This window comes from Apium graveolens, chromosome 6 (genome assembly GCF_009905375.1).
Source record: "Apium graveolens cultivar Ventura chromosome 6, ASM990537v1, whole genome shotgun sequence".
Classification (NCBI taxonomy): Eukaryota; Viridiplantae; Streptophyta; class Magnoliopsida; order Apiales; family Apiaceae; genus Apium; species Apium graveolens.
In genome coordinates, this window is record NC_133652.1 from 30,625,213 (window position 1) to 30,697,301 (window position 72,089).

At 37.3% G+C, this 72,089-nt stretch overlaps 6 protein-coding genes across 6 annotated transcripts; 5 read left to right on the forward strand and 1 right to left on the reverse strand.

Annotated features, from left to right (window-relative positions):
• The first annotated feature begins 20,628 nt into the window (after positions 1-20,628).
• Positions 20,629-25,541, forward strand: LOC141664244 (putative multidrug resistance protein). Its single transcript, XM_074470156.1, has 7 exons — positions 20,629-21,186; positions 21,264-21,318; positions 21,415-21,599; positions 21,691-22,148; positions 22,332-22,869; positions 22,965-24,928; positions 25,014-25,541. Exons 1-7 carry the CDS (start codon positions 20,998-21,000, stop codon positions 25,384-25,386), a joined length of 3,762 nt encoding a protein of 1,253 aa, XP_074326257.1. The 5' UTR covers positions 20,629-20,997; the 3' UTR covers positions 25,387-25,541.
• A 1,656-nt stretch (positions 25,542-27,197) lies between these two features.
• On the forward strand, positions 27,198-35,305 carry LOC141664849 (putative ADP-ribosylation factor GTPase-activating protein AGD8). The gene is made up of 6 exons (XM_074470803.1): positions 27,198-27,327; positions 30,219-30,274; positions 30,409-30,666; positions 31,011-31,109; positions 31,433-31,534; positions 35,282-35,305. The coding sequence occupies exons 1-6, from the start codon at positions 27,198-27,200 to the stop codon at positions 35,303-35,305; spliced, it is 669 nt and encodes a 222-aa protein (XP_074326904.1).
• Positions 35,306-36,304: 999 nt separating this feature from the next.
• LOC141667854 (uncharacterized) lies at positions 36,305-40,388 on the forward strand. Its single transcript, XM_074474488.1, has 8 exons — positions 36,305-36,946; positions 37,085-37,205; positions 37,319-37,429; positions 37,633-37,805; positions 37,928-38,266; positions 38,822-38,944; positions 39,030-39,612; positions 39,712-40,388. The coding sequence occupies exons 1-8, from the start codon at positions 36,578-36,580 to the stop codon at positions 40,020-40,022; spliced, it is 2,130 nt and encodes a 709-aa protein (XP_074330589.1). The 5' UTR covers positions 36,305-36,577; the 3' UTR covers positions 40,023-40,388.
• Positions 40,389-40,527: 139 nt separating this feature from the next.
• Positions 40,528-42,028, forward strand: LOC141667856 (uncharacterized). The gene is made up of 3 exons (XM_074474490.1): positions 40,528-41,015; positions 41,141-41,303; positions 41,466-42,028. The coding sequence occupies exons 1-3, from the start codon at positions 40,859-40,861 to the stop codon at positions 41,629-41,631; spliced, it is 486 nt and encodes a 161-aa protein (XP_074330591.1). The 5' UTR covers positions 40,528-40,858; the 3' UTR covers positions 41,632-42,028.
• An 84-nt stretch (positions 42,029-42,112) lies between these two features.
• Positions 42,113-43,031, reverse strand: LOC141667855 (uncharacterized). The gene has a single exon (XM_074474489.1). The coding sequence runs from the start codon at positions 42,976-42,978 to the stop codon at positions 42,295-42,297; it is 684 nt and encodes a 227-aa protein (XP_074330590.1). The 5' UTR covers positions 42,979-43,031; the 3' UTR covers positions 42,113-42,294.
• Positions 43,032-47,561: 4,530 nt separating this feature from the next.
• On the forward strand, positions 47,562-49,062 carry LOC141664850 (uncharacterized). Its single transcript, XM_074470804.1, has 3 exons — positions 47,562-48,048; positions 48,314-48,600; positions 48,697-49,062. Exons 1-3 carry the CDS (start codon positions 47,562-47,564, stop codon positions 49,060-49,062), a joined length of 1,140 nt encoding a protein of 379 aa, XP_074326905.1.
• Positions 49,063-72,089: the final 23,027 nt, after the last annotated feature.

Below are 72,089 nucleotides of genomic sequence, written 5' to 3' on the forward strand. Positions count from 1 at the left end.
ACAGTGGATGCTTAAGACATATGATGGGTGATAAGGCCCTGCTATCACAGTTTGAGGAGAAAGATGGCCCATTAGTGACTTTTGGAGACAACAACAAAGGTTTCACAATGGGATATGACAAGTTAATTTCTGGAAATATTTTCATTGAAGATGTAGCACTGGTAGCTGGTTTAAAAGTAAATCTCCTAAGTGTCAGTCAATTCATAGATAGAGGATTCAATGTTTTATGTGACAAAGGAGAATGCTTAATCATCAGCAAAGAGACTAGTGAAATTGTTCTGAAAGGAGTAAGAAAGGGAAGCTTGTTTGTTGCTGAGGAATATGTTGCTTCTACACCAAAGTATTAGTAGAGCAAAGCAAGCTATGGCATAAAAAGCTCACTCACCTGAATTACAAGGCAATCGACACCCTAGTGAAAAAGGAGTTAGTGAGAGACATTCCAAATCTAGAGTTTGCTCAAAATGAATTTTGTGAGGCTTGTCAAAAGGGAAAAATGAAGAAGTCAAGTCACAAGAGTAAAACTGTGAATTCCATAAGTGTACCCTTGTAACTTATTCACATGGACTTATTTGGACCAGTAAATGTCTTATCAATTTCAAGGAAGAAATATGCACTTGTGATGGTGGATGACTACTCAAGGTACACATGAGTAGAATTTATGCATTCTAAGGATGAAAATCCACACATCATAATTGAACACATTAAGAAGATTGAGAAGCAGGCTGAAGATCAGAATTTTTGTGAAGAGATTGAGGAGTGACAATGGCACAAAATTTAGAAATGCAACTTTAACTGAATTCTGCAAAGACAATGACATTGTTCAAGGATTCTCAGCTGCTAGAACACCTCAACAAAATGGGGTAGTTGAGAGAAAGAATAGAACACTAGTAGAGGGTGATAGAATAATACTATAAGATGCCAAACTGCCAACAAGTTTTTAGGAAGAAGTTGTCAACATTACATGCTATACTCAAAACAGATATCTCATTAACAAGAATCTTGGAAAATCACCCTACTCAATCTTATCTAAAGGAAGCCTATTGTGAAGCATCTTCATATGTTTGGAAGCAAGTGTTATGATGTTCTCAAAGACAACTCTGAATATGTGGGAAAATTTGACTCTAAGGTTTTTGAAGAAATTTTCCTGGGATATTAATTGGAGAACTGCCTACAAAGTCTATGTGCTTGAACAAAAGAAAATTATGGAAAGTACAGATGTGACTTTTGATGATGGCAATGTTAGTGTTTGTGCCCTAGAGACAACACTATGATGTTTTAGTTTAATATATTAGGATTATTAATATTTATGTTCTATCGATTATTCCCTTTATAATTTATTAATTTATAATTTACTGTGATATAAATGTTAGATTAATAAATGTCCTTGGAATATGATATACAATTCTATATCTCTAAGTACGTGACTTAGAAATGAGATTTTGAGAATAGTATCAATATTCCTAAAGGTCCCTAGTCGAGTACTATTATTAAAGGACAATAATAAGGCATTAAGACTGGTGTGTTTGTTGACTGATGATCACATCTCATTGATCATAGGTATGATGATACTAAAGTCTAAAACACAGGTAGATGTATATGTACATGGTGTTGGACAGACCCAATGTGAGATTCTACGTGTCTCTTGTGTCATAAGTAATTCTCACAGTGATAATGATGTAATGGTCCTTAGACCTGAAGTCATTATATTTCTATACGAGAATTAATATACATTGATTCCATTAAAAGTTATCCTTGATCGGGTAATGATAAAAGTGGACATTGGGTATATTATGAATCGTATGAGAAATATGAATGATCTAGATGGGATTTAACCCTCCTATTTTAGGAGTGATATTATTGGCCTCTTGTGTGAGCTAGACTATGAAATACGTGGCCACGCTCAAATGTTGATTTGATATGATAGTCTACTCATTGATCAAGGAAACTTGGATTAAACTATGATGAGGATGACACATTACATGCCTCTAGTTTAATCTATAATATTTGGTTAAAGGGATTATATTATATTGTACATTATTCATGAAAGGTTTAATCGATCACCGATTCAATTATTATTTCTTGGGTAACAATGATGTATTACTAGATGCCGCTCATTGTTTACGATTTTAAATTAGATTTAAAATTCGTTACCAACGTAATAATAACCTATAGGGTCACACACTAAGAATGCTTGAAGGATTATTTAATTTAAATTGGATTTAAATTATATTAAAGTAATTTGAATTATTTATAATATTAATTAAGTTTGACTTAATTAATTAGATAAATAATGATATTCAAATTTACTAATATTAATTATGAAATTTATTTGTTAAATAATTAAGTGAGACTTAATTATAATACAAATAGGAATTTTGAATTAATAAGAACTCCTAATTAGTTAAGAGTTATAATTCGTTTTTCTACTCTCTATATAATATCTCTTGTGTGGCTGATTTTGGGTGCAAGACTTTTACTAAAACCCTAGCCACCAAGAGAGAAGATGGAGAGAGGAAGAAGAAACGAGTTTGTGCTAGTACACATCAAATCCTTGAGTTCAAGCATTCGTGTGGATACTGATAGAGCGTAGATCGCGATAGTGGGATGCGTGGTGATTGAACAAGCTTTGGATCTCCGTTAGTCAACCAAATGGTAAAACTTCTTAAGGTAAACAATCTGATCTACGAATTAAATATATGTTTTTCAGATGGATCCTGCGGTGGGTTTTAAAAATTCTGATTTTTTACGTTTTTAATTACTGTTTCCATTGCTTTTATGTGCTCGAAACCCTACAGACAAGTGTCCAGGATTGGAATGCCTTGATGAAAATGAAGCTGAAACCCTTAAATTTGAAAATCTCAACACTGATAGTGATTCTGAAGATGAAGCTGAAGTCAATACAAGCAACAGAATAGATGAAGAGTCAACTGAACAAGTGAATCATGAGAATGGAAGCTCATTTCATACATCTGAATTTGATGGCACAAACTCAGGGGGAAAGGGGAGAAAGTTCTGCAAGTCATGCCAATGATGAAGAAGATGCATGAAACTCAAGTCAACAAACTCACACCAGGAAATGGGATAGAAGTCACACAAGAGAAGCAATTATTGGTGATCCAAATGTTGGAGTGAGGACTAGAAGTGCAATTGCTAATGAATGTCTACATGCATGTTTTTTGTCAGAAATTGAGCCTAAAAAAACTGAAGAAGCTCTACTTGATCCTGATTGGATATCTGTTATGGAAGAGGAGCTAAATCAGTTTGAAAGGAACAAAGTTTGGAAGTTAGTTCCTGCACCAAAGAACAGAAGTGTAATTGGAACAAAGTGGGTGTTCAGGAATAAAATAAATGAAAATGGGATTATAACAAGAAACAAAACAAGGTTGGTTGCAAAAGGCTACTCACAGGAAGAAGGAATTGATTATTATGAAACTTTTTCTCCAATTGCAAGACTTTAAACAATAAGAATCTTCCTTGCATTTGCTACACACTCAAACTTTAAAGTGTATCAAATGGATGTAAAGAGTGCATTCCTGAATGGTGAGCTAGAAGAAGAAGTTTATGTGCAACAGCCACCTGGCTTTAAAGACCCTGAATTTCCAGATTTTGTCTACCAACTTCTAAAGGCTCTCTATGGGTTAAAACAAGCACCTAGAGCACGGTATAACACACTGTCAGAATTTTTGATTAAACATGGATTCACCAGAGGAACAATTGATAAAACTCTCTTCAACAAGCAACATGGTGGTGATATGATCCTAGTTCAGATCTATGTGGATGATATCAGTTTTGGCTCTACTAATTAAAATCTATGTCAAGGATTCTTAAAACTCATGCAGAGTGAATATGAAATGAGTATGATGGGAGAGTTAAGTTACTTTCTTGGACTTCAAGTTAATCAAAGAAGTGATGGAATCTTCATCAGCCAAGCCAAGTATGTTAAAGATCTATTGAAGAAGTTTGGTTTGATTGTTCACCTGCATCAACACCTATGTCTACATCTACAAAGTTGGATGGAGATAAGAAAGGAAAAAATCTAGACATTTCAGGTTATAGAGGACTAATTGGATCTTTGCTGTATTTGACTGCCAGTAGACCAGACATTATGTTTGCAACATGTCTGTGTGCAAGATTTCAAGCCAATCCAAAAGAATCATATTTTATAGTTGTGAAGAGAATTTTCAGATACTTAAAGGGGACTTCAAACTTGGGATTATGGTATCCTAACAGAACAATATTTGAAGTTGTTGGATACACATATGCATATTTATTGGATGCAGGATTGACAGAAAGAGCACTAGTGGAAGCTGTCAGTTTCTTGGACAAAGACTTGTATCCTGGTATAGCAAGAAACAACAATCCGTGTCAACTTCCATAGCTGAGGCTGAATACATAGCTGCTGGAAGTTGTTGCGCTCAAGTGCTTTGGATTAGAAATCAGCTAATGGACTATGGCCTAGTGTTACACAAAATTCCAATTATGTGTGACAATACTAGTGCTATATCTATTGTGGCTAATCCAGTTATTCATTCTAGGACAAAGCACATTGATGTAAGGTACCATTTTATTAGAGAACATGTTGCAAATGGTACCATTGAGCTCATTTTTGTTCCAACAGAAAAACAATTAGCTGACTTTTTTACTAAACCTTTGGATGAAGCTACTTTCACTAGACTTGTAGGTGAAATGCTAAATTCTTCTTCATAAATGCAAGAACTCATCTAATGTGTTGTAGCAGATTGATTTCTAATAAATTAAAATCTATTTGATTTAGTTGGAAATTAACTGGAATATGAGTTATAAATATTTCAGAAGTCTCTGCATATTTATTTTTAAAATTCAAAATTTAGATTAGAATTTTTCAGTTCTGAGAAAACTGTCTCAATGCTAATTTACACATTCAATATGTGAAATTAACATAAGACGGATTCAAAATGAATAATGACTTCTCAACAAGTCATTTTGAGACTTCTCGAGTGAGTTCTCGATAAGTCATTTTTCTGACTTCTCGACGGAGTTCTCGACAAGCATTATTATGACTTCTCGATAAGTCCTTGTAGGGATCTCGATAAGTGATAATTCACAAAGTTTTCTACAAGTATAAATTTTAGACTTATCAATAACTTAGAACTGAGATAATTTAGTTTAATAAATTATTTTGGTAAAATACTTTTAATAAAATTATTATGATTTTATTTTGATTTATTCAAATAAAAATTGGAAAATTCAGTCCGTTCAGGACAAACTGGGTATTTATCTGACATCTCGATAAGTCATTTTCTAGTTCTTGATAAGAGTTAGGAAAATGACATATCGATATGTATATATTCTCATAATATGACTTCTCAATAAGCAAATTCCAAATGTTTATTTTTGAGTTCTCGATAAGTCATTTACCTTTTATTATAAATACCCAGACATCTCGACATACACCTCTTTACACCTTCGAGATCTCTAAGTGACCTAACTTCTCCAAATCCAAACCGTTTTCTCTCAGTTCAAGCTATTTCTCTCTAATTTTTCTTACCCACTCAAATTCAAACACTTCAAATGGCATCAAACACAGGTACACCTTTTATACCAAAGGAGGGCACCAACTATCTTGCATTTATGGATGCAAACCAAGCTCCTGATAACTTCAAGAGCTTTGTGAAGTTTCTCTCGGAAACATACTTTGTAGGTGCTCTAACTGAAAATCAAGTACTGTACTTGGATGTTCTTAGGGATTTCTAGAACAAGGATATGGTGTGGACAGTGGTACATGAGAATCAAGCTATGTCCATGGTGGTTAACTGCTCCATTCAAGGCCAACATGTGGAGTTTTCTGAAAATGATTTGAATATGGCTTTGGGGATTCCGACTGACAACCTAATGGAGGTCCCAACTCAAGTTGAGCTAGCTGAATTCATGGACTTCATCAATTACAGTGAAAGGATCAACTTAGCCAGTCTGAACAAGAAGAATTTGAGAAACGGATGGTCATTCCTGTTTGACTCCATTATGAGGGCTTTCACATGCATGAAGAGAGAATATGATAACATTTCAAGTATAGTTCGGAAGCTGGTATTCTCTATGGCTCACAACAGACACATCAATGTGGGGATGCTGATTCTGCAGGAACTTAGCACAAGGCTGTCTATGCCTTTGTCTTCAACAGGTAAGGAAATTTTCTTTCCTAGGTTTATAATGTCTACTTTAAACTATAAAGTTCAAGACATTCATTTACTTAATGGTATAGATAGAACACAAATAGGCAAATATAAGCATGTGTCCAAAATTTTATTCGGTTCACTTACTACAAAGAACAAGGTAACTGTAAGTCTTAGAATCACTCCAATTATGTTGAAGAGATTCAGGACTTACCCTTACCCTATGCCTGACATGCGGTCTACAATAACAACTAGTACAGTAATGGCTCCTGTACTTGTGGAAGAACAAACATATGAACACTAATAGGGGCCTTCCCAAACTGAGACCCCTCTTTCTATACCAATAGAAGCTAGGAAACCAACCACTTAATCCTCTTAAAAGGGTGAAGTGAGTAAAAAGAAGAGAAAGCATGCAACCCTAACTATTATCAATGAGAGTGGAGAGAATCAAATTCAAATAAAGTCCACCCTGGTCAAGAAACCAAATAAGGCAAAGCCACCTCTGCATCCTCCCAAAAGGATGTAATTGAAAAAGAGGGAATTAAACAGACTAAAGGGGCATCCTCTCAATAGGGTGTCTCTATTGAAAAGAGCACTCTCCCTAGTGCACCATATAAAGAGTCTGCACCATCACTTGAAGACATTCAAGTGTATGAAAGAAGAAATAAGGATGGCAGACACACTGAGAGCAAATCTCTTGAAGCTCCCTCATCTATTCAGGGGGAGCTGCCAATACTCAGTTCTGAAATTTCAAATCTTATTCTAAAATTTCTTCTTCATACAATGAGACACTTAAATCTAATTCTCAAGTGTTGCTAAAATCAAGTGACATAGTTCAAGAAACTATGATCACCACCCATGAACCACATCTAGTTAATGAGAGGCTACACTCTGGGGTAGACCTTGATGACACAAACACAAACACAGGGGTTTCATCAGTTTTTACTAAAGACCCTGTAGTAGTCACTCAAGCACCTTCATGCGTTAAACAATCTTCACATATTGATAGGTTTGAGGGTAGTACTCCTTAGGGGGAGCTATCTAAATCTTCTCCAATTCAATTGGAGGTTCCTCATGTAGGGACAACTCCCCTCAAAACCCTAGCTGACATTGCCTTAACAATTGAAGCTAGAAGTCCAATTTCCAATGAGCCTGTTATAGGGGAGGCAAGTCCAGCACATTCAAGTGCTAGCTCTCTGCAAGAAGAGCAATGGTTTAAAGTCATGATACATGATAGTAACGTGGTCAAATCCCATCCAATTCAATTGGAGGTTCCCACAAGTGGTGAACAACACACTGTCACAACCACAGTTCCAACTGTGAGTCAAATTATGGCATCTATCACAGGCAATGTTAATGAACTTCAACCATCAACCTCAACCCAAATAGACATCATACCTTATTTCTTAATGGCTTCAAGATGTACAAACTTAACCCATAACAATGAATGACCTCTTGGTTGATCAACTTTCTGGACTTGCCAACATCACACAACAGCTTCTTACCACATACATGTCCAATCAGGATTATCAAGCAATCTTTATGTCTTATCAAACAGATGTTGAAGAGCAACATCAAAAGATTGTGAATGAATCTGAGCAGAATGGTAATGTAGACGCTTGGCTAGATAAGGACTTTAGTTTTAGTATGTATGAGGTCTTGGCAAGATTTAGAGAAGAATATATCACAATACTGGGAAATAATGCCAAGACACTCACTCCACAGGATGTCTATGATGTTGTGACAGAAGTCTAAAAAGCTCAACCTAAAGCTTTTCATCTCATGAGTAAAGCACTCCAACAGGCTCTGGATAACCATCAAGACAGGATAAGGAAATTGGTGAAGGACAAGATGGATGACCTTGTGCCAAGTCAAGTTGATATCAAGAACAAGTTTCAAAAATTTGTTGATCAAATGGCAAGGTTTGACATAACCAGTATGGAGTAGAGTATCAAATATCTTAAACAATCATTCATAGCTCTGCATAAAGTTGTCCAGAATAATATTACAAGTACCAATTGACACCAAGCTCAAACTGGATCAACTACATCAGGCTAGGTATGAACCTTCAGTAATTTTGATGGAGGGAATTAAATAATCTGTACAAGCTACATTTGGTGTTTTTGTCTCCTCAAGCTCTCAACAACCATTATCTACATCAACAAATATCCAACTTCAATCTTGACAACATCAAGTTTCAACTCTACAAGCCTCTAATGACTCACTCATAGCTCAGGTTAATGCTCTCACGTCTCTAGTGCAGAGTCAACACAATGAAATCAGGACCCTAGTAGACTCCCACAAACACCTTCAAATACAGAATTCAGTTCATTTGGGAGCCATCATGGATGTCTTGAATATTCCTTTACCTTCTCTTCCTGAAGCTGTGAGGCCAGAAATTCCAAATCCACTACTCCTGCCTGCCAACAAGACTAGGGGGGATAGAAGCTATGATACAACAGTCCAAGGAAGCTAGTTCATCGAAAGAGTCTGGAAAATTGACATCAACTCAAACTGGTCAAAGCTCTTCAAATTCAAATATCTCAAGATGTTGGAAAAGACAGACTACAAAAAGCTGTAGAAGGACACTGTCAAGACAAGGAGTTCAATGAGCTGTTAACAGTCTTAAGGATGTCTCTTCACAACAACTATATTACCTACAAAAGAGCCTTGGCCAACAATATAAACTTTCTTAGAGTTGTGATTGTCAAAGTTGAAAACTTTCTAGAGAAAAGAATAGTTACAAATATAAATGATTGTGGCTTGGACAAATGTCTATAGGTGACTCTCTCAAATCTTCAAGCCATGAGAGCATCTGAGCTGGATGTAATTATTGACAGAGTTAATCCAGTAATTCCAAAGGATACCCAAATGCTAAATGAACTCACAAAAGCTCAGATAACTGCTTTTCCTAAAGCTTATCTCTATCCAAGCAAGGGGGTGGCCTACATATGCTCACAGACCAAAAGGTGCAAGTTCTTCACAGTTCCAAAGAATTGAAGAAATTTGAGATTGATAATGACCCTTGAAACTGATCTAAAGTCCAAGAAGAACAAGAAAATTGAAGATGAGGAGATGATCAGAATCTAGGGGAGATACCTTCAAAATGTTGAGACCATATTGCCAACTACACAGTTCAACATAAAAAATGACAAGGATGATGATGAGCAGAAGAAAGATGATCAAAAACCTTCTGGCTCAAATCCAAGTCATTCTACTAAGGCAACTGGAAGCAAAGTAGAATACAATAAAAGAGATGATAAGAATAGAGGAGATGAAAGGAGGAGAAAGAAGAGGGAAGATGGTGAAGGAACCAAGAAAAATGTCCTATCAATCCAAATCCAACAAGCTCAAACCTCTAAGCCTACAAACTCAAACACTCAACTACCTTTAACTCCTAAGCCAAAATTTTTGTTCAAACAAACTGCAAACACTCTTCTTAAAATACCAATTACCTATAGCCAACCCACTTTAAATAAAATCTTAAACCTGCCTTCTTTAAGCCATCTATCAAAACTCATTGCAAAACTGTTGGGTGAAAGCCAAAGAAGTTGCAAGTTGAATAGAGGGCTATCTGGAATTGCTTTGATCAAACTGATTTTCTACCATTAAATCGGTGCATCACAGATGATGACTACTTCCAACAATTAGCTGAAGAATTAGTGAAAGTTTGGGTTGTATCATGGAGAGAAGTCAAAATCTACTATCAAGATGGCTCCTTCACTCTACTTGGCAGGGATTTAATGGATATATTTTTAACCACAGAAATAAAAAGGGTGATCAACTTAATGAAGGATAAGGACACAAGTACAATGGCATGGAGGGCTGTGTTATGTGTATGGTTATTAGTGAGAGAAGAAAGAAGAGCAAAAGAAAAAGCTGAAAGAGAGGAAAGGGAAAGGAAATATGCAAAAAAGATAGAAATGTTTGAGTAAAGATCAAATGAACTCAAGGTAAAGGGGTTGAGCAGAATATCTAAGAATGGACATTTTTTAAACATACAAGCTGGCGGATTCTCAAGATTCAGAGTAAATTACTTGAACAGTTATTCATTAGATGATTGGATCAAGCTTGTGGAAGCTCTAAGAGGGACATAAATCATAGAGGGACTACAAGTACTTGTAAATCTAAAGGACCTCATTAGAAAAGAAACAGGCTATGTGAAGTTTGTGGGATGAACTAACTTATTGAACTCATGTAATTACTCAATGTATAAAAACTGTATTTGTAATCTGTCAATTTTATGTAAATTTTTATTGTATCATTGTAACTTGGGGTTAGTCTTGTTACCAGGCATAAATTTGTGATAAACAATCTTCTCACAAATCAGGTGAGATTGTTATGCAAGACATGCATGTATTATAACAAGACTAAGTCACATTGACAATCCTAAGATTTAGTTGTATGATAGTCTTAATCTGTATTTTGTATTGTATTATTTGAGTCTGTAAAAATGTTAAAGATCAGACTGGAGTATTTTTCTGTAAACAGTCTCAAACCTAAGAATAAACTCTGGAAGAAGATCAACAAGATCATGCCTCAGAGAAAGGGTGAAGAAGCTTGGAGTTGAATAAATCTGTTTTAGAAAAAAATGTTCTAAGTCAAGATATCTACAAGTCACGGATCAAGTCATATAGAGAAGTCATTCGAGAACTCCAGAATGACTTATCGAGAAGTCCAAAATAGCTTATGGAGAAGTCTCAGAGATATCGACAAGTAAAATGAAGATATGAAGATTGGAGATATCGACAAGTCAAAATGCACATAGAGATCTCAGAGATATCGACAAGTCATTTCTACATATAGAGAACTCAAAGACCTCGACAAGCCAAATCACTTATAGAGAACTCAGAGACCTCGACAAGTCAAAACACCTATAAAGAACTCAGAGATCTCGATAGTCCATTATACTTATCGAGATGTCAGTTCTCTACACAACAAACTGAAGATCTCGATATGAACCTCAAGTACAGAATGCAGATAAGTTAAAGATTCAATATTATCAATCAACAAATGATCTAATCATTTAAATTGAAAAGTCTACAAAAGCAGCTTGAAGAGTGCAAGATCAAGGGCCAAGATTAACTGACAAAGGAAGGTCACAGACCTACAAGATTTGCAAGGATTCACTAAGCCAAAAATGGAAAGCTTTGTAGATAACTTAAAATAGGGTTTAGTTCATCTTATTGCATGCTGTGTAAACCCGTGTTTACTAATCTATAAAGTAAACACTGGTCCTTTATTTTTAAGTGTAACAAACAGATTTAGATTTTCTTGTACTCTCTCAAGAAAGAAGTCGAGTTCTTCACTTACAAAGATTCCATAAATTTGTAGTAAGGCATACTTAATTTTAAAATATTGTGTTTGTTGTGCATGTTTTATTAATTCTTTTAAACACAATATCTCTACAATTTAGACTGTTTTGTTCACCATTTCCAAATAGTTTGAAAAAGCCTAAAAATTAAGAAAACACATCCACCTCCCCCCCTCTGTGTTGCACTCAATATCTATCAGAAATACCAGAAGATTCTTCATACTAGAAGACCAGCTAAAAATATCAAGCAATGGGACTCTCAAGGAAATGCTGGATCTATCTAATGAGGATGAATCTGAGTTCAACAAACAACTCCAACACCAGATAGAGGAGAACATGAGAAGCTAGGAAAGAAGACTAGACACTCAGGGAAAAAGAATTAATTTGCTCAGTCTAGAGGAGCACCTTGAACAAGGCTTGTGAGATTTCTGTGAACCTTGTTCTATCAATTTTCAATAAAATTTTGCAGCACTTATCATTTTTATCTACTATTGGATGATCATTTTGTATAAGGTGTTTTGTTATCATCAAGTCCTCCTAAATTTATTCCTACAATTATAGTCGATATAAATTGGGGGAGATTGTTATGAATATGTTTTAGGCTTGGTGATATTTCACCAAAACACCTTAGTAGATTTAATTAAGTGTGTTTGTAACTATCAACGGATAACCACACTTGTTCATCCGTTGATAGAGTGGCTTATATTTTAATAAGTTTTTGTAGCACATTTCTGCATACTGTAATGTCTTAGAAAATTAGAGGTTGTAGGATATTCTAAGTCATGTTGACTACTAGAATGATATGCAAAATAGGTTGGCTAATTATAAATATTAGATTCCTTTTAATTTTGCATAAATGAAATTGTGTAAACTGCTTTGGAAATACTTTCAACGGATGATTTTATAAGGCTTCGATGGATGACTCAAAATACTCTTAACGGATAATCCAATAGAAACTTAACGGAAATTCTACAAAGTCTCGACGGATAACAAATTCAAATAGCAGTTGATAGTGACTTGACAGTCACATGGGTTGATTGTATACAAAAGGAATGTGGCAGCCTATTTGCAGGTTTATGAGAACAAAGCATTTCCATTTCCATGCTTACTTGAAGAAATACAAAGATGCTGCATAGAGAGGTGAAGAATCATGTGATTAGACTTAGAAATTTTATTTTATATGTTTTTCTTTTTTATATGTAACTTGGTGATATATAAACCAAGAGTAGCAAGTAGATTAATTATCAGTCGATTGAACTGAGAAATAGAAAAAGCTACATCTGTTAGGAATTTCTCTGCTCTTTCTTTGTAACTTTACTTGTAAGCAGCTGTATGCATTCTTGCATCACAGAGTTCTCAATCAATATATATCTTTGGTGGAAAAGATCAGTCCACCAGAAAATTTTTAAATCTTTGTGTTTAATTACTTTGTGTCTTGAATACATATATATTTCATTTCCGCACACTTGCATATTCAAAAACAGATATATTTTGATAAAGAGTTTTCTTAATTTCCAAAAGAAACCAAGAATTACATTCAACCCCCCTTCTGTAATGCTATTGTTAGATTGTCTGGGAATAACACAACCCTTCACATATTCAATGCGCATTTGGTACATATTACAACCCTCACGAGGCCTCTACTTTATAATATTGGCAATTTGATCACATTTAAAAAAATCTAATCACCATTCCATCCGGATTTTATCCATTTTCCATCGGGCGTGTTGTTGCCCAAATTCAAGATCAGAAGGAAATATGGATCCGAATGAGAGTTCACCAAGTTTTTTGTTCACTACCACCCATCTAATTACATGTCTCTATATAATTTTTGGCCCTATAAGCCTCCTCATCAGGCGGGCACAAGTTCATTTTCTCTTCCTCCACAAGAGGCGACTCATCATTATCCACAAGGGGCATCAACTTGCCACATGCATCTTCCATCTCACTAAAGGTTGATGAGACCCCAACTTCCCCGTCATTGTCCCTCATACCATGAGTCGCTTGGTTGGGAGTCCGAGAATGTGTTGCTAACATGGAAAACTGAATCAGAACTATGATCAGAGTTGATGTCACCACTATACTCACTATCAGAGTTGTTGTCACCACTATACTCGCTAGCCATTTAACCTATGACAATAAAACATAATTATATGACAATAAAACATAACAAAAAAAGAAGCAATGTTAAATACTAAAATTGTAAATTCATTAAAAGATTACAATATTCTGTTACAAATACTACACTACTAATTATATTGCGATTCTTGAGCATTTTTAAGATCTTCTAGTCTACTATCACATTTTCTTTTATCATGGTCTTCCATTTGACAATAGGTGCACTTCCTTGGAGGCTTCTCTTTTTAACTAACCGATTCTTTGGGACTTTTGAAACGAGCGTCCTTTTACCTCCCTTTAGTTTGGGACACAAAAGGGTCAAGAATTGGTCCTTTATGAGCACTTGCATTTGGAGCATGAGAATTGTTTTCGTAATAATTAATTTCATCGACGCTCATTCTTTCGAGAATTGGTATTTCTCGATTCATCACTCCAATGGCATAATCATACCCTTCTCTAGATGCAATGCTACTTTAGCATTGTCATGCTATTAAATCAACCGGTAGAGGTCATCTCATGACTTTGTCCAATATCCAAATCATAAGTCAATACACCATCTACTCTATTGGCATGTATTGTCCACCTCGGAAGTATGAAACAATGGGGAATTTCCGAAATTCGCTTCTTAGTGAAGACCGCCAATAGGTATCTACAAGTTACCCCCGAATGTTCAAACATTCTACACATACACATTCCCATCAAGCTTACCTTGTCAAATGCAACAAAATAAACTTTTCTTCTCTTAGGCTCGGACATTGGCCTATAACAACCATAATACGTATATACATCCCCTTGTCTCTCCCCATCTTCACAAGTTTATTGGTTTTTTTGAACAAAGTATTTTGAAGACACAACCAATTCATCTTAAAATATTCTAAACATTTCCTTGGTGTAGATACAAGAAGCATGGTACTCCGATGTGGTATGCATTTTCATGGAACGCTTTAGATTAATCGTGACATAATCTTCTTCCTTCTCCCTCATGAATTGCCTTCCCAATGCTTTTTGGGCATTTTCAATGAATTCCTTCAACCCCGTTTCCGAACTCACATAACTATCGAAGAAGGAATTCATCCCCTCACTCCTCGATGTACTATTCTGAAATGCTGAAAATATGTTTCTAGTATATGCAATAATCCATTTGCGCTTCAACTTATATAACCCATTTAACCATTTATGCTCTTGCAAGTGATACTTATCTATAAATGATTCCCATCTAGCCTCAATAAAATCTTCGGTGAGGGAATCATAAATACAATGGCTGAATTCCTTCTTGAATTCCAGGAAAGCCGAATAATAATGAGCTAATTTCTTGGGAAATTTGTGACTTATGTGCGAAGAACACAATAAATGGGTAGTACGAGGGAGTACCTCCACAATAGCACTTGTCATGGCTTGATCTTGATCAATAATTATAGTCATTGGAGCCTAATTCCTCACACCTTTAAGCCAAGTACGGAGAATTCGCAGAAAAATCGATGCGTGTTCATCCCGCATTATTGTAAACCCAAAAATTACAGATTGATAATGATGGTTCACTCCGATAAATGGGACAAATGGCATTGCATATCTATTTGTCCGATAAGTTGTTTTAAAAGCAACAATATCGCCAAAATTTTGGTAGGCCAGCATTTCAAATCAATCCATACAAGGCACTTCAAACGATTCTCTTCATCAACTTCGGTCCTAATAAAATATCTAGAACCACTTTCTTCATTCAACCTATGTAACAAGTCCAACCCCGCTTGGGCATCACTAATATCAAACATTTTCTTCCTCTCATCTCTTATCACATTCCTAACATGGTGAACATTGAAACCAACTTTATCATTACCTCCATGACTGTTACCAATGACATTCATCACTTGACAATTACGAACCCCGGAACCATAAAGAGTTTTAATCAAACTACGAGTAGCAGTGTTGACATGTCTTTCGCGTTGTACCAAATTCATCTTAATAGGGGAAACAAGACTGTGGTTGTGTACCAACTCAAGTCTAGTTATCTCCCATAGACTTTTATTCTTTTGGTAATTCACATACATCCTCACCTTGCACTCACTTTTAGAAAGAACCTCTCGACGCCGCTTATTTTTACTACTCTCAACGACGACACTTTTCCCCGAAAGCCTACAAACGTATAGACGGCTATATATATCATTTTCTTTATTACGATGGGTCGCTTGAATTTTAATGGCAAATCCATTTCTTAAAGCATAAGCCCTAAAAAAATGATCGGCTTCATCCAAACTTTGGAAAAATTGATTCATATATGGAACTCCATTACCATCAACGTCTTCATACATATTTGCATTCTCTACATTATCATCTTCATCTTCACCCTCAACATAATCATTTTCAAGCTCATTTTCACCCTCTATGTTATCATCTTCATCCTCTACATCAGCCAAATCGTCATCTAAATTAATAAATTCCTCATTTTCCCAATATTATCTACAAATTCATCATCTTCAACAAATACAGGGGTTCCTCACTAGTACTTAAACCATCAAGATGTAAAACATAATCAACACCCTTTTTTTCTCATTTTTACATTTATGACGAAATATACAAGCAAATAAATTATCCTCCATGACAAATTAAAATTGAAGAGAATGAATATACCTTGAATTGAGAAAGATGCTTGCATTTCTTCAAAAAAAAATCTCAAAATCGCCTAAAATGTTGAACTTGGGGAGTATTTTTGAGTTTTTTATGTGGTTGTATGTGCTCAAATGAGGGAGAGGGGGGACCGTCGAGGATAAGAAAATATTAACCCCAACCACTGTCATTGTCTGTGGTCCGTGTAAATTAATTTTTACGGACCGCTGACATTGTCCGCGGTCCCAGAGCCTGGTTGTTTCAATTCTCGTTGTTTTTGTCTTCATCCAATGATCAAAAAAACATTTGTTGTAAACGCAGTATATGGCAAATGGTTGACCCAAACCGCCCCCTTAAATAACAAAAAAAAGTTATTAATAATTTTTAAACATGGACACCATTTCTATAACTCGTGTAGGGCACCCCAATGCCTAAGGTAGCTATCATATCCCGTCCGTCCCTAAATACTTTTCTCGTTTGTGTTGAACACGCTTGCCAATGCACACTTTTGATTGTTAATATCTTTAATTTTGTATTAGTATTAAATATAAAAATTTTATTGTATTAAAGTACTCATAAATATGAATCCAACAAGATCACTCATGACTATATTTGATCTTATAGATTAGACGTAAATTAGTAGTCAATAGCTTATCATGAATAGTGTAAAAAGTCAAAACGGGAAATGTTTTTTTGGGACAGAGGGAATAATAAAAAAGAAAAGGGGTTTTTTGAAAAATACCCAAGTCTAAAAATATTTTTGCAAAAATACTGTCATTTTTTTAAAAAAAATTACAAAAATACTTTTTAATTTGCAAAAATACTATTTTTTCAAAAATTTTTGCAAAAATACAGTTCTTTGACAACTGGAATCAACTGCATGTAGAGCTGTTTACGAACCGAGCCGAGCCGAGTTTTAACATAAATGAGTCGAGTTTTTATTTTTTTCTAACGAACCGAGCCGAGTCGAGCTTTTTTATCGAACGAAAAAAGGTGTTCGAGCTCGAGCTCGTTAACTAACGAGCCGAACTCGAGTTTGTTCGCGAACAACTACGAGTCGAGCCGAGTTCGAGCCGAGCCGAGTAGCTCGGTGACAAATAAAAAAAATGAAGCAACTTGGTTGGCCCAACCGAACAAATTCAGGCCCAACCCAATTGTATAAACATTTAATTAAAGCCAAATCTGATAAAAAAATATGAAGCAACGTGGTTGGCCCGGTTCTTATTCTTACTTTACCCTTTTTGCTTGTCTCGAAAACCAAATCTGATCAAAATTAACAATCCCGGCCGCCTCAACACTTGCTGCCCCACCATTTCTAATCTTAGTATCAAGCTCTTGTTTGTTGAGATGGGTTTTGGCTACGATCAACACGGGTAATTCACCTCCTTCTTCATTTGGTTTTAGTGCGGCTTCTGATTCAAAATTTTATTGACAGAGCGCGGCTTCGAATTTGGGATTTTATCAAGAAGCGAAGAGTTTGTCAGCATGTATTAGAAAATATATATTTTGGTTTTGGTTTTAATTTGATTGTGAATATAATCAGCCCTAGTCATCGTCCCTCCTCATCTTTGTGTATCTATCTATATTCTGATGTGTAAGTATAATCAGAAAACATGGTTTTTTCGAGCTTTAACGAGCCGAACTCGAGCCGAACTCGAGCCGAATAAATTCGAGCCGAGCTCGAGCCGAATAAATTCGAGCCGAGCTCGAGCCGAACATACCAAAACTCGGCTCGAGCTCGTTTTGGTTAACGAACAAATTTTTGTGTTCGAGCTCAAGTTTATAAACGAGCCGAACTCGAACTTGTTCGCGAACAGCTCGGTTCTTGAACAGCCCTAACTGCATGCAACATTTGACGAATTTCTGTAACTACATGCAAACTTAAATCAACAAAAAAACCTTTATTCAACTTGTTGCATATCTGGTTGATTTTGGTTAATTCCGTATTTTTGTAAAAAAAATTAGAAGATAATAAATCGCAAAAAAATTTAGAAAACTTAGTATTTTTGGGAAATTCTGAAAAAAAAATTAACCTTGTGCGAATGGTAATATTGGTGAAAGTAAAGGGAGTTGTAATATTTTGACCGGCGAGGGGCCTTAAGTGTGTCATTGGGAAGCGTGAAAGGCATGCACGCGACAAACGTGAAGCCTATTGGGTCAGGCCCACGTTTGCGGATAAAATTAACGTGTGGATTTCCATTGCCTTGTAGTACTTTTGTTTTTGATATACCTTTCCTAATTTACAGCCCGTACGATGGATCCATGAGACCACGTGCAAGCATCAACAACGTACGTGTAACTAGCATATCCTCAAAAACTCCCACACTACCTGTAACACTTAATTATTTATTTAATTTTCTTAGGCCCAGGGACGGTACTCGGCTCGGTCGAAACGAGTTTAGCAAAAACCAAACATGAACCCGATTATTTTTGTCAAACCCGAATCCGAACCCGGAAAAACCCGAAACAATAAACCCGAACCCATCGGGTTCGGTTCGGTTCGGGTTCGGTTCAGATTCGGGTTTGTAGATCACTATCAAATTGCACCTTAATTTGTACAAACTCTAGTGAAAAATTACTAGGATCTGGTTTGAGCAAATTGCTCATAAATATGACGATATTGAAATTTTTGGGATTGAATTAAAGATTTTGAGAAGACAATGAATAATATACATCTATAAATAAAATTGTTGGTAAAATAAAGTAACAATTTTGACCTTTAGTATACTTGCAGTGAAAGTGCTGCTAAAAACATATTTAAACAACTATAATGCAATAGTTTGTAAAAAATATAATTTTTTAGTACTAATATTAGTAATATATTATATTATTACTTATAAAATATAAAATATTATTTATATATTAACACCGGTTTCGGATCGGGTTCGGGTCGGAACGGAACGGGGTTCGGGTTTTTGGGTCGGGTTCGAAACGGTATGCCTTAAAACCAAACCCGACCCGAAAATGTTTCGGGTTTAAAAATCAAACCTGAACCCGAATTCAAACCCGAAATATTCGGGTTCGGTAAAACCCGATCGGATCGGTACGGATCGGGTATCCATCGGTTCAGTACAAATTGTCATCCCTAGTTAGGCCGAGTCTGTTCACCCAACTTTATAGTTATACAGGGACTTAAATTCCATGCCAATCCGGTTAATGATATTTCACTAAAAAAATTACAAAACTAAAATAATTAATCATAAGAAAAAAATCTAACTTATAAAATACAATAAAAATACAAAATAAATTGAATCAAACATTTTGCGCTAGTAACTAGAAACTCAAGAATCCTTGAAAGTGTAGGTTAAGTTATTTTTTTCACCAAACACCGTAACCTTTTTGATTTCAAGGTAATAGTAGTTACATGTATGAGTTACAACATACCAAACGAGGCCTTATAAAAACTCTCATTCTTAAAATACAATGTCACTTGCTCTTTTTGAGCGTGTAGCTGAGCAAGAATTGCATGCAAATAAATAGGAATAATATTAATTAATATTACTCAAAATGTCGGTGGAAATAACTAGACTAAAGACTAGAAGAAACTTTGGTTTCTGCTATAACTAAGAAAAACAAAAACAGTGTAGGTATTCTTTTTAGCTCCGTTTGAATTCCAGAAACCAGTGTAGTTTCTTTTCTTCAATTTCAGGGACAGCGTGAAGATAATAAACCTAGAGTTGAGCTTTAAAAAAATTATAATCTGATAGAGTACTGCAGCGTCTCCAACAAACTCTTCATATTGCATAAGACTCTTAAGTTGAAAAATAAAGAGTGATATTTAAATTTGAGTTCCAAGAAATTCTTAGAGGCTCTTCAAAAGCTTAAGAGCCCCTTCTTTCTCCTCATTTCTAAGAGGCTCTAGCCAGCTCTTAACTAATATTTTATCGAAAATTGGTTAGATATACTCTCTCTCTTTCCACTTTATTTTGTACTTTAACGATTTCAAGTTAATTTTAATAATATTAAATTGAATGAGGAGTGGTTATAAAGAGTATTGTTGGAGATGAATGTACACTAAATTGCTAAGAACTAATAATTTATAATCCATTATATTAAAGAGTGATCCTAAGAGGTTGTTGGAGATGCTCCTAGTTCAATAATTAGATGAACAATCGATTCGAGATGAACGCATGTACAGAAGTGTGTGTGCGTAGCATATACCTAGACATGAACTCAGCCACTGAGGAGAAATGTCATCTTGCATGCACATAAATGTACTTGGATATGATCTGATTAAGTATATCGATTCTATTACTTTACCTTTTAAGTGTATATTTTTGATATTTGGTTCTTCAAGTCTTAACATATAAAATATTATGATACCTTGATCTAGATATCGTCAACCTCTGAATTGTAACTCTTTGTTTGTTGAACAAAATGGATAGGATTGATATGAGTAGATGATCAGACGAGATGATTAGTTTACTTAATTTCTTGCAGTTTGTCATGGAATGTGGACGAATGGAAGAATAAAATGGCAGATGATCGGACACTCATGCTTACTTGAGATTTGATTTACCTTCAATTCCTATGAATTTATTTGTCCTTTTCCCCTTCCATTCACAGAAAGAAAAGCATTGAAATGTGAAAACCAATTATCTTGATTCTTTTGGCACCATAGCTTTATAGCACATATAGGCGGCTCTGCCTCGAAAATGCTTATTCATTTGTCCGTTTATGTGCACCTGTTTATGTGTCTATGTAAATGCTACATAGAAATACATTTACTTGTCATTTTTGTTAAATTCCAGTAGCAGAATTCAGTCATTTTAAGATATTAATTTGCCTGTGTATGTATTTGCCTCTACTAATCATATGGGGAGCGGCATGTTAAGATATACTGATGGAATTGATAAGATGCTGTTGTTCTTTGGAACAATAGGATGTATAGGAGAAGGGATGATGATTCCTGCTACGATGTTCATACTCAGTGATGAGATCACTAGTTATGGACAATCTGATTCTAAAGACAGTTCCCCCTCTTCGTATGATACTCCAAACATGGTATACATGATTATCTTCCTATGAGAAATACTATGGCATTAACATTTGATCATGTGACTGATGTAATTTTTTCACAGTATGCACTCAGGTTGGTTTATGTTGCTATTGGGGTTGGAGTAGCTGCTTTTATAGGTAAGCAACTATAATATTGAATAAAGTAGTTGGACATTAGACAATGTACTAATCTGTAAAGTCTAAAAAGGTACTATGATTGTATCTGTTTTGCAGATGGAATATGTTGGACAAGAACAGCAGAGAGGCAAACATCACGAATGAGAGTTGAATATTTGAGATCAGTCCTCAGACAAGAAGTTAGTTTTTTTGATGAGCAAGCAGGTTCTTCTACGACCTTTGATGTCATCTCCAGCATATCTGCCGATGCTTATGCTATTCAGAATGTTATAGCTGAGAAGGTAATATATAAAGACTAACTCTACTACCAAGTGTACGAGAAATCATTACTGTCAAGCTTTAACATATGGCTTTTGTGGCTGTGCAATGCAGGTACCTATTTGCATTGCTCAACTCTCAATGTTCATCCTTTGCTTCATATGTGGTTTCGTACTGTCATGGAGACTAGCATTGGCAAGCGTTCCATTGACAATTATATTTATAATTCCTGGAGTTGGATTTGGAAGACTAATGATGAATCTTGGGAAGAAGATTGATGACGCCTACGGGGTAGCTGGTGGGATTGCAGAACAAGCAATCTCCTCAATCCGAACTGTGTATTCATGTGTCGGGGAGAACCAAACATTGGCCAGGCTCAACCAAGCATTTGAAAAGTGTATGGATCTTGGGATACAACAAGGTTTAACAAAAGGGTTGCTTCTAGGTTGCATGGGTGTAGTTTATGCAGCTTGGGCTTGCCAAGCTTGGACTGGGAGCCTGCTTGTTACTCGGAGAGGGGAGAATGGTGGCCATGTCTTCATCTCTGGTTTGTGTATTTTTATGGGAGGAATGTAAGTTTTCTCTCACAGAGCTGAGCTATTACTCGAGCCCCTTTTCCAATGAGAGGCACATTTATAAAACAATATACATGCAAATCTCTTGGTCTGCACAAGTTTGATCTAGTTAATATTTTTAATGTATCATTACTCACAAACTAAACTTCTTGTAAGGTTTTCTTTTTGTTTTAACTTCAGAGCAGCTATGAGTGCCCTCCCAAACATCTCATTCTTTGCGGAGGCGAGGGCTGCTGCCATCAGGATTTCAGCGACGATTGATAGAGTTCCTCTAATTGATCTTGAAAATGAAGGACAGATTTTAGATGCAGGGATAGTTGATGTTGAATTTAAAGATGTTTCCTTTAGTTATCCATCGAGGCCTGATACAATAATCCTTGAAGGGTTTAATCTCAAAGTTGGTGCTGGTGAGACTTTAGGACTTGTTGGAGCCAGTGGTTGTGGCAAGTCCACAGTCATTTCTTTGCTTGAAAGATTGTATGATCCTGTTAAAGGCCACATTCTTGTTAATAGATGCAATATAAAGAGCTTATCTTTAAAATGGTTAAGATCTCAAATGGGGCTGGTTAGTCAAGAGCCAATTCTCTTTGCAACAACAATCAAGGAAAATATTATGCTTGGCAGGGAAGGGGCTTCTATGGAAATCATTATCAAAGCAGCTTATGCTGCAAATGCCCATAATTTCATCAGCAGTTTACCTAATGGATATGATACTCAGGTAAGATTTATTAGTTCAGTTTTATTTTAACAATATATGCACCTCATTTTATCAACTGACTTGACCAGAGTGAAGTTTAATGCTGCCTTACTTAGGTAGGGCAGTCTGGGGTGCAATTATCAGGTGGCCAAAAGCAGAGAATAGCGATAGCAAGAGCTATAATCAGGGACCCCAGGATCCTTTTACTTGATGAGGCTACAAGTGCTTTGGATGCACAATCTGAAAAGATAGTCCAAGAAACTCTGGACCAGGCCTCAGTTGGAAGGACGACAATTATTATTGCTCACCGCCTTGCCACAGTCCATAGAGCTGATACCATAGCAGTTCTTCAGTCAGGGAGAGTATTTGAATCCGGAACTCACATTCAACTAATGCAAATAAACAATAGAGGAGGGGCCTATCGGAGAATGGTTAAAATGCAACAAACAGTACAGGATGACAAATCTAGCACTTACTATAACTCATCACAAGGAGCTACAAGCATTTTTCGGTATCGTAACATGCAGTCACCTAAGATTGTGAGGAACATGCAGTCAACAAAGATTTCTTTTAACTCAAGCCCGGGCATTATTGGCAGTCCTGCAATATCATTTGTTGGAATAAAGCCTGTTAAAAACTTTCCAGCCAATGATAGAGAGGACGTGAACTTATTAAATACATCAAACGCTTCTGTTTCTAATTGGCGTTTGCTAAAAATGAATGCCCCTGAGTGGAAAGAGTTGTTATTAGGGTGTTTCGGAGCTGCTGGTGCTGGCGCTATTCAGCCAATTTTCTCTTATTGCTTGGGATCACTTGTTTCAGTTTACTTTCTACAGGAAAATTCAGAGATAAAATCAGAGACGAGATTTTATATCTTCATCTTCTTATGCCTCGCAGTGTTCAACTTCTTCTGCAGTCTCATCCAGTATTATGATTTTGGATTTATGGGTGAGAAGTTAACGAAAAGGGTTCGAGAGAAAGTGCTGATAAAGCTGTTCACTTTTGAAATAAGATGGTTTGAGAAAGATGAGAATTCAAGTGCAGCAATATGTGCAAGAATAACTACAGAAGCCAGCAAGGTCAGATCTCTTGTAGGAGATCGGATGTCATTGTTGGTTCAGGCCATCACAAATGCTTCAGTGTCATATGCACTTGCACTAATTGCAACATGGAGGTTAGCTATTGTTTTGATTGCCATGCAGCCTGTACTCATAGGGGTATTCTACACAAAGACAACCTTAATGAAGAAAATATCTCAGAAAAGCCGAAATGCTCAAAATGAAGGAAGCAAACTTGCAAGAGAAGCAGTTGTCCATCACAGAACTATAACTGCATTCTCATCTCAAGAAAGATTGCTGAGCTTATTCTCCTCAGCAATGGAAGGACCTAGAAAGCAAAGCAAGAAAAATTCATGGATTGTCGCGATAGGCTATTTTTGTGTCCATTTTCTGACAACAATATCTGTCGTCGTAACATTTTGGTATGGAGGCAGACTGCAAAGTCAAGGATTGTTGCACTCGGAAAACCTTTTTCAAGCTTTCTTTGTATTGATGGGAACTGCTAGAACAATAGCAGAAGCAGGTAGTATGAGTTCAGATTTATTAGAAAGTAGCAATGCAATCAGTTCATTGTTTGAGGTCATTGACAGAAAGAGTGAACTTGAACCTGAGGATCCAAAAGGTATCATAGTTGAAGAGATGGTAAAGGGTAATATAGAAATGAAAAACGTTTACTTTGCATATCCGTCAAGACCCAACCAAATGATCCTCAAGGGGTTGACTCTTAATATTGATGCTGGAAAGACAGTTGCACTTGTGGGACGAAGTGGTTCAGGAAAATCTACTATTATTGGACTAATTGAAAGATTTTATGATCCATTAAAAGGGTCAATATTCATAGATAAATGCAACATAAAGAGGTACAACTTAAGAAATCTAAGATCACATATTGCATTAGTGAATCAAGAGCCTACACTTCTGGCCGGAACAATCCTGCAGAACATTGTGTATGGAAATGAAAATGCTACAGAAGCTGAAATAAGGAAAGCGTCACGTCTTGCCAATGCTGATGAATTCATTAGGTACAGCAACTTACCACTCTCCTTGGTTATAAGTTGGAACAAAAAAAATAATCTGAACTGTTTGTTTTTCATTTTTTTAATGTAGCTCTATGAAAGACGGATATGAAACGTATTGTGGCGACAGAGGCATCCAACTATCAGGGGGACAGAAACAAAGAATCGCACTTGCCCGAGCAATACTAAAGAAGTCAAAAATACTTCTTTTAGATGAAGCAACCAGTGCACTAGATAGTATTTCCCAGAACATAGTACAAGAAGCATTAGAGAAAATGATGGTTAGTCGCACTTGTGTAGTTATAGCTCACCAATTATCTACAGTACGTAAATCAGATTCCATCGCTGTGATCAACAATGGAAAGGTTGTCGAACAAGGATCTCATTTGGATCTTCTTGCCCTTGGCAAGGCTGGTTCTTACTACTCCTTAACAAAGCTACAAAGAGCAAGGGAGAGATCATGAACATATTTTTAAATTTTACTTTGTATTGATTTTCTTTGTAGAGTTATCTTTAAGAAGACCGAGATGCTACAAAACCCTTTGATAAATAATCTAGTTGGCATTTAGATGAAGTATGTGGCATGTTTAGATAATATGTAAAATAAATTTACACTCCAGCCATATATCCTTTGCAAAAATTATAGACAATCATTTTTATAGGCTAAAAATCCGGATAAAAATTTGGATCTAAAGAAGTCCCCCGGATAAAAGTCCGGTTCGGCCCGGATTAAAACCCGGGCTTTTTGAAAAACCCGATTAAAAAACCAATTTTTTTATAAAATTTGAAAATATACAATATTTTTATGATTTTTAAAATACTATATTATAATATTTGAAGTAATTAAGGTATATATGATTATTTATATATTATATTAAAAAATAATTATTTATTTCGGTGTTTAAACTACTCTATCCGATATATCAAGATATTATTTTCTTCGATATTTAAACTACTCAGAATTTGAGTTATAAAAAAATTAAAATATTTTTTTCATATATAAATAAAAAACTCGGATAAAGCTCAGTCGCGGACCTAAAACCTGTCTTATATTTCTTAGGAAGCCCGGTCCGGCCCGGCCCGATTTTTAAAATAGCCGGACCCGATCCGTTTTCAAAAAAATCAGGTTATTTTAAGTCCGAATAAAACTCGGCCCGATGAACTTTTTGTGCATCTCTGCCATCACTCCCTCTCGATTAAAGCAAATATTAATCATTACTAACTTTACTAATTGCTACCAGGGCGACTCCACTAATGTTTTTATAGTTTTTATATTTTATATTATTTATAAATGTAATAAAATTATATTTTAATTAATATTAAATTGTAAATTTTTTAACATGATTTGAACCATTAACTTTATTATTATGCTTTTAGATAATAATATAAATGTTTGTTGTTGATGGTATTCGTACCTGAGAACTTAACTAATATATAAATAATAATATAAATATTTGTTGTTATCAGGATTTGTACCAAGAAATTTGGGTTGTATATATTTTTTTAGCATTTGGATCTAAAAACCATGATTATTTGATTAAAAAAATTCGATGATCATGATTAAGGATAACTAAACCAACCAAAAAAATGACATACCAAATTATACCTCATTTTGATTATTATAGTTTAACATAAATATGTTTCATTAAGATGGACACAACATAACCGGTTATTAACACACAACAAATATTTAAAATATTTTCTAAAAATAATTCAAATAATTTATTAAATAATTTAAGAGTAGGTAATCATACGCCGCTAGTTTCCATGTTATTATTAGGGAAGTTATTAACTTGACACATTTCACAGAAAATTTTATGATTGGTTCCATATTATTATTAGTTTGTCCCAAAAAAATTTCCACTTTAATAATTATGATAAATAATATGTGTATAAAAAGAAAACATAAGGTGAATATAGTAATATAACATCAATATTATGACATCTATTAATTTATTTAACTTGATTGTATAAAATGTGGATGTTGTTTGATGGATAAGAAAAATGAGACGAATGGAGTATTAAGTTGACAAGAGAAATTTAATGTTATTTTTGGTTGGAGTGAATGAGATGAAATGATTGAAATGAAAAGAAACTAATGAAAATTGGAGGGAAGATTTGAAAGAAAATGAAATTTCTTACAGTAATGCTAGGTTTCCCAAATTTTTTTTCTAAATGATGAGTGTCGCGTTGTAGATAACAACTTTCCTAATAAAATTACGGGATATCGCGTGTATATATGCGCCCACAAATCAAAATTCATTATGTGTTAACTATGTCATTTGATAAAAAATTTGGGAAACCTAGCACAGTTCAAATTCTTATTATAAGAATCGTGAAGAAAATCGATGTCGTAAAGAATGAATCATTCCATTTCAAATTGTACTGTTTACTTTATAGTTTAGGTATTTATAAATGGAATGGGTCAAAAAATATTTTTTTTTTAAAATGTCATTTTATGCTTTAAATCTCATTTCATTCCGTTTCATTTCATTCGGCCCAACCAAACACAATATCAGGGGGGAAATTAATGTCTAATATTTTTCCATATTTTTTGTCAAATTTCTTTATATTTTAGTCAAACCAAATATCAAGGACATCTACATTTTTGCTAGATAATTACCAAAACACCTAACTAAGGCAACAACGTTTACGTACCAATGTAAATCACCAAAGTAACAAGGGTACTTTTGGTACTTCCGAATCATATTTGGAAACTTTTGAAACAAACATGAGTATATAAACACACAAATTTGTCGGTTATTCATATTTTTCTCTCTGGCGGATTTTCATTAACATTTTCAATCTTTGTTCCCTGAGGAGGTCTCAGATTTTCATCCCATTTTTTCCTCCTCTTGAAACTTTTTTCAATGGCGTCTGAGAGTTTTGCTGATAAAAATGTTATTTTTAAGAAACTGAAGGCAAAATCATAGAATAAGTGCATATTTTTTTTACTCAATTTGTTAGATTTTTTAATCTGTGTTGTTTTTAATTTAAATTCCGGGATCTGGGTTATTGTTATTTTTTTGTGGGTTATTGTATATAGATGTGATTGAGTTTAAATTTTGGTGTAGATGTGTTTTGATTGCAATGCCAAGAATCCAACTTGGGGCCTCAGTTACTTTGTTAGGTTGGTTATTAATTTTTTTGTCCATGTTGTTTCAAGATTAGACCTTCACTTTCATTTAGAATTTTAATTAGAATTTTACTAGGCTCTGCATGCTACATTATAGATTTCGGTTTGTTATTTCAAGTAGTTGTTTTTAATATTTTATATTGATGTTTTCACCATTTTCTATTAGAATTTTACTATGCTCTGCATGCTATTTGTGTATCTTATAAAACAAATAAATTACAGTTTAAGTAGGAGTTGTTCCAGTAAGAAATTTGTAATTTTACGGGTTCAATTGCCATATTAGTTGTGTAAAGTAACAAACTCAAGTATAACATGATTAGAATAATGTCCAAGGGTTCTCTTCATTTACATTTTCTAATATTTATTTCAACTCATCATTCATTTATTAAAAATTATTAATTATTGTATAATTAATATGTGCATACATATATTAATACCTACATACATGCATACATACATATATAAATTAATACATGCATGCATGCATGCATACATACATACATATACACACACACACATACACACACATATACACATACATACATACTCATATATTCTTATTTGTCATCAATTTAACATCATCCTCCGACACAATGAAATGATCAAATATTATATTAAATTATATGAAATAAAAAATAAAATAAACTATTTATACACATATGAGATTTATACTTCATTATTAATAATTATGTGACATATATCATATATTTTCACCGTCTCATAGGGGCTTAACATCATTATAGGGGTTTGTTGAGCAAATTAATTTGTATGACAAATATTCCCCTACATTAATATCTATATAATATTTAATTCACCTCGTCATTCATTTATTAAAAATTATCAATTGTTATATAATTAATATGTGCATATATACATAAATACATACGATATATATATATATATAAATTAATACTGGGACATACACACACACACACACACGCACATACTCGTACATTCTAATTTGTCATCAATCTAACCTCGTCCTCTATCATAATGAAATGGTGAAATATTATATTAAATTCAATGAAATAAAAAATAAAATAAACTATTTATACAGATATGTATGATTTATACTTCACTATTAATCATTATATGACATATATCATATACACCTACCGTCTCATTGGTTGTTAACATCGTTGTTAGACACAGAGATTAAAAAAATGAATTATGTTGAAGAAAAATTAAGAAAGTAGGGTAAATTTTGGAGCCATTATAAAGATAATATGTTATTTTAAAATTTTAACAATTTGTTGAAACATCCCAAAATAGAAATTTATTGGGACGGAGAGTATCATATATCATTCAGTGAGTAAACTTACAGTCTCGACGTCAATTGCCCATATAGTATAATTCATCAAACGTATTTCTAACACATAAACACATTAAATAATTAAAAAACAAATTAATAATTATTTTATATTTAGAGTGATTGATATACATCAGGCACACATAATCAGTTGTATTAAGTTTACTTTCTTAGCATTAACATATTACAAATACCATTTAATTATGAAGTGACAAAAAAGGTATACTAACATAATTTATTACTTCCTGCGAATACACCATTGCAAACATACTCGTGCTCATATGCAGAAACAAATAAATTATTCATTCATTAGGCAACAACATAAATATATCTTCAACAATTACAGTGAAAACATTTTCAATTAGCACAATATAGAGTATGCATGTGCATTGCACGGGCTATAGAGCTAGTTGTTTATTAGTAGTATTACTAGTTTAGTTCTACAATATTCACTAGTCATTGTATTTTAGATAATTTCTAATGGATTATATGAATTTTATATTGAAATAAACTACAATGCTCAGAAATCGAATTTAAGGTTGAACTTTGGATCTAACAGAATATATAGTATATGTTTGTTTCTTAGAGAGAAAATAAAAGAGCATCATCGCCCTTCATTTTTAATGAAAGACAGATGATCAAGATTAGAATGAAGAAGTTAAACAACAATTTAGCTTAACATATGGGATTTTAAAATTTCATATAGATGTCAAGAATGAAAGTGAATTATATGATAAATATGTTGTCATGAAGATATTTTTTCTTAATATTTTAACTTGATATATTGTGTGCAGGTCAACTAATTTAGACTCATGAACTCCAAATCAGTTAAAAATGATGACCTCTTTAAGGTGCAAACAAAACTGGGAAGACTCGCGGGCTTTGTGCTAGAAAGCTTAGCTTTAAGGTAGACCTTGCTTTTCTTTTACGGCCTATCTGTAACTTGTTATCTGTAAATTCTTTCAAAATTACGTTTTGGTTTGAGTTATGAAATTTAAATTGCCTCTTTCAGTTATTGACATTCTCTCCTCGAATTTACAGCCTAATGAGAGTCTTCATGATCAGAAGCCTGAAGCAACACATGTACAAGTTTCCACATCAATAAGTAGCGCCGCAGCAGTCGGGACATCCTTTACGGCTAATTTTGAATATGGAGATAATGCCCAAGCAGCATATAAGGATTCTGGAAGGAACCAAGTTATTAGTCATGTAAACCCGCCAACATCAACAAGTTTTTTCGCATATTATGGGATGGAAAATGAATTTCATAAGAAAACTAGCTCATCATTTAAAGTTCAAGTGAGTTCTGTGATATTTGATTATTTTTTTAGTTCTCATAAATTTAATTATAAATATGGTGATAATTGTTATTTATGTCTTACTGATTTAATAGCAGCAAATAAGCAAGTTACATATATCAATGTCGATCTTTAACATCAACTAATCCATTTGGTGTCAAATTTTAATATTTTGTGTGCATGTTGTGTTTGATGCAAATCCCTGTTTATAATTCCTACAAGGCAATTAATAATTTAAAATATCATATATACCATGACATGAGAAGTTTGTTTTAAGTTATGACAAAAGTGAGGATGCAGAATTAGTGCATAATGTATACTGATATCACATTTTGTTTTGCACAGGTTAAGGAAACTGATGAAGCGAGGAAGAAGTTCTCAAATGCAAAATCGATTTCATCATCTCAATATTTTGGGGATCAAAATAAAGGGTTTGACAATCAAGTTTCTTGAAGAAGTTCTCTGTAAGTTTTCGTTGTTACTTGTTAATATTGAAAGCAATAAGCAATTTTACCGTTTAAAACAGTTCCTAATTGTGCTTGATTTAACATTTAACTTCCAACTTTTCTGAAATTAATATCATGTTACATGTTGGCTCGTATAATCTTTAGAGTAAGCAGGTCATCAATCAAGTCAAGCTCATATTATATCACTCCTCCCCTAATAAACGTGTATTCATTTTATGGCATGTCCATCTCATGGAATTACATATAGATTTTGTAACAGCTTATGGTGTTGTGTGACCCATTTTTTTTTGTATTTTACAGGGTATCACAACTATTTCAAGTGTAGATCTTTTTGGTGATAAAAATGATGATTTTGGTACAGATTTTAGTGCAAGCGACCTCATTAATCAGCTGTCTTTTCAGGTACATAGTATCTCAAAGCACGTTCATACTGTAATATATATGTACTAACAATATTCAGTAGAACTTTACATGGCACAAAAAAAATTGAAATCTCAAAATTTTGTTATTGAATTGATTGCCACCGATCTCATTTTTTTTTCTAAGCATATCATGAAATCTCTTCCCTTAAGAATATTGCCGGAGAAATTGGGGAAAAGCTTAGCTCCCTTGTATCGTCAATATATTATGATGAATATTTAGGATATAACAACAATCTAGGAACAATGCATTTTGCATTTCATTGGTTTGAGAATTTGTCAGCAATACGAGCACATATATATATATAAGCAAGTGGGTGCGAAAAGTAAAAGGAGTAGTTCTTAATCATATTCTTTTGTAGACAAAGAGTTAAGATTTGAGTAATAATTATTGATTTTTAATATATTGGCATCACACTGCATGACTATGTTGGGTTTCAGGGCATAAAAACACAGCGGAAACAAACATTAAAACTGTAAAAAACTGAATAAAACTGAAACCCACCGCAGGATCCATGCGAAAACACTGATTAATTCGTGGATGAGATGTTTACCTTACGAAACTTTACGATTATTGTTGTCTAATGGAGGTCCTTACTTAAAATAATGTTTAATTTACGAAGCTTTGCTTAAAATAATTATGTATCCACACGAAAACTTGAGCGGAGGAGGCGTGTACTAGCACCGAAAATCTGAACTCGTTCTTCTTCTTCTCTCTCTTTCACTAGCTACGAGGATTTTGTATTTTTAATCTAACAAAAAAGGTAGTCCCCTAATTCAGCCCTAAAAGAGATTATATATGAGAGACAAAAAATGAGTTCTAACCCTAATCCAACACTAGAGTTATATTAAATCTGTATTTCCAATTTATTGTCTAATTAAGTCTCACTTAATCATCCAACAACTAAATTTCTATTTTAATAATAATAAATTCAAATTTTATTTAATCTACTAATTAAGTCCAACTTAATTAATAATAAATAATTCAAAATTCATATTTAATTCAAATTCAAATCCGAATTTAAATTAAATATTTCTCCAAGCTTTCTTTGTGCGACCCTATAGGTTATTATTACGCTGGCAATAATTTAAATATCTCATATTAAAATTATAAACAATGAGTGATATCTAATAATACACCATTGTTATCCAAGAAATAATAATCAAACCGGTGATCGATTAAACCTTTCATGAATAATGTACAATGTAACATAATCCCTTTAACCATATATTATAGATTAAACTCGAGCCATGTTATGTGTCATACTCTTCATGATTTAATCCAGGTTTCCTTAATCAATGAGTAGACTATCATTTCAAATCAACATTTGAGCGCGGCGCCACGCATTTCATAGTCTAGCTCACACAAGAGGTTGTTGTGCAAGACATGCATGTACAATAACAAGACTAAGTCACATTGAAAACCTTAAGATTTAGTTGTATGGTAATCTAAATTTGTATTTTGTATTGTATTTCTTGATCTATAATAATGGTTAGAAGATTAGACTGTAGGATATTTTTGTGAACAAATTCAAATTAAGGAATAAATTCTGGAAGAAGATCAAGCCATGATCATGCTCAGAGAAAAGTGTAAAAGCTTGGAGTTGAATAAAGCTGTTCTTTGAAAAATGTTCTAAGTCAAGACATCGACAAGTCACAAATTAAGTTATATCGATAAGTCATTCGAGAAGTCCAGAATGACTTATCGAGAAGTCCAAAATGACTTATAGAGAAGTCTTAGTGATATCGACAAGTCAAATGAGGATGTAGAGAACTGGAGATATCGACAAGTCATTTCTGCATGTAGAGAACTCAGAGATATTGACAAGTCAATTGAAGATATCGACAAGTCAATTTCTCATATAGAGATCTCAGAGATATCGACAAGTCAAAATATGTATATAGAGATCTCAGATATATCGACAAGTCATTTCTACATGTAGATATCTCAGACATAACGACAAGCCATTTCACATGCAAGGATCTAGAGACCTCGACAAGTCAAGTATACCTATAGAAAACTCAGAGATCTCGATAGTCATTATACTTATCGAGATGTCACTTTTCTATATAACAAACTGGAGATCTCCACGTACTTCTCAAATAGAGAATGCAGACAAGTTAAATATTCAATATTATCAGTCAACAAACGATCTATCAACTGGATTGAATAGTCTACAAAGTAGCTGGGAGAATACAAGATCAAGGGCCAAGATTAACTGGATAAAAGATGGTCACAGACCTACAAGATTCTGCAAATATTTGCTAAGCTAGAAATGGAAATAGAAAAAGGTTGCTTTAGAAAGTAGTTAAGTACATTTTAGTGAAAGTCTTGTAAACCCGTGTTGCTAATTTATAAAGCATGCACTGGTCCCTAGTTCACATGTAACAAAAACATATCCAATTTTTTTTGTATTCTCTCAAGAAAAAAATTGAGTTCTTATTTTCTTAAGAACCCAAAATTTGTAGTAAGACCAACTTAATTAATACAAATTAAGTTTTTTTTGGTATTTCTGTAAACACAATATCTCTGCAAAATCTAAACTGCTCTGTTCACCTAAATCCAAATAAGTTTTAAAAGGCTAAAAATCTGAAAAACACATTCACCCCCCGTGTTGCATTCAATATCTAACAGAGGCCATTAATATCACTCCAAAATATGAGGGTTAAATTATTTCTAGATCATTCATATTTCTCATACTATTCATAATATACCGGAAATTCACTTTTATCATTACCCGGTCAAAGGAAATTTTTAATGTAATCAAAGTATATTAATCATCGTATATAAATATAATGATTTCAAGTCTAAGGACCATTACATCATTATTACTGTGAGTATTACTTATGATACAACAGACATGTAGAATCTCACATTAGGTCTCTCCAGTACCATGTATATTTACATCTGCCCGTGTTTTCGACTTTAGTATCACTATACCTATGATTAATGAGATGCGATCATTAGTCAACAAGCACACTAATCTTAATGCATTATTATTGTCCCATAATAATAATACTCCACTAAGGATATTTAGAAATATCGATAATATTTTCATAATCTCATTTATAAGTCACGTACTTAGAGATATATAATTCATAGCATATTCCAAGGATATTTATTAATCTAATATTTATATCGTAATAAATTAAGATATAATAAATTATGAAAGAATAATCGATAGAACATAAACATTAATAATTCAAATGTCATAAACAAAATATAATAATGTTGTCTCTAGGGCACAAACACTAACAGACTATTCCCCTTTACAATAACAAACATTATTTTTTTACCAAAATACATGTGTTTCTCACCATTTTCCTTGATTTTCCCCTTCATGGGATATGGTTAGAATGGAGCACGTATGCTGATAAGCCTCCAATAAACAAAAGTTTGTTCATCTCATTTGCAAACTTTTATCTCTTTTATCTCAAGCAGCTTCCTCTGCGGTTTCTCTGTGGTTTCTATTGTCATTAATCCTTGGACATTTATATTTTAAATAAACTTTTCACTATATAAGAGAGAACCCTAACTTTACCGATGAAGATCGATCACTTTCTTTGGCAGAGGTTTTTACAGCTGTAACCTTGTCCGGAGAAAGATTAATATATAAATACATATCTAGTTTTGCTAGATTAACTTCTAAACTCAATTATCTTGAATTTGTACCTCTCAAATTTGATCGGTTTGTACGAAATTCCCAATTTTTATGCTTGTTAATTTCAGGATATAATACTTCACGGTTCATGATTGCAAAAGCATATCTTAGTACTCGATTAATTGATATTAAATCTAACGCATCTAATAATCAACTATTAGTACTTCTCGATTGAATTCATGTGACTTAGTTTAATTAAATCATATTGTGTTAATTTAGTTTGTAATTCTTTTTGCATAATTTTGTTGCATCGATCTTACTTGGATATTTGATTCTGTGACAAATTTATTCAATTTAATTGAATTCGCTACATGTGGTTTCTCCCGCCTTGATATATGTGTTATAATTGATTAATCTGAATAGTTTATTAAATTATCTAAATATAGGCGTTACAATCAATTAATTCTTATAATTTATTAGATCAAAGAATGTTTCATTGATTTAATAGTATTTAGTAATTTTTGTTAGGATGTCTCTCCTATTGTAAATTTTTCTCAAAGGTCTATATTCTATTTTTTACAAGAAAATATAGTGTATTGTCAAATGTCAATTAATCAACATTAGTTTCAAAATATCTTATTTTTGTGGGTATGTATAATTTCAGCCTTAATATTGTAAAAGTATTTATAACACAAGTTTTTAAAAATATCTATATTTTATAAAAAAATTGACACTATTTGAGAATATTATTTTTTTTACAATTTAGAGATTTTTTTTAAAATTGATTTCAAAAAGCCATTGTAAATTATATAGACATGTTTATTTATATAAGATAAATATATAATATTTTAAAGAAATGTATATATTTTACTCTATATTTATATTGCACTTTGAAATTTGACTTAAATGCTACGGAGTAAATTTTTATACCTTTTATATGTATTTTTTATTATTATATTCTATTCCTTTTTTTTCAATGTTCATCGTGCTTATATAAAACCCTAACAAATTTATAAACGGTGCAGATTAATTCAAGTGTACAGCTGGCAATTCACTTTTACAACTATGAAATCTTTTTTTTTTCCAAAAAAAGAAGTAAAAGAAATCTTCTTATAAATAAATATTCACGACCCATGAATCTCCGTTAAAAAACCCGACCCATTTTCTCTACTTCACTTTTCTGTCGTCTTCATTTCCCAAATCCAAACCATATTTTACTGTGCGTGCGTGTATGTATAGTTCCTATACACACAGAAAACAAATCATAAATGGCGGCTTCATTTTCCCTCTCTTTTTTCAATTCATCAAACACCTAATTTTCCTCAATTCTCAACCCCATTTTTCCAATTTCACAAACCCTAACTAAAATCCCCAATTTTTAAAACCCTAATTTCCAATTCATTTCCTCAAAATTCACCAGTTCAATGGATGGCCACTTCGAAAACAGTGATGATGATGTGACCCTTTCTCCCGATTCAGTTGATTCTGAACAGTCCTTAAGTGATGATTCACCCGAAACCCTAGATGATGATGATGAGGAAGAGTTATATGAAGGTTCCGAGGTTTATGTGAATGTTAATGATATGGCTGATCCTTCCGATTCTTCTGTATGGGTTGATGCTAAATCTGATGATGATGGTAATCTTATTTGTCCTTCGCCTATTAATAGCTATTCGGTGTATTCGTATCGGCCTTGGGGTTATAAGTGGGGTGAGCCTTGGCCTGCTTTCGATACGATCAGGCCCTGGAGTTCTTTTTCTCCGGTTTGGTACGAGGAGAAGCCGTCTTCAGTGGTATGGTTTCTTGACTGTATGTGTGTGATTTTGTATGTAAATGTATAATGTGTGATGCATGTTTGCTTAGTGAGTTTATTTATGAGTATCTTTTTTGCTTTTTATGTGATTGTGTGTGTAAATTTATGATTTTTGTAGGGCGCAGGGTTGGCGAATTTGGGAAATACTTGCTTTCTTAATGCGATTGTGCAATGCTTTACGCACACTGTTTCGTTAGTTGAGGGTGTTCGAACCTATGATCATGTTGCGCCTTGTGATCGTAAGATTCTTTAAATTGGATTTGGTTGTTTTGATTTAGGAAATCAATTGAATTTTTGAATTTATTATTCGTTATAGGTAAATTGAAATTTTGAAATTTGTGTTGGATTGCAGTTAATATTAATGGGTTTTGTATGATCTGCGCTTTCCGTGGCCACGTTGAAATCTCCCTGGGTTCTACAGAGGGCTTTGTTTCCCCTTGGAAACTTGTTGACAACTTAAGTTGTATCCTTTTTTTAGGTTTCTGTGTAGTTTATACTTCATGCATGAATGATACTCTTACACTTGAACTTGGCAAAAAAATACTGTTGTATTTTTTAAGGTGGAAGTTATAGAATTTTAAATACATGTATATTAACATTTTCTTTTTTGACATGTTAACTAATAATAGAGAATGGATATTGTGATCCTTAATTTGATTACCATAGATTTTTCTTCTAGTTTCCAGAGATATCAGCAGGAGGATGCTCATGAATTCCTGCAGTGTTTTCTTGATAGACTCGAGAGCTCTTGTAGTGTTTCAATGTCGAAGGAGGTGATCTCGTGTGAAAAGAACGATAATTTTGTCAAACAGGTTTTTGGTGGCCGTCTTGTTAGCAAGGTAATAATTTATCAGGAATTTATAGGATTATTTAAACCACACATTCTCTGGTGTCTAAATGGTTACTTTTATTCTTATGTTTGTATGTAGAGGTAATGTTTATTTGTTGCATATAATTTCAGCTGAAGTGTTGCAATTGTGATCATGTGTCTGATACTTATGAGCCTTCCATTGATTTGAGCCTGGAGATTAAAGATGTAATCACCCTCCAGGCTGCTCTTGAATCATTTACAAAGCTGGAAAAGATAGAGGATCCTGAAACAAAGTTTACATGTGAAAACTGCAAGGAAGAAGTGTCAATTGAAAAGCAGCTTTTATTAGAGGAGACTCCTTCAGTTGCTGCTTTTCACTTGAAGAGATTTAAGAGTGATGGCTCATATGTTGAGAAAATTGACAAGTTGATTCAGTTCCCACTGGAATTGGACTTGCAGCCCTATACTAATAGCGGTCAAAACAATGATGTGAGTGTCTTCTCTCCTGCTTTAAAAATTCATATTGTCGTCAATGATATCAAATCGTCACCAGTTCATTACCTGACTACGCAGGAAATCAGTGCAGCATTCTGTATCTCTACTGTAAAATTTATTATGCTTTGATGCTGATTACTAGCACTCATAAGCAAGAAACATTCTTATCTTTGAATGAGAATGGTGTTTAATATTATAATACATTATGTCTTGTGATAATGGGCGATCTATCCTTAAGTCTCAGTTAGTTTTTTCAATGTAATACAGTAACCTGTCTGTTTCAATGTACTATAACTATATTTCTGCTTGTTTTAATTAGATGATTAACTCTACAGGTGCATACTGTTTATCTATAAACTTTCTTATTCTTGTGTATTCACGCGCACATGTTGTAACAAAACATTTTGGCTAGATTCATGCATACATTTACTGATATCTTTTGAAGGCGTCATGAAATTTGACCACATATTATGCTCATCAGTTGCATAATTATAGAAGTTTTTACATATTTCTTTATGTGGTAAATGATGTACTAAATTTTCCATGTAGGCTGAACTGAGTTATAATTTATATGCAATTGTCGTTCATGATGGATTCTTTGCTACTTCTGGGCATTATTATTGTTTCATCCGTTCTTCCCCAGACACCTGGTACAAGTTTGATGACTCAAAGGTTAGCACATATACAGAAACTGTTTAGCTTTAGCTATTATATTAGATATGGTTTACACTGAATGTTAATTTTTGTTGCTTTATAGGTGTTTCGGGTTCAGGAAGCCGATGTTCTTTCTCAAGATGCTTATTTACTGTTCTATGCAAAGCAGGGGACACCATGGTTTTCGACGTACTTGGAAACTATAAAACCACTCTTAAATCCACACAATTCCAATACTTCACCCAAGTCGGTGTTAGATAATGCAGACACCCCTACATCATATCCCAATCATGCAACTAATTGTCATCATGATGTTAATGGAACCAGTGATGCTGCTCTTGGTAATATTTTGGAGTCTCCTAGTAGATCAAGGGATGATCAGGTTGATATCATCAACCACAAAGATGATACACGGAAAATGAGTACTACGTTGCCACTTGGGGAAACTTCTCCCATTGATGACTCGGTGAATGAAATTCAGGACAAAAATGTTACTCCTGGAGTGACCCCTACATTGCCACCTGAAACCAGTATATCCCTGAAGGACAACTGTGATGGGATGAAAGCATTTTCACCCCCAGTTCTTCAAGAATGCAGCTTAAATCAGGATGATGTTAGAAGCAATGATAACCCTCAAACGCCACCAAGATCTTCTAGCCAGGATATATACGGAGATGAGTCGGGAGGTATTCAGAATTTACATTGTGCTTTATAAATTGTAGAAGTCCGTGTCATTATGTTATGCAAGGTTAATAATTAACTGTGAATATTGGTGTAAATTTCAGATGCCGAGTCGTATAGCAAGCCAAATCATCACCAGTTAGTAAACCAGGTCCCTACTAAAAAGCCGTTGCAAAAAGAGCTTGAAAGTTCAGAAACAAAAGCAGCAGAGAGATTGTTGAAAACATTACCCTGTGCAAGAAGAAAATCGTTATCGGATCCCATGTCAGGGTCACTTAGTGAAGATTCGCAGATTAATAAGCGAAGAAAAATAATGGAAGTTAGTCCTAATAAGGATGACAGTCCTTCAACAGCTCACAGAAAGGCTAGCCTGAGGTCATTAGCACGACCTTTGGCTGCTGGATGTTTCCGCTGATTGGGCACTTAGGGGGGGGGGGGATATATGTACACACACATTTTTGTCTCATTTGGCTTGTGTAGATGATATTAAAATGTCGATGAGCAACTATCATAGAACCATCAAAATAGCTCTTTCGATCTTAGATACATGTCAGCTTACTTGTTTCTCCATTGTTGAAGACTTGAAGTTGCTAAACTTGGGTTGGTGGTACTCTTTTGGGATGTCAAGTTTGTGATAGATTTTTGTCGGAAAATGTTATTGGTGCAGGGTTTTTAAAGCTTTAGTTAAACTAGATTTTCTCCCATTTGCAGGATATTTAACTGTAGTGTTGACTTGTTTAGAGAATTACAAGAGGTTTATTTGATATATTACCCGCCAAAATTCGTCATTGATTGTGAATGTTTCAATGATTCGAGAATAGCGTAGCTTCTTTGGAAACTGCTCTGTTCTTTAGTTACATTTATGTTTCATGACACACCCGTGCCACTGGCGGTGCTTGGTTTACAAGGAGTGTTATTTTTTCCCGTTCTAGCGTAGAGGGTAACCTCAAAATCATCAACTTCTCAGGAATATATTTGTCATCAAGGTAAAGATTCAAATATTGAATCTTCAACTAATCCCCTACAAGGCTTAAACTTAGCATCAACTAGCCTTAGTAGTACTCGCAAACTTAGGCATCAGCTATCCAAAAGAACTAGGTCTTTTATTGTTTGCACCGACCTCTTTGTTTGCGATATTTGAAAACTCCAAATAGCTTCCTATGTATATAATGATTTGAATACCATATTCTTAGTTCCTCTTCTGCTCCAACGTAAAGGCTTTCAACAACAATACGGAATTGATTTTGTAAAATGGCAGCAGTTGATCTTCCCAGAGATGTTTTAATAGTAATGGATGGATTAAAGGATCCTTCAATGGAACTGCTTGCATGGGTGCTGGAGCACGTCATTTCAGATGGTACTTGGGACATCACGATTCTTCAAGTCTTGCCATGGCTTAATATTCCGTGTAAGTACTGAACTACTCACTCACAGGGTTAGCTAGACAGTAAGAAAAATTATTCTGCAGATAGATTCTGAGCTGAGTGCAAGAAGTTAATTTTATGACTAAATTATTTTCTTGTTATTGGTCAGTATGTTACAAAAAATGGTCTGAGGATGTGATGATGAATATACACAATCTTTGCCGAAATAATGGTGTAATTCCACAAGTGATAACTTTGATGGGTCATCCTCTGAGGTCACTTGTTGTTGAGCGCATTGCAGCTCTGCACCCTACCTTGCTAGTCATCGACAGGTAACGTACATTTACCTGCAACAAAGGCTTTTATCATACTCATCCATGTTTTGTTGAAAAATTCAGTTTAATTGAAAATTTCAATACAAAGACACAGACTATATTCATAAAACTTCATCTTATAATTATTCACGCCAGTGTTTGATCTAAATGTTATGCAAGGCACCATGACAAGAAACACATCCAATTCTATGCTCAGAAAGTTCGTTGCAACATTGTTGTTGCCATGAATGATCGTGGAGAGTTTGAATTATTCAATGGCCGGCCTCGTATGAACACCAATGCGGATTATAGTTTCACCCAACAGGCACCAGCACCTACTTGCTGAGATTCATATTAAAGCACGAAATGCCTGAAGCCTAAAGTTTCCGTAAGTTTTACCCAAGACAAGAAATGTGTAATCGTTGTTCAAATTCTCTCTCACGCTCTGGAAGGAACAAGTATATATATATATATATATATATATAGAATACTATATATATATATATATATAGAATACTGAAGCAAAATACAATAACTAGCCATGTTGCTAATTATTCCTCAATTTCTCTCAATATGGGGAATGATTTGTGAATATGGGATGACATATCACAAGTACCATTCTCAAATATAACATTTATTGTAAGTTGAATAATAGCGGTCCAGTCCTGCTGTGATTGTTGAACTAATAGCATAAATATATAGGTAACACATTTTGCCATGAATTGGAGAACCTTGTCACTTCAATTTCTAAAATTCGCTAATTGGAGGCTGATAGTCTTTTTTTTTTTAATCTAAATTTATGTTCGAAATTGTAGAGGAGATGCACATAATTAAAACACAACTTCATAAATTTGAAGAGGTTACATATATAGTGACTTTGAAGCTCTTCGCATAGCATATTGCATGCATGCATCATACATTAATAGCTTACAGTTACAGTACCCATTTAAATAATTAATTCTTATTTTTCATTTTAGTATTTGATGACATTATTAAGATGCATGTTCTCTCATGGTGCATAGCCACCAGCACCATGTCCACCACCTTCTCCACTCCCTGAACCACTTCCATAACCAGCTGCCCCATATTCACCTCCAGCTGCTCCATAGCCACCTCCACCACCGCCACCAGAACCTCCACCGCCACCACCACCACCAGCTGCACCACCATATCCTGCTCCTGAACCACCACCACTTCCATATCCACTCCCTCCAGCTCCACCTGCACCAGCACCTCCACCGCCACCACCACCATGTCCACCTCCACCTCCAGCTCCCCCAGCACCACCATAACCAGCACCACTTCCACTACCAGAACCCTCACCACCTCCATAGCCACCACCATGTGCACCACCAGCACCAGAACCACCGCCACCTCCACCACCGCTGCCACCACCTCCACCACCACCACCACCAAGACCTTTTCCACCTCCATATCCAGCACCACCGCCTTCACCACCTCCGCTTCCATATCCAGCACCATGCTCTCCTCCAGCTCCATACGCAGCTCCTCCTCCACCTCCATGACCACCACCCCCTCCGCCGCCACCACCAGCAGCAAGTCCAATATCCACTGAACCATGAGTGTATCCAGCTGCAGTCTCTTCATAAGTGAAGAGAGCTCGAGTAGCAGAACATATTCCCAAACCTAAGAAAACAAGAAAAATTAAAGAGGAAACTTTAAAGGTCGCCATTTGTATATTAGTGAATGAGTTTGATTTAAATCTCAACTCTGATGGAAATACCATGAAATGAGTTGCCTATTTATAGGAATTGTTGGGGGTCTTAAACAGAGTAAACCAGTAGTACTGTATGCGCAGAAATGATGAGTACAGCGCATGAAAAGACAAGTCCGAGTCCCCACATATGGTCCATTAGGAATACACTAACCAACGCTATATACAGTCCCACTAATATGCATTTGGCTGTCGCCCACTCTGCTTATGCCTTATATATTAATTTCTCAGCAGAGAAATATTATTGTTGTGGGTGGTATCAACAAATATTTCAGTTAGGGATGTAACAATAAATTTACTAACTTTTTCTTAAATTTAAATCCGCCTTTGTGCTGGGTATATGATACTTACGGTTACGGATAATGAGTTGCAGGGACCGACACAGAAATTTCAGATGATCCTGGTTAAAAAATATCATACCCATTATCTCAAATAAAATACAACATGTAGAGATGAATATATATTAAAAATTTGCTATTTTAATATATTATATTATAAATTTAAGTGTTGAATGTAATACTAAACTTGAATTCATATATTTTATAAATTTCAAATTAGTTAAGAATTAATCATGTGTGCCTTTGTGAGTTTGAACTTAGAATCAATCTTTTTGATAAATTTTAACTTAGATTACAAGTTTAAACTTTAGAAAATAACATTTACGGAAAAACTTTATTAGGTATTACTCATCTGTCCATGTAACTAGTGTTTTTATCCTAAATTATGAAAAAAAAGTTAAGAACAAAGGCTGCTTTTCACCGGACGGAACTTAATTTAACAAGTAATTATAACGATAACATTGTGAAAAGTAAAAAAAAAAAGATCTAGGTTGGCCCGCCAACGATGAGTTGGTCATGAGTTGGTCAGAAATGACATTGAAGGGAATAATGTGCCCCAATCATTTCGTAAATCAATATTGGTTGCTTATGATGTAATTTCAGTGGTCGATTATTTCGGTCCGTTATAAGCTATTTTTTGTGATTTTTTTTTGAAATTTTTGCGTACTTTGCATGATTACATGTGGTGATTGATATAGAGATGCATAACAACTGGATTCGGACCGGGCTTTATAAAATCTGAAAAATATGTGGCCCGTTAAGATCCGCGTTCGAATCGGATCAGGCCGAGTTTTTTTCAAATTATATTTTTATCAATTTTTTTCCAAATCGGATTGGACGGGATTTTCGGATGCGGATTTTTTGTGCATCTCTATACTGATAATGATCCAATTTAAGGTAAGCTAAAACTTTTTTCTCAGGGGTCATATTTCTGCTAAAAATCTCTTCTCTAGCGTCAAATATCTTCCAGGCGGACCTATTAGTTTTTAGGTAAATCCTCGAATTAATAGTCAACGAATATAGCGCAATTAACTAAAATCAGGTTGCTCGGACTTTAATGTACGATGAAAACAGAAGAAGAGTTCCCTCAAAACCACACAATAGTACAAATCCAACAATGTATAGGATATGTTAACTTGACGGAGTTCAGCTGTAACATAATTTGCCATCAAATTTCTCTGTCAGTATTGTTTTTATAAAATAATTCATTCACTGCACGAAAATTTAATTTTACTTCCCGTCCAAAACATAATTTGATTTAACTCATCGTTAAAAAAAATTAAGCTACATTTTCAATCGATTTGTTTAATCTAAGTGTTGCTTGAATTTGGTGAAATTCTAATTTGGATATTTTTCATCTAATTGTTGTCAAATTTTACTTTTATATATGTGATGATTGTTATGCCCAAAAATTGGTATAAACAATATTCAGATTAAGATTAATAAAATGAGTAAAATCGAAGGAGAAGCGCCTGAAATCTAGGAAAAGATAAGATTGACTTTCCATAAATAGAAGGCGCGCCCTAAGAGCGTGCCCCATTGACTGAATAGCTGATTGACGGTTGTGGTTATCATGTCTGAAAGGCGCGCCCTCCTGCCTAATGGGAGGCGCGCCCAATTACTGAAGAGGGGGTGCGGAATTCCTTGAATGGATTCTTTTCCATGGTGAGCCTTAGGGCGCTCCTTTGATAGATTACTCGGACATGATTGCTTTGATAGACTCATGCCTTGGCTTTACTGGATAGAGTTGGGACAAGCCCTAATGGTGAGTAATTTAGGGCGCGTCCTACGATGTAGAAAGGCATAGGAAAAGATCAAAGGCTAATGATAGGGCGGCGCCAACATGTAGGAATGATTGGGCGCGCCCTTAACTTCTACTTGGCACACAAAATGTATCTTTGAAATGTTACTTGGATGAACTCTTTGGAAGATTCAAGGAAGATGGAGAATGTTATTACTAACCTATTAGATGAAGGTACTCTATTGAAGAACTCCTCCCTGTAGCACATCTACAGGAAAAGCGGTGTCCGTGGTCAGAGACCTCCAGAGGTATGCCTGGACTGAAGACGTCCTCCTGTAGTCAATGAGTGTCCTCATTGGGGATGTGAGGTGAAATTTGGTGTGTGTTTTGGGAGCTCTGTCTCTGTAGTCAACGGGTGTACTCGTTGGGAGACTTCGGAGTATCCTGCACTTTGCACCCAAAAGCTTGGGATCACTTGTCCTGTAATCTGGTAGGGGCTCCTTATCGGGGGACAAGGATGCGTCCAACATTTGGGGTGAACCACGGCTATACCTGCGTCCGTGGACTAGAGAAACAGCTGGTAGCGGAGGGTGATCTTTGGTCAGGGAGATGCCTCATCCGTGAGGTCTCGAAGCTGCGGACGAGCCTTGGGCCTTTGTGGTTGGGCCTCATCGGCGGACATTCCTAAAGCTAGTAGAAGACGGTTTCCAGTGCGTTTCCTAATGGGCCTCGGGATAAAAAATCTAAGCCCGTTAGGTATCTTGTTCCCCAAGAACTACGTGGGCTTGATCTCCTATAAATAGGGGTACGTAGGCACATTGTGAGGGGTCAGAAGAGAGAGCGCAAAGGAGCCACCACTAACCCTAAACAATCTCAGCCCCCAATAATCACCACCACCAAACACTGTTCATCTTTTCCGACGAATACTGTTCATCGGATCCACCGGTTACTATTCACGTTTCCGACGAAGAACCGCCATCACAGATCTTGTTTCCGGCTACGAACCTCAAACTTTGTTGCTCCCAAATTCCTCCGTCAACAAATTGGCGCTAGAAAGAGGGGCTAATCAAGATCTGCATCTGGGAGGAAGGATGTCTCAATATCGTGATGGAAGTTTTTATGATGGAAGTTCTGAAGAAGATTTTGATCACGACTATGAATATGAACCCTACGTTCCGTCAATGACTGATCGTCCCATGCCGGATGTTGGGGGACAGCCACCTGTGCTCATCAGCAATGCCGATTTGTTGGAATAACTGTATCGCTTGGGCGATGCTTTGAATGGTTTCGATTCAAGGTTGAGCACTATGGAGCGACGCAAGGTCAGAAGGGGTCTTCGCCGCGGCCATGCAACTCATGCACCTGGAAAAGCACCCATGACTGATAAGGATGCCTCAGCCGGCCATGGCCGCACCGAAGGAGGGCGTGTGCCGATAACCCCGCGGCGCCTGGACTATTCCAATGACACATCCCCAATCATCGAGCTAGTGGAAGAAGATGCTGATGGTCGTGAAATTTTGCGGGCGGATAACTGGGGAGCCACCCATCCGCACTGGTCTGGACGTAGTCTCGAGGAAAGCAGACAGGCGGAGTCGATACCGGAAAATCAACATCGGGGCTTCGCAGCTTTGAAAGATCGCCTGGGGATCCGCTTGGGCGACGATGATTTAAGAATGTTGTTACTTGAATGGCAGAAAGAAGCTGATCGTGGAGATGTGACGCCCCATGATACAACGCGTGTGCCCCTGAATTCCTAGGAAAATCGGGAGTGGCACCGCGATCCAACGCGTGTGCCCCTGAATTCCCAGGAAAATCGGGAGCGGCACCGCGATCATGAGAGAGCTCCTCTCCGCAGATCGCTAGATCGATATGGTCGTGGGTATGAAAACGATCGTTGGAGGAGGCCTCAATGGAGGGGAAGAGGTGGAGACCGAGGATGATACTTAGAGGGATACCATCGCGACAATTACCGCGGTCACCTTGATTCCCGCTGGAATAACCGAGCAGACAGCTATAACTATGCGGAACATGATGATCACATAGACGTAGAAAATTATGATGGCGGTACGGCTCGAGGCCGCGGCCAGGGTCAGGAAGAAAATCAAGGGAGAAATCAAGGACGAAATCCTGAAATAATTGTGATACCCGAAGACTCCCAAAATACGTACCAGCAGCAAGCCCCTCCCGGGGGGAATTAAGTGGAGGTACCTCAATTACAACCCCAAAGTTCGCAGCCTCAAATGCAGACCATTCCAGGCGTGGGAACTTTCATTGTGGGAGATCTAAAAAGGCTACTTAACCACCTGGAAGGCAGGGTGACGGCCACAGCTGAAATCCCTTCCCCTTTCTCGGTGGCTGTAAGATAGGCACAGTTGCCGGCTGGGTATCGCAACACTACTAGCGATCTCTGTTTCCACGAAAACTCAGACCCGATGGAATTCCTGGGTCGTGTTAATATAGAGATGGACGTGTACCAAGTCCCGGACTTGGATCGATGCCGTCTCTTGGCGGCAACCTTTAGAGAAAGCGCCCAGCAGTGGTTTCAAAAGCTCGGGCCAGGAGTGATCACCTCATGGGATCAGATGAAAACTCTGTTCTTAACCAAGTTCCAAGCCGCGGTGAGATACGCGCCCTCTGTCACAACTCTTGCCAATGTTAGGCAAAGACAAAATGAAAGCTTGACACCGTACTTCAAAAGGTTCAACGCTGAATCTACTAGCGTGAGGGGGGCATCAGACGAAGCCCCAAAAAGCTTCTTGATCGCAGGATTAAGGGTTGGCTCGGACTTTTGGAAGCACTTGCAAGGGAAAGACCCGGCTACTCAAGTAGATGTCTTCGCTTTGGAAGAATCTTTTAAAGCTATAGAACAATCTCTGGCAGAGGTGCAACCGACTTCACAGTCAAGTCAGAGAAGCAAAGGAAGGAAAATGATAGGTCTCCAAGCCCAAGGTACAGAAGAAGTAGTCGAAGCCCAGACCGGGTAAATACCGCAAGCACGAGGAGGGGATGGAGTCCTCCCTCAAACTATGACTACATAACAAGCCGGTACACGCCTTTGGTCACATTGATCGAGCATATCTACGAAGTAAACAAAAATAAAGGGTTATTTAGAAAACCTGAAGCTTTATCATCATGGCAAAGCAAAGACAAGAAAAAATATTACGAATACCATGATCATCTGGACATAACACGCATGAGTGCCGACATTTAAAAGATGAAATCGAAGCGCTTATCAAGGAAAGATACCTTGGAGAATGGGTAGTCAAGGAAGTAAGGAAGCACAAGGATGACAGAGCGAAGGAAGAGGAAAGGCGAGCCCCGCGTGGGTCGAACAATGATACCCTGGAGGAAAATAAATTTGTCAGGGATGGCAGTATCCGAACAATCTACGGGGGAGATCCCGGGATGGAATGCAGCAACCGAGCCTTAGAAAGATACGCTAGGGAAGCCCGGTTCAGGCCTCTCACGGACATTCATAGGGTGGAAACTCGGCCACCCAAAGTATTTAAGGGTGAGTCCATGGATATCACTTTCAGAGAAGCGGATGCCTGATGGGTACATCATCCCCACAATAATGCGCTGGTTATTTCCATCCAGATCGGAACCAAGAATGTCTATAGAGCCTTAGTGGATAATGGAAGCTCGACAAATATCCTCTACTACAGCACCTTCAAGAAAATGGGACTACCTGATCAGGATATGTCGGGGGAAGACTCGTGGGTCTATGGCTTTTCAGGCACAGGAGTTAGAGTCATGGGATCGATTCGGCTGCCATGTACTTTGGGGGAAAGCCCATTGTCGGTAACGAAGATGCTTGAATTTAAGGTCCTGAATCAAGAATCGTCCCACAACGTGTTGTTGGGACGACCTTTTCTGCGGGAGATGAGGGTTATCACCTCAATCCACCACCTAACCATCAAATTTCCAATGCCAAATGGGGTAGGGAGTATAAAGGGTTCTTAGTATGACTCTCGGGAGTGCTACAGGAAAGCCATGAGAGGCTTTAGAAAAGACTCCCATGCCGAAGATACTTCGGACGTAGATCAAGAAAAAAGCATTGAGCAACCAATCGAGGAAATCCGAGTCCACTATTATGTTGAGCAAGAAGATGAGCATCCCTCCGGGTTGCCCCCAACAATGTTGTACTTGGAAGACACAATCAGAATTGAGATGTTGGAAGAAGAGGAGGCAATGGACACCGTAGTCCAAACAGATTTCAATGGGGAACGGTTAGAAGGGAGATTCGATGTCTTGCAAAGCCTCGAACATGATGATGCCCTTCCCCCTGAAGGAGCACCCTTACCCGCAAAACATACCAAGGAAGTTGATGCCCCTGCTATACAAGGCGCGCCTTCTAAAGAAGTCGACACTCCTCCTAAAGAGGATGCGCCTTCTCTACAAGACAATGAAATCCATGATTCGCCTGACCTGGATCCCCGGATACCAATGCCGACGGAAAAGATGGGGCCAGCAGAAGATACGATCGAAATCCCTGTCGATGAAAAAGATCCGAGTAAGGTTTTGAGAATAGGATCCCAGTTGGCACCAAGGTTGAAGGAGGGTCTTTCAATATTTCTTTTGGCGAACCTTGATGTATTTGCATGGAGCCATTCTGATATGGTAGGCATTGATCCAGAGATAATGTGCCACCGATTAAATATCGACCCCACGCATAAAGGGGTTCGACAAAAACGAAGAGCCGTAAGCGGAGAAAGAGCTGTAGCCCTAGCAGAGGAAGTAGATAGGCTCATGGACGTCGGACTAATCCGGGAATCCTTCTACCCAGAATGGCTAGCAAACCCGGTGTTGGTAAAAAAGCCCAACGACAAATGGAGAACATGCGTGGATTTCACCGATCTGAATAAGGCGTGCCCGAAAGATAGTTTTCCCCTACCAAGAATTGATCAGTTGGTTGACGCCACGGCAGGACATGCTTTGCTCAGCTTCATGGACGCATACTCCGGGTATAACCAAATCCTTATGTATGAGCCTGACCAGGAGCACACCTCTTTCATCACTGATAGAGGGCTCTACTGCTATATCGGAATGCCATTTGGTCTGATCAACGCCGGTGCCACTTATCAAAGATTGGTAAACAAAATGTTCAAGAAGAAGATTGGGAAGACGATGGAAGTGTATGTGGATGACATGCTCGTAAAATTGAAAAAGAAAGAAGATTACATCGCCGGCTTAGCTGAAATGTTCCATATTCTGAGAAAATATAAGATGAAACTAAACCCGCAGAAGTGTGTGTTCGGTGTGGAGTCGGGGAAATTCTTGGGATTCATGGTCAACCACCGGGGGATTGAGGCAAACCCAGCAAAAATCAAAGCTCTGCTAGACATGAAATCTCCCACCAGCGTCAAACAAGTACAGAGTCTGGCAGGAAGGATTGCGGCCCTGAATCGATTTGTCTCAAAGTCATCGGATAGGTGCAAAGAATTCTTCAAGACAATCAAAGGAAGGGGGAAGGATTTTCTGTGGACTCCTGAGTGTGAAGAAGCTTTTCTGAAAATCAAAGAGCAGTTGGGAAATCCTTCGATATTGGCGAAGCCAGAAGACGGAGAAACATTGATTCTTTATTTGGCGGTGTCTGAATATTCCGTCAGCGCGGTATTGGTAAAGGAAGAAGCAAGTCACCAGTGGCCCGTATACTATGTGAGCAAAAGGTTGTTGGATGCGGAAACCAGATATACCAACATGGAGAAACTAGTGTACGCTCTTATTCTTGCAGCACGAAAGCTAAGACCATACTTTCAGGCTCACCGGATAGAAGTCTGCACCGCTTATCCGCTTCGGCATATTCTACATAAACCCGAATCGTCAGGGAGAATGTTAAAATGAGCAGTGGAGCTAGGACAATTCTATTTGGAATATTTTCCTCGCACGGTAATCAAGGGACAAGCGCTGGCTAATTTCATACTTGAGTTCGATGCAGAAGTTGATGATAAGGCCATAATGTTGGCAGAACCGACCTCGCAAGAAAGTCATCAAGATGAAAAGAGGCAGGAACTCCCACACCCTTGGTGGATATTACATGTGGACGGGGCCGTGAACAATAATGGATCAGGTGCCGGGATTGTCTTGATCACTCCGGAGGGACACCGTTTGATGAGTGTTATCCATTTCAAGTTCATTGCTACTAACAATGATGCTGAGTATGAAGCCTTGATCAACAGTCTGAAATTAGCTCTGGAGGTAGGGGCCGTGAATTTGATAGTTTGGAGCGATTCCGAATTAGTTGTGAACCAGGTCAACGGAGGTTTCTAAGCCCGGGATCGCGAACGGAGCTATATATGAGATGTGCGCAACGCTTACTGATTTTTTTTTAAATGCCAGGCTAGAAAGCGTTCCGCGAGAAGAAAATAGTAATGCAGATGCTTTGGCCAAGATGGGTTCACAGATGGACATCGTTCAACTTGGACAAATCCCTTTGGGAATCCAAGAATTCCCAAGTATTCCGGAGGTGGAGGTGTTTCAAATGTAAGAAATCCCACAAGAAAACTGGATGACCCCCATTTATAACTATATTCGGACAGGAGCTGTACCAGAAGACAAACTACAGGCTCGACGCCTTCGGTACCAGGTCGCAAAGTATGTCGAATATGACGGGGTACTATACAAGAGGGGATTTAACTAGCCACTGTTACGTTGTGTGGATATGGAAGAAGGAAATTATATTCTCAGAGAGGTGCACGAAGGGTTTGTGGCAATCACTCGGGGGGTGGTTCCTTGGCATTAAAAGTGCTCAGACAAGGATACTACTGGCCGACTATGAGAGAAGATGCTTTCAATTTTGTCCGGGCTTGTGATCGTTGCCAGCGATTCGCCAACTATTCCAACGCCCCGACATCCACCATTACCTCGTTGGCGAGTCCCTGGCCTTTTGCCATGTGGGGAATTGATCTCATTGGAGAGTTTCCCAAAGCAAAGGGGGTGTAAAATACGCCGTGGTGGCTGTGGACTACTTCACCAAATGGGCAGAGGCTATGCCACTAGCCACGATCATAGCAAAGAAGATAAGGGATTTTGTGTTCAATTCCATAGTATGCAGGTTCGGTTTCCCCTACAAACTCATCTCAGACAATGGAAAGCAGTTTGATAGTAAAGAGTTAAGGAAGCTTTACGAGGACTTAAAGATTAAAAAGGACTTCGCCGCGGTTTATCATCCGCAGAGTAATGGTCAGACAGAAGCCATAAACAAAATCATAAAACATACCTTGAAGGCAAAGTTAGAAGAGAAGAAAGGAGATTGGCCTGAAGAGATGCCCATGGTCCTTTGGTCTTACAATACGACCCCTAGATCGACCACAGGAGAAACCCCCTTTTTGCTGACTTATGGGTATGAGGCCATGGTTCCCGTGAAGGTAGGAGCTGGATCCCTCCGGAGAGACGTGTTTATCGAGGAAGATGCAGAAGTTAACCAGAGGCTTCATTTGGATCTGTTAGATGAAGCCCGAACGAACTCTCAATTAAAGCTTGCTGCATATCAGCAGAGGGTCGCAAGGTATTTCAATAAAAGGGTAAAATCCGTATCGTTCAAGGTTGGGGATCTTGTGTTGTGAAAGGTTATGCCTAACACTAAGATAGCTCAGCACGGGGTGCTTGGAGCTAATTGGGAAGGACCGTACAAGGTTAAAGCTATACTCTGGAAGGGAACCTATCGCTTAGAAGATCTGGATGGTAAACTTATTCCTCGAGCATGGAATACAGAACATTTACGGAAGTATTATCAGTAGGGTGTGGTTGTGTCCCCTTATTTTCTTATTTGATTCTCATGTAATAGGCTAGTAGCAAATAAATTCCTCCTAGCCTAGGGGGTAGTACATGTGACTGCGAACCTTGGAACTAGCAGAAGGAAGAAAAATTTTCATATAATTTCCCCATAGAGCATAGTAGCCATGGGACTGGTGTAATTTATACACTAGAGCGCATTATCAATAAAAGGGAAAAGTTACTTCAAATTGTTTTATTTGCTTGACATGAAATTTCTCATTTGAAAAACATCAGAGGCGCGCCCTATGTTGAGGTGCGCCCTATCTAATAACTTCTGCTTCATAATCAAGATAAACATAGTATACAAGGATGAAAGGAATAAATGTACATGTCCAGCAAAATAAGCTAAGGCAAAAGCTCCCCAAATTAAGACGCGCCCTTGGACTGATAAGTAAGTAAAATATCGCAAAGGCATTACTGATAAGAAAAAGTACGTGTTATTTGTAATATGGCGCGCCCTCATATCTAAACGCTACGATAAAAAAGACGTTAGATCTTAATGATACGATGATAACTTTGAGATCACATAAAAAGGAAAAAACCCGAAAATATGTTAAAGGGTGCGCCCTATAGTAACATAATCCATGGAAACATAAAATGGCCAAGGGAAAAATCAAAGTGCCTTAACAAATTTTTATGCATATGGGAAAAGATAAAATTAACGTTGAGCCATAAAAAAAGTCATGATGCAAAAGTAAAGAGTAGCAGAAAAATAAGTCATACAACTTTGCACAGCATCAAAAGAGGGCTGGCTCCTCAGAAGTATTTGAAATTTAAACTAAAATAAATCAAGGCGCGCCCTGAGGCTGGTCTGTTGGAGGAATAGACTGAAGAGGAACAGTGGGATCAGCTTCAGGCGCGTCCTTGGGGACGTCCTCTTGTGGCGCGCCCTCATTTTCTTCCTCCTCTAACCCCAGTTCTATCCTCCTTGCCTTGATTTCAGCAGCATGCTCCGTTTTAAATTCCACCATCTCAGCGACGGTCTCTTCTCCAAACTTCTCAAAAGAATAATCAGGATCGTTGGCCACCAAACCGACCCTATAGAAGTGGAAACCACTGGCAAATGCCTCATCAGTCATTTCCCTCTTTTCATCAGGCCATCCCAGTTTCTGTTGCTCCTCCAGATACTCAATCCTCAAGTTGGCTGTACCAAGCTCAGTGTGGAGAGAGGTAGCCTTTTTGTTGTCAATCTCTAGCTGAGAAGTGAGATTGACCACCTCATCCTTGGGAAAGGAGATTTCAGAATCCTTGGCCTTGATATCCTTAGCATGCGAAAAATCCTTGTCCTTGAGGGTGTTTCTCAGAATGTTGTTGTCACCCTGCAGCCTCTCTAGGTGCGCCCCCTCCTCAAGTAACTTGTCCACCACTCGAGTGGAGTGGATGAACAACTGACAAGATGCCTTTATAGACGCACGAGCAGCATCTCCCAAATCCATGGCTTGCCACTGTTCCACTTCTTCATCTGAAACATGAAGGGAACCCATGGGGCCAAGAGCGCTCAAAGCATCAGAAGAGCCAGAAGGCGCGCCCTCTGCTCTATGCCTCTTAGGCGCGCCCTGTTTCTCTGTAAGATCAATTATGGGCCTTTTTGGAATAGGTGTTGTTTGAGGAATGTGAGCAGAAGTTGGAATGGAGGCCTGTGCTGCAGGAGCATCTTTCTTTGGCTTGGGCCTAGGTTTGTCACCAGGGCGCGCCCCAAAAGATTTGGGGATTCTTGGAGGAGCCATTTCTGCATAAAACACAGAACATGTTAATTGAACGTGATAGTTAAAAGTGCTGAACAGAGTAATAAATAAAGGCAATTGATAAAGATAACATTGATAAACATGTATAAAGTGCTACGCCTAGAGTGGAAAGGCGCGCCCTAAAGGGCGGAAAGATCGACCACATGAACAAGTATTTATATCTAGTAAGCTAATACAGGAGCTAACAGAAAAGAAGCTAAGACGCGCCAATTGTAAGAGGGCGCGCCTCTAGACTCTATACTTGATTGAACCTGAAGGGTCTTGGCCCTGAAAAGAGCTGTCGTCTGCTTCTTCTTCTTCCTCAGCCTCTTCTTCACTATCTGGGTCGATTATACGAGAAACAGGGGCACCTTTCCTAAATTTTACATATTTACACTTTGTCCCTACTTGGTCAGAAAGGATCCCGACTCGCATCAGATTAGTACGGGTGACTAAGGTCTTCAGGTTCCACCTGTCAGTAGCCACCCAGAGAAGGGCCTCAACTCATTTTTTAGGCTCGCCCTTAAGTGGTTTGGCCACTGGTCTGTCTGAAAAAGTATAAAGACATGAAAAAGAGCAAACAACATAGAGATAATGCAAGGAAAAAAGGAAAGGGCGCGCCCTTACTTGGTGACTTGTTGAATCTTATCCTTATTCTGGGAACGTCATATAAGTAAAAGAAGTTTTCCTTCCAGCCTTTTTCATGGCTAAGCTTGCCAGAGGAGAAACCTTTCTTGTTATGTTGCTTGTCTACAACCAAGTAGTAGTACCCATGGTCAGATTTTCTCAGGTTAAAGAAATAAGCAACTTCAGCCATAGAAGGTTGAGGGAAGCCCAGGTCTGTATAGAGAATAAACAGGGCCAGAATAAACTTGTAGCTGTTGGGAGAAAGTTGGAGTGGAGCCACGTCGTAAAGTTCTATCACTTCCCTAAGATAGGGGTGTAAGGGCGCGCTTATACCCAAAGATACCAGCTTTGGGCTAGTTACCATTCTAGGAATCTTAAAGTTCCTCCCATAATTAAAGGTATGGGGCCGCATCATGCTTAAAGGGCGCGCCCATATGCCTTCCATATCATAAAATTCCATGAGCCATCCTAGTTGCTCATCTGAACAAGCCGAGGACAGCCCCACACAGAAAAGCTTCCCATGCTCCTTTCTGAAACGTTTCTTCGCAGCTTCATTGCATGGTTCGAATTCCTCCCAATCAAAGTCTAATTCACTGTCAGAAACTTCCCAGTGTTGGAAGGGGATTGGAGAAGGTTCAGGGGAGGTGGAAAATTGGAAGGAGTCTTCGTCAAAGAAATTTTCTTCATCACGTAGAGGTGATGCACTTACTTCAGGCGCGCCCTCAGGAACAGGAGAAGTAGGCGCGCACTCTGTTTGTTGGGGAGATGGGGTTGGGGATACAGCCCTGTAGGATACTTTAGAAGGTCTTGCACCTACGTTGACACCCCTCTCAACACCCCCTATACCTATTGGCATTCAAACTCTTGAACCAGTCATCGTCATCCAGTTCTGTCCTATCTGGGGCTGGGGATCTGTCCTTTTGGACCAGCTTCTGCTTCCCGTGTCTACGAGACAAAGGAATGTTATCCGTAGAAGAACTATCTGAGGAGTCTGCCATCAAGATACCCTTTTTGGAATCTTGAAGAAGGCACGCCACCCGGTTCAGAAATTCAGGAGTATGGTTGGCGTTTGGGGGTTGAGGATCGAAGTAAGCGTTTGGAGGCGAATAACTCCCCAAATTTGTGAGGAAATTCTTGAAAGGGTGAAAAGGAGAGGACGCGCCCTCGTCTTCCAGCTGTCAAGAAAACCAAAAGAAATTTTAAGGGCGCGCCCTATGCGAAAGAACGAGATACGAAAGTGTAAATGAAACAAGAAAGATAGGTGGAAGGTGTAAGAGAAGAGTATTTCCTATGATCTATGTCAACTCCTTTCTAAGACAAACCATCTCATAAGAAGGAGCTCCATAAAGAAAATCCTAGCCTATTAATAAGGATGTGTTTTATTATAACAGGCGCGCCCTATTATGGTCATGTATAGATTATAAGAAGCTAAAGATAGGGCGCGTCCCAAGTTGCTGGTGGATTCTAAAGGCACAGGTGGTTACGTGCAGATTGTAAATAACGATTGAAATTCTCAAAAACACAAATTTAAAAGTTAGACCCTAACGATTTCGGATCTAAAGCAACAAAATTTGAAATTACACATATACATACACAAATACATACACCATTTTATGTGTATTATCAAGAACTGAAATGGAAGATAAAAAGGTAACATGACATGCAATGTGATTTACTTAACGAAATTCAGAAATACAAGAAGCCAGTCGTACCTTTTAGAATGGAGAAGAAGTTGACTGGAAGAGATTTGGAGAGTGGTAACAGAGAAGGCTGGTTCCGAGCAAAACAATATCGCTGGGTTTGGAGCCTTTGGGAAGAAAGAGAAAGTAAGAAAAAGGGGGGAGAGTAAAAGTAAAAGAAAAAAAATGACTGATTGTGACTAATATTTATAGTAAAAAAGATGACAGCTGTCAAATCAGTCACATCAATTGCGAATCCCTAATAATAAGGGGAACTGCTTTTAAACCGTTTGAACTTCTAGGACGCGCCCTATTGAAGGCGCGCCTTATTTGATTATTATGAAATCATTGAAACTTTAAGGAAAAAATTGGAAAGCACGCCCTGTTCAAGGCGCGCCCTGTAAAAAGTATTGGAAGATTTGTTTATACAGATTTTGATAAAGGTGAAGAAAAATTCCAATCCCATTTTCAATAGCATATGGAATTTGGGGGGTAGTTGTTATGCCCAAAAATTGGTATAAACAATATTCAGATTAAGATTAATAAAATGAGCAGAATCGAAGGAGAAGTGCCTGAAATCTAAGAAAAGATAAGATTGACTTTTCATAAATAGAAGGCGCGCCCTAAGAGCGCGCCCCATTGACTGAATAGCTGATTGACGGTTGTAGTTATCATGCCTGAAAGGCGCGCCCTCATGCCTAATGGGGAGGCGCGCCCAATTAATGAAGAGGGGGTGAGGAATTCCTTGAATGGATTATTTTCCATGATGAGCCTTAGGGTGCGCCTTAAGTAAGGAAGGCTCCTTGGACAGATTACTCGGACATGATTGCTTTGATAGACTCATGCCTTGGCTTTACTGGACAGAGTTGGGACAAGCCCTAATGGTGAGTAATTTAGGGCGCGCCTTACGATGTAGAAAGAAATAGGAAAAGATCAAAGGCTGATGACACAGGGCGGCGCGAACATGTAGGAATGATTGGGCGCGCCCTTAACTTCTACTTGGCACACAAAATGCATCTTTGACATGTTACTTGGATGAACTCTTTGGAAGATTCAAGGAAGATGGAGAATGTTATTACTAACCTATTTGATGCAGGTACTCTATTGAAGAACTCCTCCCTGTAGCACATCTACAAGAAAGGCGGTGTCCGTGGTCAGAGACCTCCAGGGGTATGCCTGGACTGAAGACCTCCTCCTGTAGTCAATGGGTGTCCTCATTGGGGATGTGAGGTGAAATTTGGTGTGTGCTTTGGGAGCTCTGTCTCTGTAGTCAACGGGTTTCCTCGTTGGGAGACTTCGGAGTATCCTGCACTTTACACCCAAAAGCTTGGGATCACTTGTCCTGTAATCTGGTAGGGGCTCCTTATCGGGGGACAAGGATGCATCCAATATTTGGGGTGAACCACGGCTATACCTGCGTCCGTGGACTAGAGAAACAGCTGGTAGCGGAGGGTTATCCTTGGCCAGGGAGATGCCTCATCCGTGAAGTCTCGAAGCTGCGGACGAGCCTTGGGCCTTTGTGGTTGGGCCTCATCGGCGGACATTCCTAAAACTAGTAGAAGTTGGTTTCCAGTGGGTTTCCTACTGGGCCTCGGGATAAGAAATCTAAGCCCGTTAGGTTTCTTGTTCCCCAAGAACTACGTGGGCTTGATCCCCTATAAATAAGGGTACGTAGGCACATTGTGAGGGGTTAGAAGCGAGAGCGCAAAGGAGCCACCACTAATCCTAAACAATCTTAGCCCCCAATAATCACCACCACCAAACACTGTTCATCTTTTCCGACGAATACTGTTCATCGGATCCACCGGTTACTATTCACGTTTCCAACGAAGAACCGCCATCACAGATCTTGTTTCCGGCTACGAACCTCAAACTTTGTTGCTCCCAAATTCCTCCGTCAACAATGATCAAAATTAATTAGTCATTTCTTAGTGACATAGCATATACATGATCGATATTATCCAGCAATCTAAAATGTTCACATATATAATTCATTCAGATAAGTTTCCAATCTTCATCGATAACTAGGGATGGGCATTTCCTCCTCCCCGCCCGACCCCGATTCGATCCCCGTCCCGTTCGGGGCGGGGAATCGGGGATTTTTTCGGGGACGGGGCGGGGATCGGGGAGATATGTGTAAAAAATTCGGGGATCGGGGCGGGGACGGGGATTAGTGTCTCCCCACCCCGATCCCCGCTCCCGAATCGTATTTTAAATAAAAATAATATTGTATATATATAAATATCTCAAAAAAATATTTTAATATATAAAATATATTATTATTTTCAATTTCTTATCTCCAAAATGATTTAAATTTATCTATCGTGATATTATTTTATTATAATAATATTATTTATTATTATTATTATACTAGAACTAAATATTATTTGAAATTAAGGTTAAACATTAATATTAAATTTTAAGAATATCTATATATTATGATTTACTATGTGAATTTTTATTGAAAAATATTATTCAAAATTTAATTTTTATTAAACGAAAAAAATAAAAAAATCCCCGAATCCCCGCGGGAATCCCCGTTACCCGTTTGGGTGGGGAACGGGGGTAAAATAATCCCCGTTCGGGGATCGGTTTTGGGTTAGGGGATAGCACTCCCCGACCCCGAAGTGACCCGATGGCCATCCCTATCAATAACTCTAAAATAAATTTCCGATCTTCTATCAATTATGTCTTATATCCGAGTTTAATTAGTTTAATCCGCACTTCTCGCGAAAAACAAATATAATTTGTAAATGAAATGTTAAAAAAATCGTAAGAATAAAATGTTTGTCCACTACCGCTCGCATAGGATATATATATATATATATATATATGATCTTTCAAAATTACAAATTAAAAACATCAGAAAACGAAATCGCCATTATTGGCTTGTACGCCTGCATGTTGCTTTGAGCTGAAGATATATAGTAGTAGTCACCCACAAATCGGTGATGGGAAACAGCGGACCTCGGCGATCTGAATGGTTGTGAAGTTAGATAATTCCATGTGACCCACACTCATTGCAATTTTGACAACTGAGACAAAGTGTGCTCACCACCAACAACAAAACAAGTAAAAAAGGTTTTTGCACTTCAAACATGGATAGAGATTGATGCACCGAAAAGGTCACCAACATTCTTAAACCAAACAACATACACGGCAGTCTGTAGTGATATCCCATGCCGCCAAGTGTGAAAGGCAGACCTAAAATAAAGACATTTTGGAGTGCAGTATGTAAGGACGGAAGCCTCGACAGTACGAGTAAGGTCGAAGACGCAAAAGAATTACAAAAAAAATTGTGATAAAGTTATAAGGCAGTGGTGAATGGTAATGTGAGAGTAAAAACCAAATTTTATACCTGAAGTTTCATTTTTGTGCATTTTATTTATGTAACTATAATCTGATATCCAGCGAATTACATACTTCCATTAGTTCCAAATTAACACAATTAACTTCAAAATGGTTAACTTGGTTGAATGGACTGCTATCGTACGGACAGTTTGAACTGCAAACCGAAAAAACAAAATGGTTACAAGAGAAAATAATTTATTTAAAAATATTTATATTTTTACGTTCAAATAGAACATATAATATAATATAATAAATATTGTCAATACTAGATTGAAACTAGATTTTTTTTTAAACATTATACGATTTTCTTAATTTGAATTAACTTTGAATTTTCAAGACATGAGATTTGTTCATTTATTTCTTACTTTTTATTTTTTTGACAAATGCATTTATATTTATTACAATGGTTCTTTTATTTTTATTTAAAAATCTTTATATAATAGAAAACGTTAAAGAAAAAAGAAACAAATTAAAGTTCAACCAAATAAAAAAATATTATTGAGTTTCGTTTGATTTTATTTCAACTCTATTTTGAGTTCTACAAATCAGATTTAATGATTTTACAACCCACGTGAAACTCACGAAATAATATTTAATTAAATGATAGTTTAAAATTTATTGTCCAACCTAAATTATACATTTTATTCAATTTAAGATTCGTACTTCTTTTTAGTTTAAATCATTGAATGTAGAATATTTTATTCAATAACAACCAAAATTTAACGGCTATAATTTATTTGTTTTAAAATTTAACGGTCATTATTACATTGATCATCAAATACCATATTTATAAAAAAAATTGGAATCTCACGGTCATTACTATCCTCTTGTTCACAGGTTCGAATCTCAAGAGAGAAGAATTTATGATTATGCCTCTTAAATCAGAGCATGTCGCTTAAATGCGGTTTACATTGGTTCAGGTGGTTTTGAGCCCGTAATGTTTACCCAGTGCGCACCCAGTGTACGTAGCGGCTGCGGGTTAACTACGATAAATAATAATAATAATAATAATAATAATACCCGAAAATTTAACATTGTAAATATGTTAGGATAATAATAATAATATTTTTGTTTAATAAATGACCTAAAACCTGGTCGAAAACCAAAAGTTTCAACATTTTGTTTTTTTTTTATGATAGTATTGATAGATATTGGACTACTTCCATACTCGTATTAACCGGCAAACGTTAATTTTGTCATTCATGTTATATAAAATAAATTTTATTATTTTTAATTTTAAATATAAAATTATTTATCCCTCGTTTACACGAAATGTAGTACACAATATTATTAGACACCCAATTTTTAGTAAAATTATTATATAGACCTTTACTTATATATTTTATTTTAATACTTCTTTTTTCCATTCGAGTTTGTAATATTTTTGGTAACTAAGCTAATTTTAGGTAATATACTAACATCAGGGAAAAAAATTTATAACTCTCTCATTTCTTTCCAATTTCTCAATATTTCAACCCTCTCAATAGTTTTACATTTCTAAACTTTTTCAAAATGATTAAAATTATCAAATGTTTTCTACCCTCCCTATATTTTTACATTTCTAAACTTTTCTGAAATAATAAAATTATTAATAAAAGAATATCAAATGAAGCTCAAAATAATATAAAGAAAATAATTAAAACACTATTTAATATAAAATCATTGGTCCTTCATATAACTGTCATGGGATGCATTTGGATTTTAATTAATGTATATTTATATAGAGTAATTGTGTATATAATAATTAATTAGCTTTGTTTTTTTATTCCGGTAACCTCATACGTGGAAGGAACCACCGGGCTAGAATTACAGATCTAACCTCACTCAACTGTCGACGTATTAACTTGAGTTAACAGAAGCATGCATTATGCAAACTTTTAGTAATTTCAGCATGTACTTTGTTGTATATTGAATTTCAAAGAGTGCACCAAGTTGATATTACAGGATACTTTATGCTTTTAACTTGGTGATATGTAGATAATTTAATGGCTGTTATTAGCCGTGTGAATGTGATGCAAGGTATGTGATGCGAGGTAGCCAATAACAATATAATAGGAATTAACTATTTTGAAAAATAATTTTATAAGCTTGGTATTTTTTAAAAATATACCTGATCATTAAGATTTTCTTATGTGTGGTATAGTCATTTTATTATTCTTATGATATTTATTTGGTGGAAACAAAACTTCATTTATGTTTTAAAATGAGATACATTCATTTTATTTTTATTTTTTCAAAAGCTTTCTTTTTTAAATTAAAAAATTACATTATATATCCTTATAGTTAAATAGAAACAATGTATGACTATGTGAGTTACGTAGCTTTCCTTTAGGAGTTAGTTGTGTGTAATTGTTTAGAATAAATATATTAAAATAAAAATTTAATATTTTCCATGACTATATATTTAAATTTATCCTTTCGATTCCATTTATTTGCCGAAAATAACTTTTATTTGATTAAAAAAAGAATTTGCACAAAGTATTTGTTCAGAATATATATTTTCAGAAATTTTATCTCTACAGACGATTAAATATTAAGACTTTCCGATATTTTGCTTTTATAAAAAAAGTTAAAAAACTGATGAGAAAATAATTTTCATTTTCAAAAGGTGAAGTTTTGCTTAAAAGCATCTGCGAGAGACTAGTTATGCGACTCCTTAAATTTAAAATTTAAGAAATTTGATATAAATTTTACTTCACTACAAAACAAGAGACTAGGGCCTTGTTTGGTTACCTGTAATCCAAACCGTAACTCGGACTTCCTTGAGTTCCTTGGAACTTTCAAAGTTCCCCTGTTTGGTGAGGTGTATTTTTAATAAATCTATGGAACTCATGGTTCCAAGGTCTTTTAGATTACTACAAAACACCGTAACCAGATTAACTACTTCAAGCGTGGTTTTTTTGAGTAACATAGTTGTTGTAAAATATTATCTTTTATTTAAACCAAATCATATATCAAATATAAGAATTATAAAATATATTTTTTAATCTTAACCAAAACAATAATAAATTCAAGTTTATTAGTGTTATGGATAAAAAACTAGAATATATTAATTGTTGTACTTATTACTAAGTTTCGAGAGCTCAATGCCTTTAATGACCGCTCTCGTATTTCGTAGCTTAACTCTGCCTTTACGAGATGTCTACGTATCTCTGTGAATTAGAGAATCAAGCTAAAAAACGTAGTTCTGATTTGTGGGGTGAGACCCCTTATATAAATGTTGAGAGTCCTTGAATTGGACTAGGGATAGAAGACTTGTTGATCAAGTTCTCAGACTTTGGATAGACTTAGAAGTCCTAAAATAGAGGAATCAGATTCCTAGTTGGTGTAGGTGCCCTTGGGGCTATCTTTTATAGATTTATATCACTGATTGGACTCATTTAATGAGCTGTTAATCTCCCTTATTTATTAATTACGAAATTAATAAATAATCAGAGTTTCAGGCCTTGTTAATTGGGCTTCGTTGCTGGACCATACCAGGTCTAATTAATTCAACATTAACTATATTTCTAGGCTAATTTTAGGCCAATATCATTTGCCCCCCAACTTCTGGGAAACCGTAAAAGGTTTCGCAGAAGTTAAGTTCATTTGTTCCCTTACAGGGTGTCGTTTTTGCGTAAAGTGTGGAGCGACCTACACATTTACAACGATTTTCCTTGCACACGGCTTCAGCGTTATTTTAGAACCTCTCTATTGTTTTCCTTACCTTATCCCTTCTTTTTTAGGAATTTTCTGGTATTTTTCAGGAATTTTCTCTTAATTTCTGAGATTTTCTCCTTAATTTATAGGAATTTTCCCTTAATTCTGGGATTTTTTTCCTTAATATTTTACCATAAATAATTTTTGAAAATTATTTTCTAATTTTCCCTAATTTTCTGGGATTTTATGCTTATTTTCCCTATTTATTGGGAATTTTTAGCAATTTTCCTGATTTTAGCCCATTTTCTAATTAATTAAATAATCAGAAAAATAGGATTTTACTGCACAAGGCATTCTAGGCGTTGTTGATCCGCGCCTAGGAGACAATCTTCCAACAACGTCTAGGAAATATGCCTCCTGGGCGCTGTTGGAGATCAATACTTCCTGGGCATCGTTGATCCACGCCTAGGAGGTAACCTTCTAACAACGTCTAGGAAATGTGGCTCCTGGTCGTTGTTGCAGGTCCATATGCACATACATCCTAGGCGTTGTTGACCCACGCCTAGGAGACAATCTTCCAACAACGTCTATAAAACTTGCCTCTTGGGCGTTGTTAAAAGTTCATACGTCCAAACTTCCTAGGCGTTGTTGACCCACGCCTAGGAGACATCCTTCCAACAACGTCTAGGAAACTTGCCTCCTGGGCGTTGTTGGAGGTTCATACGTCCATACTTCCTAGGCGTTGTTGACCCACGCCTTGGAGACATCATTCCAACAGCGTCTAGGAAACTTGTCTCCTCGGCGTTGTTGGAGGTTCATACGTCCATACTTCCTAGGCGTTGTTGACCCACGCTCAGGAGACATCCTTCCAACAGCGTCTAGTAAACTTATCTCATGGGCGTTGTTGGAGGTTCATACGTCCATACTTCCTAGGCGTTGTTGACCCACGCCTAGGAGACATCATTTCAACAGTGTCTAGGAAACTTGTCTCCTGGGCGTTGTTCGAGGTTCATAGGTCCATACTTCCTAGGCGTTGTTGACCCACGCCTAGGAGACATCCTTCCAACAGCGTCTAGGAAACTTGCCTCATGGGCGTTGTTGGAGGTTCATACGTCCATACTTCCTAGGCGTTGTTGAACCACGCCTAGGAGACGTGTTTGGTTCTATGTCCTGTGGGCTTTCAAGTCTTGATACGTTCAGTGAATTTTGGTTTTTTGGTTTAGAATGTTCTAAATCTTTTCAAAATTCATATTTTATGGGCTTCCCGCCTTTACTAGGCCCATTTCTTTTGTCCCAAACACGTTTGAGCTTCCACACGCTTATCTATATAGGGAGTGAAGTGTGAGTTCATTTCTCACACTTCACTTTCACAAAATTTCTTCACCTCTAGATTTTTCTACTCTGCAAATATTCTCTCAAGAATAGCCACCGCAAAGCGATTTTCAGCATTCTACATCACCGCTTTCTGGGCTCATTTTGAAGATTCCATTTGAATCTTCATCTTCTTCGATTATTTTCAAGAGCTTTCTGGGTTTCAGTCTTCATCCATGGTGGATTCCGATTCATCCCACTCCCAGGTTCCCCAAGATGTTCCCCGTCCATCTAGGGCCCGCCGAGGTAAAAAATCTCTCGTCCATTCCTCAGTTATTTCTCTTATGGATCTTTTAACCGAATTTGGGCAAGCCTTCCCTAATATGTTACACTTAGATGCATACAATTATCCTTCTAGATTTGATTAGGAACAAGTAGGCACCATAGCTCGCCTTTTTGGTATTTCTCACCCTTATAGGGTCGTGGCTCCAGGCCCGAATGATAGGGCCTGTTACCCAAAGCCTGGGGCCATTCGGATCTATAAGGAAACCTTTTATGCTAGTTTTCGTCTTCCTCCTCATCCCTTCATTTTTCGCCTTTTGGCTGAAGCCCGAGTCTGTCCGACCCAACTCACACCCAATTCTTGGCGTTTCATTCACTGTTATATGGCCCAATCACGTAAACACGGTTTTGAGCCCAACGTATGTGTTTTTCGCTATTTATTTAAGTTTGTAAATGCTTCTGAGGACCAAAGATGGGTCAAAATAGTTCATAGATCCTTGGCCCACTCCTGCTTTATTTTTGGCACCAATCCTCACTCGTATCCAACTTGGAAGAGCGAGTGGTTTTATGTGTTTCTGGATTCCGAGGAGGGTTGGGACCATTTTTTCAGGCCCAACTTCTCAAAAAGTATAAATGGGTCTTTAAGAGACCTAAAATTGGGGATAGATGAGGATGCGTCCATCAAGGCCATCACAGCTGATAACTTGCATCATTGCGCTCTCATCCTTTCAGAGGGCAATTTGCAAAATTTAGGTCTAAGTGACCTAGGATCCGAGGGTATTTCTTTCCCCTTTTATTCCACTTTTTAACTCCTTATTTTTGTCCTCCTTCTTACGTGCTTACATCTTTTTGCAGCTAGGGCAGCTCTGGACATGATTTTTAAGAAGCGGGAGGCCCGCACTGCCAAGGGCTCCGCTGTTGAGACTCATCGCGACAAGCGGGTTAGGATTGGTGACGGCCCTTCAGTTACAGTTAAGGAGGCCATCCCTAATTTTATATCCAAGAGGCCCTTTAGCCTTGATGAGGATACTTCTCCTTTTACTGTCACTTGGGGCCTTCAGAGGAGGGATACCGTAGTAGGGAGCTCCGAGGCTGCTGCTGTTTGGTCCGAGAGCGTGGTTACGCCTCGTGACAGGGCCGAGATAGTAGAGTCTTCTGATGACCTACAGATCGAGCGTCTGGGTGCTCAGGCTGTGGCTTCTGTAAGCCTCTTCCTTGTCTCTTTTTTGACTATTTTTCAATTCTTTCATATTTACCTACTGTATTTGGATATGCTCGTGCAGATGAATACCTATCTCCAGGCTGCCCTTTACAATCTGAAGGATGTGAGGACTAGCCTGACTATTGCTGAGAGAGATAGGGATAGGTACCTCAAGGCTTCGGAGGCCAACTTCACTCGTTTCCGTGAGGTAGAGAAGGAGCTGGCGCATGAAAAGGAGAAAGTTCGTAAGCTGGAGCTGGATGCTCAGAGGGCCCGGGCTGAGGTGATAGCTGAGTATAAGGCATCTCAGGACTTTCAGGATGTCCTGAATGCTGAGTACGATGCTAACTTCCCGGAGATCTTTTCTAGCTGCTGGGAGTAGATAGTAGAGGAGATTGGGAAGAAGATCCCGGAGGTGACTCTCACAGCCTATCCAGTCCCTGCTATTCCTGGGCAAGAGCCTCTTCTTGAGGATATTCCTCTCTCTCCTACTCTCACTACTTCCGCTGAGGCCACATCTGTTTCTCCTCGAGATGCTGATCCAATGGGAGATAAGCCCATTCCCCCTTCTACTGTTGCCGATGGGGGAAACGATGATGATGACTTTTTCAAGGATCTTGAGTAGTTTATTTTTCTTATTGGGCCCATCGTGGCTTTTTATATATTAACTTATTCGTATTTGGAACTTATTACCCTTCGGGGTTTATTATGTTATTTTAAGTTATTTGTTTGCTTTTCTACTATCTCTTTCAAGTACTTGTACTATTAGTTTGCTAGCCTTTTAAAAAGTTGTCCCTTATTTTTCCTCGTATTTGTACTAGAATAGATGAGCAAACTCAACCATATATGGTATGAACCAAACAGTTCTAGGATAAAGATGAACCAAACAGTTCTAAAACAAGTTTATGGAAACTCTTGGGATTCATCCCTTACACAAGTCTTAATAATCCTCAAACTAAAACCTTATAGAAGTCTTAACAATCCTCAAACTAAAACATGTAAATCCTAAGCGAGCAAAGCTTCAAGGTGCTTTTCAACTTACTTGTCATCTCGACAAGTATGAATCGTACTTAATCATTTTACAGGTAATAAACCTTCAGGTTTTGTGCATGCCAAGTTCTTGGAACTTCAAAACCATCCATAGTTTCAAGCTTGTAGGTTCCTCTACCTTGAACACTTTTGACCTTGTATGACCCTTCCCAATTTGGGGCAAGCTTCCCTTTCTGCCCTACACCAGAAGCTTCCACCTTCCTTAAGACTAAATCACCATGTTTGAAGAACCTTTCTTTAACCCTTAGGTTATAGTAGAACGAAGCCTTTTTCTGATATTCAACTATCTTCGCATGTGCCTCATCCCGTACTTCATCAATTATATCTAGGGCTAACCTTTGCCCTTCCTCATTTTCCTCAGCATTGAAAGCTTGAATCCTGAGGGAGGAATGTGATATTTCTACAGGAACAACTGCTTCTGCCCCATATGCTAACATGAAGGGAGTTGCTCCGGTCGTCACTCTACAAGTAGTCCTATAGGCCCATAGTATTGGGAGTATCTCATCCACCCAATTATTCCTCGACTTTTCGATCCTCTTCTTTAGTCCATCCAGGATTATCCGATTTGCCACTTCCGCTTGCCCATTGGCTTGCGGATGAGCCACAGAGGTAAATCGTAATTCAATTTCATTCTCCTCACAGTACTTCTTGAATTCTTCATTGTTGAACTGTGTTCCATTGTCAGTGACTAGGATGCGGGGAATTCCATATCGGCACATGATATTTTCCCACAGGAATTGTGCAACCTGCTTAGTTGTGATTTTAGCCAAGGGTTTGGCTTCAATCCACTTAGTAAAATAACCAATGGCTACAATCAGAAACTTCCTTTGTGCCATGGCCATGGGGAAAGGCCCAAGTATATCCATTCCCCACATAGCAAAGGGGATAGGTGAGTTGATGGAGGTCAGCATCTCGGGGGATTGTCTAACAACAGGTGCATGCTTTTGGCAGCGGTCACACTTTTTCACATATTCTTTGGTATCGGCCATCATTTTCGGCCAATGGAAGCCTAAACGGGTAATTTTATGAGCTAGCGCTCTGCCCCCAGGTGTTGCCCACATATGCCTTCATGTACTTCTTCAAGAGCCAAATGTGCCTCATCGGGCCTGAGACACCTTAAGTAAGGAACCACAAAAGATCTTTTATACAAAATCCCATATATCAAAGATTATCTTAGTGCTCGAACAACCAACTTTCGTGCTTCAGTAGCATAGTTTGGCAACCATCCGGTTTGAATGTGAGTCTTATGGGATCAATCCATGAAGTCCCCAAACCTATAGGAGCTACAAGCTTAGCATCAATGCTCCGTGTCTTCAGAACGCTGAAGTATACACTTCCTGAACTTTCCTCTATCTCGGATGAAGCAAACTTTGATAATGCATCTGCCTTAACATTTTCCTCCCTCGGAATGTGCTCAATATGACATTCATCGAATTGGGTCATCACAGCCCTTACTAGGCGGACATACTTAGCCATCGTATCATCCCTCGCCTTAAACTCTCCCTTTACCTGGGATATGACCAGCTTCGAGTCTCCACAGACTTTTAAGTTCTTGACTCTAAGTGTCCCTGCTAAACGAAGACCAGCTATCATAGCTTCATATTCTGCCTCATTATTTGCGGTCGGGAAGTCTAACTTCATGGCATACTCAATCAAGAACCCATCAGGGCTTTGTAAAACCAAACCTGCTCCACTTGAATTTGTTTTGATGCTCCATCAAAATAGAGGACCCAATATTTCTTCTCCTTATCATCCTTTTCTTTGTCCCCCTTCTCAACTTCCTTGTCGTGAGGTATGGTATCTTCCTGCCCCCCGACTTCTTGGTTGAATATCGTACATTCCACCACGAAGTCAGCCAATGACTGGGCTTTTATTACCGTTCGTGGCTTATATTTGATGTCGAATTCTCCCACCTCTATTGCCCATTTGATCAGTCTCCCACTAGCCTTGGGACTATGAATTATATATCTCATTTCTCAAGGGCTGATTTGTTAGAATCTCAATTTGGTGAGCCTGAAAGTAAGGACGTAACTTTCTTGAAGCCATTACCAGGGCTAAAGCAAACTTCTCAATGGTTGAATAATTCAACTCAGCTCCATGCATAATTTTGCTGATATAGTATACGGGTTTCTGGACTTTCAGTTCCTCCTTAACCAACACAGCGCTCAAGGCATTTTCTGAAATGACCAAGTACAAGTATAAAACCTCATTCAAAACTGGCTTGGCCAACAACGGGGCTTGAGCCATATATTCCTTTAACTCTTCGAATGCCTTCTGGCTTTCTTCACTCCATACAAAATCCTTAACCTTCTTTAATGACTTGAAAAATAACAAACACTTATCCCCAGACTTGGAGACGAATCGTCCCAACGCAGCAACCCTTCCAGTGAGCTTTTGAACATCTTTGATAGTTTTTGGTGGCTCCATGTCCAGGATTGCCTTTATTTTATCGGGGTTTGCCTCGATCCGCCTTTTGGAGACCATCAATCCCAAAAAATTTCCAGATCCTACTCCGAAAGCACACTTCGTAGGATTTAACATCATCTTGTGGTACCTCAGGACCTCGAAAGCTTCCCTCAAATGGGTTATATGATCAGTCTTTACTTGACTCTTGACTAACATGTCATCAACATAGACTTCCATAGTCTTGCCAATAAGATCCTTAAAAATTTTATTTACCAACCTTTGATAGGTGGCTCCTGCATCCTTGAGACCAAATGCCATAACAAGATAACAATAAACACCAAAGTCAGTGATGAATGATACCTTTGGAATGTCATCCTTGTGCATCTTGATCTGATTGTATCCACTAAATCCATCCATGAAGCTCAGCATCTCATGCCGAGCAGTGGCATCTATCAAAGTATCAATCCTTGGCAACATAAAACAGTCCTTAGGGCATGCATCATTCAGATCAATGAAGTCTACACACATCCTCCATTTTCTATTGGCCTTCTTCACCATTACAGGGTTTGCTAACCATTCCGGAAACTGCATCTCCTCAATGAAACCAGCCTCTAAGAGCTTCTCAACCTCCTGTTTTATAGCTTCTTGCCTTTCTGGAGCAAAGCTTCTTTTCCTTTGCTTCACTGTCTTCCGATTTGGATCTACATTCAGCTTGAGAGTAATCAGTTCTGGGTCTATGCATGGCATATCAGCTGCTGACCATGCAAACACATCACTATTTTCTTGCAAAAATTTCACTAACTTCCCTCTAAGGGGCTCCTCGAGTATGGCTCCAATGAAAGTCACCTTCTCAGGATTCTCGGGAGCTAAAGAAATCGAGACCAAATCTTCTACTGGCTTCCCTCTTTTCTCATCATTCTCTCGGATATCCAGATTTTCAATAGGCAGAACCTGCCCCTAACTCCATCTACCCTCAAAGAGGCCACATAACAACTTCCAGCCATTTTTTGATCTCCTCTCTCTTCTCCGATCCCATCCCAGGTGGGAAACTTCATAACAGAATGGTAGGAAGAAGGGACTGCCTTGAAGGCGTATATCCCTATTCTTCCCATGATAGCGTTGTAAGTCGAACTAGCCTTCACCACCACAAAGTCCAACATATGTGTTGCTTGCCTTGGTTCCTGACCTATTGTCATTGGCAACTTGATTATTCCTTCCACGGGGCATTCTACTCCAGCAAATCCATATATCGGCATATCGGTCGGGGTTAATTGAGAATCATTATAACCCATCCTTAAAAAGGTGTCATGGAGCAAGATATCTACTAAAACACCATTATCCACAAGGACCCTCCTCTCCGGGCTATTCCCTATTATCGGGGTTATGACCAGCGGGTCGTCATGGGGAAATTTCACACCCTCCAGATCAGAATCATCAAAAGACATTGTTACTCCTGTTTTGGCCCTCTTCGGGGCTTCCCCAAGAATATGCATAACTTCTCGGGTATACGCTTTTCTGGAGTTCTTGGATAATCCAGCAGCAGTTGGTCATCCAAAAATTGTGTTTATCACAGGCCCTCGGGGTCGCGTTCCTCCAAAGATTGTATTATCACCGGTCCCCTGGGTTGGGGATTTCGCCCCTGATCTTCTTGATCTCTTCTTCGATCGTCAAAGTTTTTTCTCACATTGTTGCTCCTATCTCCTCCATCTCCAGTGTACTTGTTCAATCTCCCTTTTCTGATAAGGAACTCAATTTCGTCTTTCAGTTGCCTACACTCATCGGTGTCATGACCTGCATCCTTATGAAATCTACAATACTTGCTCTTATCTAGCTTGACAGGATCGGCCTTCAAGGGCTTAGGCCAACGAACATCTCGATCTTTCTCGATTTCCATCAAAATTTGGCTCATTGGAGCATTCAGCTTAGCATACTCAGTGTATTTTT

Excerpts from the sequence above, each read along its gene's own strand:
- LOC141664244 (XM_074470156.1), top strand. The coding sequence starts at position 20,998 with ATGGGGAGCGGCATGTTAAGATATACTGATGGAATTGATAAGATGCTG. Across the intron at positions 21,319-21,414 it reads TGGAGTAGCTGCTTTTATAG|ATGGAATATGTTGGACAAGA; the intron begins GTAAGCAACTAT and ends TCTGTTTTGCAG. Across the intron at positions 21,600-21,690 it reads AGAATGTTATAGCTGAGAAG|GTACCTATTTGCATTGCTCA; the intron begins GTAATATATAAA and ends TGTGCAATGCAG.
- LOC141664849 (XM_074470803.1), top strand. The coding sequence starts at position 27,198 with ATGTCATTTGATAAAAAATTTGGGAAACCTAGCACAGTTCAAATTCTT. Across the intron at positions 27,328-30,218 it reads CTGTTTACTTTATAGTTTAG|GTGCAAACAAAACTGGGAAG; the intron begins GTATTTATAAAT and ends GACCTCTTTAAG. Across the intron at positions 31,110-31,432 it reads ATAAAGGGTTTGACAATCAA|GGTATCACAACTATTTCAAG; the intron begins GTTTCTTGAAGA and ends TGTATTTTACAG.
- LOC141667854 (XM_074474488.1), top strand. The coding sequence starts at position 36,578 with ATGGATGGCCACTTCGAAAACAGTGATGATGATGTGACCCTTTCTCCC. Across the intron at positions 37,430-37,632 it reads ACTTGTTGACAACTTAAGTT|ATTTTTCTTCTAGTTTCCAG; the intron begins GTATCCTTTTTT and ends TGATTACCATAG. Across the intron at positions 39,613-39,711 it reads ATACGGAGATGAGTCGGGAG|ATGCCGAGTCGTATAGCAAG; the intron begins GTATTCAGAATT and ends TGTAAATTTCAG.
- LOC141667856 (XM_074474490.1), top strand. The coding sequence starts at position 40,859 with ATGGCAGCAGTTGATCTTCCCAGAGATGTTTTAATAGTAATGGATGGA. Across the intron at positions 41,016-41,140 it reads GCCATGGCTTAATATTCCGT|TATGTTACAAAAAATGGTCT; the intron begins GTAAGTACTGAA and ends GTTATTGGTCAG. Across the intron at positions 41,304-41,465 it reads ACCTTGCTAGTCATCGACAG|GCACCATGACAAGAAACACA; the intron begins GTAACGTACATT and ends ATGTTATGCAAG.
- LOC141667855 (XM_074474489.1), bottom strand. The coding sequence starts at position 42,978 with ATGGCGACCTTTAAAGTTTCCTCTTTAATTTTTCTTGTTTTCTTAGGT.
- LOC141664850 (XM_074470804.1), top strand. The coding sequence starts at position 47,562 with ATGGACGTGTACCAAGTCCCGGACTTGGATCGATGCCGTCTCTTGGCG. Across the intron at positions 48,049-48,313 it reads GATAGGTCTCCAAGCCCAAG|ATGAAATCGAAGCGCTTATC; the intron begins GTACAGAAGAAG and ends GACATTTAAAAG. Across the intron at positions 48,601-48,696 it reads TGGAAACTCGGCCACCCAAA|ATCGGAACCAAGAATGTCTA; the intron begins GTATTTAAGGGT and ends ATTTCCATCCAG.